The 72089-nt window shown below is 40.5% G+C and overlaps 4 protein-coding genes across 7 annotated transcripts in view; 3 read left to right on the top strand and 1 right to left on the bottom strand.

Annotated features, from left to right (window-relative positions):
• LOC138905942 (uncharacterized) overlaps window positions 1–204 on the top strand; it is a 672-nt gene extending 468 nt beyond the window's left edge. Inside the window, exon 1 of the mRNA XM_070194456.1 lies at window positions 1–204. This exon is cut by the window's left edge and continues 468 nt beyond it. Coding sequence (XP_070050557.1) covers window positions 1–204 — 204 coding nt within the window.
• A 4612-nt stretch (window positions 205–4816) lies between these two features.
• On the top strand, window positions 4817–6914 carry LOC104105852 (protein KTI12 homolog). Its single transcript, XM_009614260.4, has 2 exons — window positions 4817–5048; window positions 5757–6914. Exon 2 carries the CDS (start codon window positions 5757–5759, stop codon window positions 6663–6665), a length of 909 nt encoding a protein of 302 aa, XP_009612555.1. The 5' UTR covers window positions 4817–5048; the 3' UTR covers window positions 6666–6914.
• A 19026-nt stretch (window positions 6915–25940) lies between these two features.
• LOC104105851 (cationic amino acid transporter 1-like) lies at window positions 25941–36899 on the bottom strand. Of its 4 annotated transcripts, none has more exons than XM_009614257.4 (3): window positions 36756–36899; window positions 35835–36237; window positions 25941–27490 (listed from the first exon to the last, which is right to left on the bottom strand). In XM_009614257.4, the coding sequence occupies exons 2-3, from the start codon at window positions 36229–36231 to the stop codon at window positions 26103–26105; spliced, it is 1785 nt and encodes a 594-aa protein (XP_009612552.1). In that variant the 5' UTR covers window positions 36232–36237; window positions 36756–36899; the 3' UTR covers window positions 25941–26102. The 4 variants fall into 4 exon arrangements, with proteins under 4 accessions (XP_009612552.1, XP_009612554.1, XP_009612553.1 ...); XM_009614259.2 differs by lacking the exon at window positions 36756–36899 and adding an exon at window positions 36646–36730; XM_009614258.4 differs by lacking the exon at window positions 36756–36899 and adding an exon at window positions 36571–36722.
• Window positions 36900–72073: 35174 nt separating this feature from the next.
• Window positions 72074–72089, top strand: part of LOC138905941 (uncharacterized) — a 1585-nt gene continuing 1569 nt past the window's right edge. Inside the window, exon 1 of the mRNA XM_070194455.1 lies at window positions 72074–72089. This exon is cut by the window's right edge and continues 248 nt beyond it. Coding sequence (XP_070050556.1) covers window positions 72074–72089 — 16 coding nt within the window.

Raw genomic sequence — 72089 nt, 5'->3', positions numbered from 1 at the left:
GATGTTAGTGTCGATACTCCTACCGTTGAGTCAGTTCCGGTAGTGAGAGATTTTTCAAATGTGTTTCCAACTGACTTACCGGGCATGCCACCCGATAGGGACATCGATTTCGGTATTGACCTGGTGTCGGGCACTCAACCTATTTCTATTCCACCATATCGTATGACACTATCAAAGTTGAAGGAATTAAAGGAACAACTTTAGGAGTTGCTTGATAAGGTTTTCATCTGATCGAGTGTCTCGTCTAGGGGTGCTCCATTTTTGTTTGTGAAGAAAAAAAATGGTACCATGAGGATGTGTATTGATTATAGGAAGCTGAACAAATTTACAGTCAAGAACAGGTATTCACTACCGCGCATTGATAACTTGTTTGATCAGCTTCAGGGGGCTAGAGTGTTTTTAACGATTGATTTGAGGTCAGGGTATCATCAGCTGAAGATTCGGGATTCAAGCATTCTGAAGATGACCTTCAGGACTCGGTATGGCCGCTATGAGTTTCTAGTGATGTCATTTGGGCTGACCAATGCCCCAGCAACATTAATGCATCTGATGAACAGTATATTCCAGCCATATCTTGATTCTTTCACCATCGTATTCATTGATGACATCTTTGTGTATTCTCACAGCCGGGTGGATCATGAGAAACATTTGAGGATCGTGCTCCAGACCTTGAGGGAGAAGAATTTATATGCAAAATTCTCCAAGTGTGAGTTTTTGCTTGATTCAGTGGTGTTTGTAGTTCACGTGGTATCTAGTGAGGGAATCAACGTAGACCAAAAGAAGATTGAGGTAGTTCAGAGTTGGCCCAAACCGTCTTCAGCTACTGAGATTTGGAGTTCTCTTGGTTTGGCCGGATATTATCACCGCTTTGTAGAGGGTTTCTCGTCCATTGCTGCACCATTGACTAGATTAACCAAGAAGGGTGCTCCTTTCAGATGGTCTGAGGAGTGTGAGGAGAGATTTCAAAAGCTCAAGACTGCATTAACTACTTTCCCAGTATTGGTATTGCCTATAGGTTCAAGGTCATACACTATGTATTGTGATGCGTCGCGTATTGGGCTTGGCGCAGTGTTGATGCAAGACGGTAGGGTAATTACATGTGCCCCGATAGTTGAAGGTTCATGAGAAGAATTATCATGTGCATGACTAAGAATTGGCAAACATTGATCACGCATTGAAGATTTGGAGGCATTATCAGTACGGTGTTACATGTGAGGTCTATATTGACCATCAGAGTCTCCAGCATCTATTCAAGCAAAAAGACCTTAATTTTCGGCAACGAAGATGGTTAGAGTTGTTGAAAGACTATGATATCACCATATTATTTCATCCTGAGAAGGTCAATGTGGTGGTCGATGCATTGAGTAGGAAGGCAGAGAGTGTGGGTAATTTGGCATATTTACCCATAAAAGAGAGTCCACTAGCCATGAATGTTCAGGCTTTGACCAATCAGTTTGTGAGATTGGATATTTCTCGGTTTTCTTTGTATGAGCTCATTAGAGCACATCAGTATGATGACCCCCATTTGCTTATGTCGGTGATGGTATAGTACGCCCAGGGAAATATAAAAGATGATTTTGTTATGTTTAGGCCTAAAGAGCTGAAAGTGATTTTAATGACTTAATGAGATTGAAATGGTTTTGTATGATTTTTATTAGAATCATAGGTGGATTTAAATATTTTAGAAGTTTGTATCATGATCTACATTTTACTAATCTTTTTATTTAAAATGATAAAAAGTATGAACTGGTGTTATCGTTTATCGCTTTCTATAAAATGTTGGGTGCATATGTTTTGTAAAGCTTTGTCCCAGGAACTCGAGTTAGAGAGAGTCTATGATACTTATTGAGTACCGCCGTGGTGTACTTAACCCTCAGGGGCCCCTCTCCAGGGGCCCGCAAACTTTACATATTTTCATGATGAGGTGTGGTACATGATGGGCGGATGAGGCTAGGATGACTCTCTTTCCGAGGTATATGGTGAGGCATCACTTCTATTATGTGGCAGTTGTCGTGTTTATCTTATTTTCTTTTGGTTGGGGTATATCCTAAGTATTTATTTTATTCTCGTGTCGTAGAGTTTCCATAGAAGGTTGTTATTCTTTTGGAGTTGTAACTGAGAGTTATTCATATGGCATACATGAAAAAAAAAATATTATTGTCCTTATGTATGTTTCGATTACTGAAAATGGTGAATTTAGAGATTATGTTTCATGTATGGTTTTAATAATTTAAAATAATTATATTTTCAAAAAGGTTTCTGCATTCATCTATTAGGAATATAAATGAGTATTCTTGTACGGGTTGGTCCACACGATTTGGTTAGGATGTAGGGTACCGGTCACGAGGTTTTGGGACGTGACATGAGAGTATTTTGGGGATTTGAGTATCGATTTGGATTAAATTTTGAAAACTAATTATATATTTGGACTTGGCAGGTTATGGGTTATCGGATTCTGGTATTGGTTTTGAATTTTGGGCACGCAGGCTCGGGTTGACTTTTAGAAATTTCTTCAAAGATTGAAGATTTATGGATTGGAATCGCTTCCTGTAGCATTGTTGACTTACTTCTTCAAAGATTGGATGATTTTTGGCTTGGATTTGCACAATTGGAAGACTATAGCGAGGTTTTTGACGCGATTTGAGGTTGAAGACTAGCCATATGAGGTAAGTATGATATTTGTTATATGTTGGGGGTAATCTATTTGACAGGTGTACTGGGTTATTCATAATTCGGGTAGACTATTATATGGCTTATTTTGCTATCATGCTTATTTGATACCATATTTTATTCATTTGTCTGACTTCGTGAGCTATTATTCATGCTAGAAATCATGTCTATGCTATTTATTTATCTGTTGAGACATAATAGGACTATATTTGCTATGTTGAGCTATTTTGCCTTAGCTGTAGTCATATTTTTCAGTCATGATATTAAATTCGCATATATCTTTGTCTTTATGCACTTTTTTTATATGTTATCTCACATGTTGTTGGTGTCCTTGTGTGTACACGGGTTTGAGATAAGTTGTGCCACGTTGGTATATTCCGTGGGGTATATTGATTATGATTTGTGAAATATTGGCATATGGAGATTTGAGTAGATTGATGACTGATTTTGGGCCATATAGCTGTGTTGATATTGATTGTGAGGTGACATTTGCGTCCAAACCCCATATCGAGCTGAGTGGCATTGGCTTGTTGAGTGTTGATATAGATTGTGAGTGGACGCTGCATCAGGACCTATATTGGGTTGAGTGAGATTGATCGTTGACTTTAATCCGATCAGCACTTGGGCTAGGATCTGCCCCTCCGGAGTTAGGTAATAACCTATGAGTGTAGGCACTTGATATGTTCCTAGTGAAAGGCTTATGCGAGGCACCCGTATAGTATTGAGAGCGTGTGTGCGTGTGATGATTCAAGGGTATTTTGTGTGGCATAGTGAGAGTGCTAAGAGTATGATTAATGGGTACTTGTACCAGACACTATGCATGTGCTAATATTGTGTGTATTTGATGATTAAATTGTGATATTTGTTGATTTGGCATGTATATCTGACATGCGGGCATAAAGTTGTATTTTTCTCATGCTAATTGGTATTTGATGTCTCTACTTTGATGTTTAGAACTTGAAATCACAGTTTTATCTTGTTAAATTCTTGTCCAAATAAATTCTGTAAAAAAGTTGATGCCTTGACTGATATACCTGAAAAGCATGCTTATTTCTCCTCTTATTGTGTTAGAGTTGAGCCTATTATGCTTTCAGTTGCTTTTCCCTATATGTCATTATTCTACTATTATTATTGTTGTTGTTGGCTATTGAAAATGGGCATCAAATTTTGCCAACCTCGCCACTGCTTTCTCCGAGGTTTGGCTTGCTACTTATAGAGTACATGAGATCGCTTGTACTCATACTACACTCTACACTTCCTGTGCAGATCCAGGTGTTGCTAATAGTGGTGGTGGCTAGTGAGCTGTTTATCCGAATTGCTAGGTGATTTCGAGATTTCGCTGTTGTTTCGTTCACAAGCCTTGAAGTTCCCTCTTTTATCTATTGTACTACTATTTTGGTCATTCGGACAATATTGTATTTTGTTCAGACTTTGTATTTAGTATTCTATAGAGCTTATGCCCTCAATAACACCATATTTTGGGGTGAATTAAGTTGTATTGTCATCTTGACTTCATTTATTTATGTTATTCCGCTATTTTTAGGACTATTTCTTATCATGTTGAGGTTTATTTTCACATATTTATTGTTGACTTGCCCCGAAAATGGTGTTAGACGCCATCATGGCTTCAATGGAATTTTGGATCGTGACACTTTTAAATTCTAATCTCTCACTAATTATTTTTTAAAATTAATTGTTATTTCTGCTTATTATAGTTATTTTTTTTTGTTTTGTAGATTGCAAAGAATAGACCATTTTAAACATATTTTACCAGTTACCAAAAATATATATACTCTATTTTGATTTAAAGGGTACGAGGTGAATGAATTTTTCAAGTAATAGAGCTATTACTGGTATGACTTTAAATGTATTATAGTATTTCTGATCATAGAAGAGGTAATATGGCACTTTTCTTGGGCTAATATTATCTATTTTATTTGAGACCAAAGTCTCTAATTATGAATTATAATTACTTCCAAATATATTCACTGATAAAAAATATTATTTTTAATAGTTACTTTGTTCATGAACTCAATTAAATTTAAAGAGATAATAGTTACTTTATTTATGAACTCAATCAAATTTACAAAGAGATATGTTTGACTTTGTGACACGGGGCTACCTAACTTGTTTATAAATAAATACAAAAAAGTAAAAGAACCTTGCCTGAGCTCCCATCGACACTGAAACTGTGGAGTTCGGGTCGGGTTTTCCTAAATCTATACCCGTTAGAAGGGCGAAGGCCTACCAAAGACATTGTTGGAACATCGGCAAGCAACACCATAAACCCTAGTTCTATCTCTCTCCCATTCTCTACTTTCTCTTCATAACCAACTTTTCTTCTCCACTGTCACAAGCTTTTGGACAACACCCATAAGGTAAATATTCTGATTTTCCTTTTCCTTTTTTTTTAATGATTTATAGTGGTTCGATGGATCAGTTATTCGCGATTAAAGCTTAGTCCAATGATGTTAGAGTTCTAGAGAGCCTAATTTATTTGCTATTTGGAATGAATTGTGTCCGAGTTGTGCGGTATAGATATTGAGAATTCATACAGCCAACTCCAACTTATTTGAGATTAAGGCAAACTTGATAATTATTGTAGAGGTTTGATGGGCGAGAAGACTTCCATCTTTATTGTTATGAGTTTTAGATTATCTGTAGCAGGATCGGAAACTCGGTCCATAATTCCACTCTTCTCCACTTAAATACCAAAGCTTTTGTCTGCAGCAGTGTTCGACCCTGTGAAGCTTACCCATACATTAGAAGCTGCGCTCTTATCACTAGACTATATAGCATTGTGTTCCTGACTATTAATTTTAATACTAAGCTCATTAAATCATTTGCTGATCCATTCATACATGTCTTTCCTATGCTTATAATCTTTATGGCATACTTTCTGTATAAATATTCACATTCTCATTATTTTGAGTTGATGTCAATTATCCCAAGACACGTTCTTTCCCGAAATTTTGTTATCATTTCTCTGCCTTAATGTTGCAATTTGCAAATAAAAGTTTCCAGTGTTGTTTTATGGTGAAGCTGCTTTGGTAAGTTAAATATCTTGCTCTTTTTTGTTGGCGTAGATGGCATTGGTTGTTATTTGTGGTCAACCATGTAGCGGGAAATCAACAGCTGCAGCTTGTTTAGCTGAAGCGCTTAAAGAAACAGAATCAAAGCTGTCAGTGAGAACTATTGATGAGACTTCGTTTCATCTTAGTCGCAACCAAAGTTATGTGAACATGACCGAGGAAAAGAACTTAAGAGGCGTATTAAGGTCTGACGTTGATAGATCTTTGTCAAAGGACAGTATAGTTATAGTGGATTCTCTGAATAGCATCAAGGGATATAGATATGAATTGTGGTGTTTGGCTAGAGCAGCGGGGATTAGATATTGTGTCCTCCATTGTGATGTTGATGAGGAATCTTGTAGAATATGGAACGGAGAACGTCATGAGAGAGGAGAACCATCTTATGATGATAATATATTTGAGGATCTTGTAAGAAGATTTGAAAGACCAGATAGCAAAAATAGATGGGATTCTCCATTATTTGAGTTATGGCCAGCTAAAGATGGAATTGATAAATTGTCTACAGCTATAGTTGATGCTGTTAGCTATCTAACAAAAAAAGTGGACTCTAAGACAAGGGATGTTAAAATTCTACAGCCAACCATTGCAACACAAAGTGCACGTGGTTCTGAGGCAAATTCTTTATATGAGATGGACAGGGCGACGCAAGAAGTTACAAATGCTATTGTGGAAGCTCAGTCCCATGCTCTTGGGGGTCCTCTCAATGGTGTATCTCTTGGTCCAGGATTACCTACTGTAGATATCTCAAGATCTGTTAGCTTGCCAGAGCTGCGTAGGCTACGAAGAACTTTCATCAAGCTTGCTGGACAGACAAGCTTGAGCGGGCCACCCCCTCCTTCAGATGCTGATAGTGCAAAAAGGATGTTTGTTGATTACTTAAACAGAGAACTAGGAAGTGGTTGAAGAATTACGGTTCATATGAATGCAGATGGGTGCCTTAACATTGACAGGAGATAGTAGTGAGAGACATACTGTATTCCTGCAAATGATGGTGTGAGGACTTCACTTCATGGAGCTTTACTGCTTTACCATAGTTGTATATGTTCACCTTCTACCGAAAATAACTGTGAGGTTTGGTCATTCATTCAGAATTGCTGCATTTGTTTTCCAAGTTAGATTGTTTCATTTTGTTAAAATAGCCTTTCACCTCTACATTTTTGGTCTTGGGTGACCCTTTTTTCTTGGGTCTAAAATGCCATTCCTGTAGACTATTTGGTTGCTTATGGTTTGATTAAGGGTGTTTAACGGGTGGGCCGGGCCGGGCTGGGTTGGGAAAAAAGGTGACCGGCCGGTTTCCAATCCGGGCCGGTTATGGGTTATTCAATACCGGGCTTAACGGGTCCGGATTCATTCGGGTAAAAAATGAACCGGAAGGGTTACGGGTCCAAGGGGCCGGGCCGGGCCGGGCCGGTTAGTGTTTTTTTTATTTTTTTTTTGTATTTTGTATAACTATCGTAATTTATATTAATATAAAATAAAAATATAAAACAAAAAAACAATCTTATAAAAAGAGTGTTTGAATAAAAGGATGCAAAGGCTTTAAAATCTTTATAGTTGAAATTTTGAATATTTTATTAAGAATTTAAGATAATAGAATACAATGAAGATGTTAAAAAAATTGCACTTATAATTTGCAAGTGCTTTTTTTATTTCAAACTTACAAATTGAAGTTTATATTTAACAAGTAGTAAATTAACGAAAAAAGAGTAAATTCAAAGGTTTTGCATTGCCTTAGTAAGTTCTTCATAATCAATATGAACTTCTTGGCCATCTTCTAGAGTATTAAATTCAGATGGGTTACCATTTGTTAATATATCTCCAAGTTCCTCATCTTCTGGTCTATCAACATCTTCAAGCTCCTGATTTCTTCGTTCCGATCTAATCCAATCTCTGAAACATACTAAAACTTTCAAAGCATTGCTTTCCAATGAGTGACGGGTGTCTCCAAGTTGTTGTCTTGCTTGACTAAATGCACTCTCTGATGCAACAGTTGAAATTGGCACATTCAGCATGTCCCGAGCCATAGCGGAAAGAACAGGAAATTGCTTTTCATTCTCATGCCACCATCCCAACGGTGAAAATTTCTTTGTGCGAGGCTCTTTTTGCTTTTGCAAGTAGAATTGAAGTTCATCAATGTTTCTGCTACTGGTTTGAGTGGTAGGAAATGTAGACCAAATATTAAAACAATCAAGGCCTTCATCATCATCATCCATAGTAGTAGAAGCGGTGCGATGCATAGTGGGACTAATATTGCCTACATTAAAAGCAGCATCATCAACTATATTTGCATAATAATTATATAATTGTTGTAAATAATCATTTAGCTTGGTCATACAACAATATATATTTGGGGTTTCAGTTGGTCCAATCTCCATATAAGTATATAAAGCATTGATTAATTGGTGACAATCAGACATCTTAATAGAAGGATTTAAAACAGCACCAATTAAGTAAATCGGAGGAATTGGAAAGAAATATTTTTTGAATTTTGCTTGCATTTTTTCAACAGCATCCTTATATTTTTCTTTCTTCTTAAATTCAGAGAGTAGAAAAGAAATTTCAACTATATGTACTAAAGCCATAGTAACAGTAGGGTAATATGCTCCGGAAAACTCAACAATAGCTGTATAAAATTTATGCAAAAAATTAACATCATTAATGGCCTCCCAAGTAATAGTTGTTAACATACGGTTTGGATTAGTACAATGCGCATTAGCAACTTCAGTTATTGGCAATCTATATTTGTAGCAACATTTTAAAAATAAGTATATATAATTCCATCTAGTAACAATTTCGTGTGGCATGAATCTGGGGTTAAGGTTATGCTCGGTACGCTTATTCTTAAATTCTGTAATTCTATATTGTCTATTATTTTCTTGAATAACACCAACTGCTCTTCTAACATGAGTAATCTCAGTTGAAAATAAATCAAGGCCACTTTTAACAATTAAATTATAAACATGACATGCACACCTAACATGAAAAATTTCGACAAGTGGTGGTTGCAAATGCAGTCTTAATATTGAAATTGCGGCATTATTATTAGAAGCATTATTAAAAGACATACACAATACTTTTTTCTTAAGATTTATAAAATTTAACAACTTCGCAAATTGTAGTACTTATAAACATAGCAGTATGACTCTGATCTTCATCATATTTAAAAGCGATAATACATTTTTGCATTCAATAATTATCATCTATCCAATGACATGTAATTGTCAAATAATCATTACCATTAACAGCATGACCAATATCAGAAGTTTGAGAAACTCTACAAGGAAGGTGGTCAAACAAATAACGTATGTATGTTTGATATTGTCCATGAAGTATAACGATATCAGATCTACAAGTACTTCTAGGGATACCTTTAAATAAAGGATTATAAATCCTTTGAATATACATAATAAGATATGATGAAGAAGCAAAAGAAAAAGGTAGACAACCCAAAGCAATCATTTTTGCTAACTCCTCACGATCCTTCATTTTATCATATTTCATAAGTCCTCCAGTACTAGGGTTTAGAGTTCCTTGATTTTGATCTTACTCAGAGCCCCATTCTATAGGATGCTCAATTCTCATATGTCTACTAAGTGTCCCAGTCCCTCCTAATTGTCCCCCAGTTTTATGTTTAAAATCATCTTTACAAAGTCTGCATCTAATTCTATTAATATTTTTTATTTCGTCAAAAAAAATTCCAAACCTTACTTCGTTTTCTCCGATTAGTAGTTGGGGCCACAGGTGGTCTACTACTAGCACCACGACCACCACCCATGCTACCAACTCCAACACTACTAGGTGTAAGTGGTGTGTCATCTTCAATTTCTAATTCATTATCTTCTATACCGAAATCTTCCTTTAATTATTCATAATCTATATTATTATTAGATAATGTTTCAGAAACATGTGTAGATTCATTTAAATTACTACCAGATATTGAAGTAGTACCTCCTTTTCTATTTTCCCGATTACCCCGATTAGCAACCTTATTACAACTCTTTTTGCAACATTAAACATATTGTGAAAATTTAACTACTAGCAAAAATTAAATATGCAAATAAAATAATAAACAAGAGAAAGAGTTAGAGGGAGTACACCGAATTCGGCAATAAATTGAACACTTGATGATTTTGCAACTCCAATGTTACCACGAAGAAACGTCAATTGTTCAAACTTCAAATAATAAATAATACGATAAATTAGATTCCAAAAAAAATGAGAGCCAAATAATTGATTGAACTTTAGGTGAAGAATGGGAGAATGATAATTGAGAATATGAGTTTGAGAAATGAGAGATGAGTGAAGAAATGAAGAAGGGGGGAGGGGGGGTGGTATTTATAATTTTTCAAAGGGCTAAATTAGTAATTACTAGAAGTGTTATTTTTTTTTTTAATAAAATTGCCCAAAAAGGGCTATTTTTGCAATCCAACCGTTGGCCAACGACCAAATTGAAGCTGACCGTTGCCAACGGTCATTTCAATTTATTTTTAAAAAAAAAAATAGAATTATAGCCGTTGAACCGGTCCGCGCCGGTTAACCGGTTCAACAGTAATTTTCGTTGACCGGGTTTGACCAGTCCGGTTAACTGGATTTTATTTTATAAACGGAGCAACCCCCTAACCCCTCTAGACCCAGCCCACCCGACCCCCTAACTACCGGTCCGGGTCGGTCCGGGTTTTAACCGGTCTGGGCCGGGCCAGAAACGAGTCAACCCGGCCCGTTTGATAGGCATAGGTTTGATTACGGCTGATGGATGTTTGTACTGTGAATTTAGAATATATAGAACTTTCTAGTAAATAACATTTTCCCTTGATTTGTGGGAGAGCCGTATATGTTGAACGTTATGTAAAGCTAGATATCTTTTCTCCAGAATGCAATGATTAAGCTGATTGAAAAGAATTGTATACGGTCGAAATAGATTTCGGCCTTAGCACGTCCGATCGAGTTCGAATGATGATTTATCGAAGTAAGATCCCGAAGGTGGAACGAACTAACCTCGAACCCGGGAGGCCGATCCGTGTCGAGTTCGATATCATTATCGATCTCGAATCAAAATCGAACCATGATGCATAGTAGATCTATCGTTCTGATAATCCAGAGACCAACCAACATCGACCTCGAATCAATTCAAGGGCTCGAGCCAGGATCGGGCTCGAACCAAGGTCACGAGTTCGAGCCGAAATCAAGCTCAAACCAAAATCGAGGGTTCTAAGCAAGATCGAGCTCGCAGACAAAAGTCGTTGCAATCCCACTAGAGAGAATCTTGGCAGAAATTATGAAAAAGCTGACTTATCATGGGTCTCCCACTGAATGTTTATTTTATTATGCTTAGAGCCAAATTCCTCCACTATAAAAGGGCTTGGTTACCATTTCTGTAGAAGAAGTTTTTTCTCAGGTTTACATTGTAATAAAAGTGCTATATTCTTCTACAGTAAAGGATCGTTTCTTTCAGATTTCTTAGATTGATTCTATTTGTTGAATCCTAAGATTTATTGTTCCTGATAACCTTATCTATTTTGCATTCTCCGCAATCTATATTTACATTTTTATTTATCCTTGCATTTTGTGTTAAGTTACGCTACATATCCTCGGAACTGCATATAAATTCAACTCTATCCATTTTTCGGGTAAACAGTTTGGCGCCCACCGTGGGGCCGAGGATAACAGTGGTCATTTGATACAAATCTGAAAAACACGCCATTGTGCTTTGCACTTATTTCCAAAAACATCTTGAATTTCGGATTAGCTACGAATAACCACCAATCAAATGGCTTCACCGATCGATTACGAAGCCGGCCTTCAAGATGAAACCAACAACTTGGCACCCGGGGCCGGAAGGCCAATTAACGATAGCTTGGCACCCGAGGCTCGAATCGTAGTACCCGAAATTCGAGCCGGAATACCATTGGATGTCAATTCACAAATAGCTCTGGAGTCGAACCAGCATTCCAAACTTGAAAGAAGCATTCAGGGCGGTACTCGATCCGTAGCCCGAGACACCCAAAACGCGGGGGAAATCGGGGTCAGCTTACGTATGATCTTCGAGATGCTATAAGACCAACAAGTAGTGATAGCTCAGCTACAGAGCCAAACTCGCGCACAAAGCAGGCCGAATTCCAATCCACTCCGAGAAGTCACCCCCAGAACAGAGCCCGCCATAGTGAAATCTAACGAGCAAGAATCGGGGACTACTCCCGGAATTACGAAATTGCTCGAGGAACTCACAAAACGAGTCGAAGCCAACGACAAGAGGGTGGAAACGTACAATGCCAGGGTCGATCAAATCTCGGGGGCTCCACCAATGATAAAGGGGCTTGATTCGAAAAAATTCATACAAAAGCCTTTTCCGTCGAGTGAGGCACCGAAGCCAATCCCCAAAACATTTCGTATGCCCGAAATTTCCAAATATAACGGTACGACTGATCCTAACGAACATGTCACCTCTTACACATGTGCTATAAAAGGCAATGATTTGGAGGACGATGAGATCGAATCCGTGTTGTTGAAAAAGTTCGAGGAGACCCTCTCGAAGGGAGCGATGATCTGGTACCACAATTTACTGCCGAATTCCATCGATTCTTTTGCCATATTAGCAGATTCATTCGTAAAGGCACATGCTGGTGCCATAAAGGTTGCAACAAGGAAATCAGACCTCTTCAAAGTAAAGCAAAGGCAGAATGAAATGCTGAGGGAATTCGTATCCTGATTTCAAATGGAACGCATGGAATTACCCCCGGTCACGGACGATTGGGCCGTACAAGCTTTTACCCAGGGGTTGAACGAGCTAAGTTCGACAGCATCACATCGGCTGAAACAATATTTGATCGAGTATCCAGTGATAACTTGGGCAGATGTACACAACCGATATCAATCGAAAATTAGGGTCGAGGATGATCAGTTGGGAGCTCCGTACGGACCCGTTCATCAGAACAGGACAGTTACTAAAAACCAAAAGGAGATCGACAGAGAACAAAGGTCGAACAGAGACCGATATCGACCGTACGTCGCAAATGGTTCAGCATGCAATGCAGTTCATAACAATCGAAGGATTGATCGAGGACAAAATTCTCGGGGGCTTATGAGTAAGAACGGCTTTGATAAATATGCCGATCCTATAGAAGCACCTCAATTATCGGAATATAACTTCAGCGTTGGTGCATCCGCTCTCGTGTCAGCCATCAGACACATCAAAGACACTAAATGGCCTCGACCCATGCAGACCGATCCTGCCCGAAGAAATCCCAATCAAACGTGCGAATATCATGGTACCCATGGCCAAATAACGGAAGATTGCAAGCAACTAAGAGAGGAAATAGCTCGCTTGTTTAACAAAGGGCACCTTCGGGAATTTCTGAGTGATAGGGCGAAGAACCATTTTAAAAGCAGGGATTTCAGCAAGCAAAACGAGCAAGAAGAACTGCAGCACGTCATCCACATGATCATCGGCAGCATCGATACCCCTCAGGGACCAGTACTTAAACGCACTAAAACATCGATGGTGAGGGAAAAGCGATCTCGGACTCAAGATTACGCGCCCATGGGGACTTTGTCCTTTGATGATGAAGATGCAGAGGGGGTCATCCAACCTCATAATGACGCACTGGTAATATGCGTAATTATGAATAAAACTAAAATTAAGCGTGTGTTAATCGATCCAGGTAGCTCGGCCAACATCATCCGATTGAAGGTAGTAGAGCAGCTCGGCCTACAGGATCAAATCGTACCTGCAACTCTGGTCCTAAACGGGTTCAATATGGCATGCGAAACCACCAAGGGTGAGATAATCCTACCAATAAACGTGGCCGGGACCATCCAGGAAACAAAGTTTCACGTGATCGAAGGCGATATGAGATATAACGCCCTTTTCGGAAGGCCATGGATCCACAACATGAGAGCTGTGCCTTCGACCCTACACCAGGCCCTCAAATTCCCGACATCGGGAGATGTCAAAACGGTGTACGGAGAACAGCCAGCCGCAAAGAAAATGTTCGCCGTCGACGAAGCTAAACCAATGTCCTCACTTTCGCCGATAAAAGGATCGGGCCCGGAAGGAGAACGGGACACCAAATAGCAATCACAGACATCGGTTTCGACCCTGCCAGACAACCAGAAAATCGAAGAGGACGATGATCAAAGGGTCCCTCGATCTTTCGTGATTCCCGATGACTCCGACGCCACCAAATCAACAATCGAGGAGCTAGAGCAAGTCATATTGATCGAGCACTGGCTCGAGCGAAAGGTATACTTAGGAACGGGGTTGAGCCCCGAACTTAGGAAGAAACTTGTTCAATTTCTTATCGATAACATCAATTGTTTTTCATGGTCCCATTTAGATATAACAGGGATCCCGCCGGACATAACGACGTATCGGCTAGGTTTGGACCCCAGTTCAGACCGGTGAAGCAAAAGAGAAGACCCCAGTCCGAGAGAAAGCACACATTCATAAAGGACGAGGTAACCAAGCTTCTCAAAGTAGGGTCCATTCGGGAGGTAAAATATCCCGAATGGCTAGCCAACGTAGTTGTAGTACCTAAAAAAGGGAACAAACTTAGAATGTGTGTGGACTATAAGGATTTGAACAAAGCATGCCCCAAAGATTCCTTTCCGCTGCCTAACATCGATCGCATGATCGATGCCATGGCCGGCCATGAGATCCTCACTTTTCTCGATGCCTATTCCGGGTATAATCAAATCCAGATGAACCCGGAGGACCAGGAAAAGACTTCATTTGTCACCAAATATGGAACGTATTGTTATGATGTGATGCCTTTCGGGCTGAAAAACGCAGGGGATACTTACCAACGCCTAGTAAATAAAATGTTCGAAGAACAAATAGGAAAATCAATGGAAGTTTATATTGATGACATGTTAGTTAAGTCCCTACGCGCAGAGGACCATTTGACCCATTTGCAGGAAACGTTCGAGATTTTAAGGAAATACAACATGGAGCTCAACCCCGAGAAATGTGCTTTCGGGGTCAGTTCGGGCAAGTTCCTCGGCTTCATGGTATCACATCGGGGAATAGAGATTAACCCCGATAAAATCAAGGCCATCGAAGACATCGTCGTTGTGGACAGCGTGAAGGCCGTACAAAGGCTAACAAGTCGGATTGCAGCCTTAAGCCGGTTCATCTCAAGATCATCTGACCGAAGTCACAAATTTTTCTCTCTACTCAAAAAGAAGAACGATTTTGCTTGGACCCCGGAGTGCCAACAAGCATTAGAGGAACTAAAGCGATATCTATCAAGGCCACCACTACTTTGCACTCTAAAAACAGCCGAAAAACTTTGTTTGTACTTGGTAGTATCGGAAGTCGCCGTAAGCGGTGTCCTAGTTCGAGAAGAGCAAGGTACACAATTCCCCGTTTATTATACGAGTCGAACCTTAGGAGAAGCGGAAACTAGATATCCGCTCTTGGAAAAATTAGCACTTGCACTGATAAGCGCCTCAAGAAAGTTAAGGCCGTACTTTCAATGTCATCCCATATGTGTGTTAACCACTTACCCGCTTCGTAATATTTTGAACAAACCCGAGTTATCAGGCCGATTGGCCAATTGGGCTGTCGAACTCAGTGGGTACGATATCGAATATCAACCCCGCACGGCCATCAAGTCTCAAATTTTAGCAAATTTCGTGGCCGATTTCACGCCAACCCTCGTACCCGAAGTCGAAAAAGAACTGTTGAAATCAGGTACATCATCGGGGGTATGGATCCTTTTTACGGACGGGGCTTCGAACGTAAAAGGGTCCGGGCTGGGCATAGTTTTGAAATCACCCACGGGTAGCACTATTAGGCAATCTATTAAAACTATCAGGTTGACTAATAATGAGGCCGAGTATGAAGCCATGATTGCAGGTCTCAAGCTAGCTAAAAACTTGGGAGCAGAAGTCATTGAAGCCAATTGCGACTCATTGCTGGTGGTGAGTCAAGTAAACAAAACCTTTGAAGTTCGAGAAGGTAGAATGCAACGGTATTTAGATAAACTGCTTGTCACTTTGCACCATTTCAAATAATAGACTTTACGGCATGTACCACGGGAACAGAATAATGAGGTCGATGCGCTTGCGAATTTGGGGTCGTCGGTCAAGGTAGATGATTCGGGGAATGTTGTTCAACTTTCGAGATCGGTAATCGAAGAAGGTCATGCCGAAATAAATTCTGCAAGCTTAACCTGGGATTGGAGAAACAAGCATATTGAATACTTGAAGAGCGAAAAACTCCCATCGGACCCTAAGGATTCTAGAACCCTATGGACTAAAGCTGCTCGATTCACTTTGGCTTCGCACGGAACGCTGTACCGAAGAACGTTCGATGGACTGTTGGTAGTATGCTTGGGTCCGGGAGATACCGATTATATCCTACGGGAAGTGCACGAGGGTACTTGCGGGAATCACTCTGGATTCGATACGTTAGTTCGAAAAATAATCAGAGCAGGGTATTATTGGATTGATATGGGCAAAGATGCGAAGGAATTTGTTTGTAAATGTGATAAATGTCAAAGGTTCGCACCGATGATCCACTAACCCGGAGAACAACTCCACTCGGTCCTATCCCCATGGCCATTCATGAAATGGGGAATGGATATCGCCGGCCCTCTGCCATCGACCTCAGGTAAAGCCAAATTCATTTTATTTATGACTGACTATTTTTCTAAATGGGTTGAAGCGCAGGCGTTCAAGAAAATAAGAGAGAAAGAAGTTATAGACTTTATTTGGGATCATATCATATGCCGATTCGGGATTCCTGCCGAAATAGTATGTGACAATGGACAATAATTCGTTGGCAGCAAAGTAACAAGATTCCTCAAAGACCACAAGATAAGAAGGATATTATCGATGCCATACCACCCCAGTGGGAATGGGCAGGCCGAATCAACAAACAAAATTGTCATTCAAAGCTTAAAGAAGAGGTTGAACGACGCTAAAGGGAGATGGAGAGAAATCCTGCCCGAAGTCCTTTGGGCATATCGGACAACGTCAAAATCCAGTACGGGGGCGACCCCATTCTCCTTAGTATATGGGTCCGAAGCATTGATACCAGTCGAAGTTGGTGAACCCAGTGCCAGATTTTGATTCGTGATGGAAGAATCAACTAACGAGGCTATGAATACAAGCCTCGAACTATCGGACGAAAGACGAGAAACTGCTCTCGTCCAATTGGCCGCCCAAAAGCAGCGAATCGAAAGATATTATAATCAAAGAACCAAGCTCCGCCATTCCAAGTCTGGGGACTTAGTGTTGAGAAAGATTACCATCAATACCCGAAATCCGAACGAAGGGAAACTAGGACCGAATTGGGAAGGACCACATCAGGTGCTTGAGAACATCGGAAAGGGATCGTACAGGCTCGGCATTATAAACGGCAAACAGCTATCAAGCAACTGGAATGTATCACATCTAAAACGGTACTACTGCTAAGGTACAACCTTTCCATATTCGTTTATATCTCAAAACCAACCCCTGCAGAAGTCCGAACAAGGGCTAAGACGAATCTCTCGCTTGAAAGCACGCGTTGCACTCTTTTTCCCTTAGACCGGTTTTATCCCAAATGGGTTTTTCGGCAAGATTTTTAATGAGGCAACCATTGATCGTGCAACATTTACAACAATATCCGAGGTCTCGCAAGAAAGTTATTTCACAACAACAGGATTCCAATAGGAAAAATTGTAAGAGCCAAATGGTCGAAGCGAACCATGCTCATATAGATTGGCCCGAACCCAGGCGTGTAATAACGTGCGAAGAAAGTTCTCTTCTTTATCGGCATCTTATATCCAAGGAAAATTCCTCTATTTTGAGATTTATTATGCAATCAGAATTAAGATAAACTCGACGATTAAGCCTACGTGTTATTTTTATTTTCGAGTTCGAGCAAATACTCACTCGACCATTACGCCTACGGGCTACACTACTTCGAGTTCGAATCATTCACCCGACTAAGCCTACGGGTTATTTTTATTTCGAGTTTGAGCAAACACTCACTCGACCATTACGCCTACGGGCTACATTACTTCGAGTGTAAATCATTCACTCGACTAAGCCTACGGGCTACATTACTTCGAGTTCGAGCTAACACTCACTCGACCATTACGTCTACGGGCTACATTACTTCGAGTTCGAATCATTCACTCGACTAAGCCTACAGGCTATTTTTATTTCGAGTTCAAGCAAACACTCACTCGACCATTACACCTACGGGCTACACTACTTCGAGTTCGAATCATTCACTCGACTAAGCCTACGCGCTATTTTTATTTCGAGTTCGAGCAAACACTCACTCGACCATTATGCCTACGGGCTACATTACTTCGAGTTCGAGCTAACACTCACTCGACCATTACACCTACGGGCTACATTACTTCGAGTTCGAATCATTCACTCGACTAAGCCTACAAGCTATTTTTATTTCGAGTTCGAGCAAACACCCACTCGACCATTACGCCTACGGGCTACATTACTTTGAGTTCGAGCTAACACTCACTCGACCATTACGCCTACGGGCTATATTACTTCGAGTTCGAGCTAATACTCACTCGACCATTACGCCTACGGGCTACATTACTTCGAGTTCGAGCTAACACTCACTCGACCATTACGCCTACGGGCTACTTTTATTTTGAGTTCGAGCTAACACTCACTATTTTTATTTCGAGTTCGAGCAAACACTCACTCGACCATTACGCCTACGGGCTACATTACTTCGAGTTCGAATCATTCACTCAACTAAGCCTACGAGCTACTTTTATTTCGAGTTCGAGCTAACACTCACTATTTTTATTTCGAGTTCGAGCAAACACTCACTCGACCATTACGCCTACGGGCTATATTTCTTCAAGATCGAATCATTGACAACTAATAAGCCTAAAGGGCTACATTGCCCCAAGTTTGAGTAAGCGCTCGCTCGGTTACAGAGGCTACGAAGTCCAAATTTGATTAAGTTGTTTAAATCATTGTGAAAGTATTCATAAGGCGTGAATAAAGTCCTCGCAAGACGAGAAACAAAAACAGAAGCAAGTCGGCAAAAAGGGAGATATGTCTATATACAAATTTATCTGCATGGGTGATTACGACGTAAAAACTAAGAACTAAACTTCTCGACCAGGTGCGGTCTCTTCTTTATCAGGCTCCCCCCGTTTTCGGATCCGCTCTTGCTCCCATCGTCATCGTCATCGCCATCAGAAACCAGAGCTTCAACATCGGCTTCGAGTTCTTTGGCCCTTTTTATCTCTTCAGCAAGATCGAAGCCACGAGCATGAATCTCCTCGAGAGTTTCCCTTCTGGATCGGCACTTAGCAAGTTCGGCGACCCAATGCGCTCGAATATCGGCGGACTCGGCTGCCTCTCTTGCCTAGACTTAGGCAGCTTCAGCATCGGCCCGATAGACGGCCACGAGCGCATCCGCATCGGCCTTTGCCTTTTCGGCATCGAATTCGGCCTTGGCAAGTACAGAGGCCAACCGAGCCTCAAGCTCCTCAATTCTTCTTGCTTGAACCAGGCCTTTTTCCTTCATTTTCTGAAGTTGGGTTTCAGACGATGATAACTGGGCTCGAGCAGTCTCTTTTTCTGCAGCAAAGCGGTCCATACCTTCTTTCCACCGCAAGGACTCCGTTCTTATCACTTCGATCTCCTCACGAAGCTTCCCGATCATCTCGATTTTTTGCTGCAGCTGTGTGACCGAAATGTTAGTTATCGTTCCAGTATCAAGCCCATAGGCTTTCAAAAGCATCATTACCTGCTCAGACAAATCGGTCTGATCTCGATAAGCCTTAGCTAGCTCAGCTCGGAGGTCTTTTATTTCCTCCTCTCTGCCCTAAGGAAAGTCTAAGAGAGTTTCTCTCGTCAGTAGCCCGTTGTAGGTCGGCCGCGTATCGATGCAGCTCATTCTGGGACCGAGAACATTATTCTCGATGAACTGCCGCTGCCTACAAAGAAACAAGAAGCGAAGTTAATGAAAAACGAACATAAAGATAGTACCGACAAAATAATTTTAAAAGCTCACCTGATTTAAAGCCTGCCGCAATTCGTGAAAAAGATCTGATTCATCACCGGCACCGGCAACGTCCTCAATGCCGGTAAACAGGTCACGAAAGGGATCTTCTTCATCGTGAGGCCTGTCTAGATCGAGGGCTCCCAAAGCTTGAGGTTCCCGAATCACCCCTGCGGAAAAAGCGGGAAAGGTAGGCGAATCCTCGATCGCTGCTGCCCCAAATGATTCGCTTGGAGCGTTCCCCTCGGTTCGAAGGGGTTCGAGGGGCTCTTCGATCATATCCCCTTCCGGTTGACTCCGATGAGATGCGTCTTCGATATCCGATAGTTCGGGGACTCTACCCGAATCTTTCTCCGGTATATCTTCAGTTCGAGGCGGAGCCTCATAGAGCATCATCGATCCAGCCGGCGATGAGGCATCGGTGGTTCTCTTCTTTTGGACCGCCAGCGCAGACTCATCGTTCTCTTCTTCTTCTTCTCCATCTTCATCCCTTAGACATAGAACGGATTCCACGGTCAAAGGAATGACATTCTTGTTCGGCTTACGAGCCGTCCTCTTCTTCGGTTTTGGATATTCGGGAACCGAGGCTCTCTTCCTTTTATTTTCCTTCACCAGCTTTGGGACAGAGGCCGAAATTTCCTCCTCATTGGACAAAGGCCTCAAGACCGCGTCTTTACCTAAACCTGCATATGGGAAACCTTATAAAAAATATTTTGAAAACCGCCTCGTTCGGATCATCAGATTCCGAGAAATGAGCTTACCGTGATTTTTGGCCTCCCACCGACCCTTTGACAAATCACGCCATGAGCGCTCCGCGTATGTGGAGGTCGAAACAAGGGCTCGTACCCAGTTCTTGAGATCGAAAACTGCTCCGGGCATCAAGGGAACCGCTACATCACAAAAAAAAATAAAAAATAAAAATGAAAGAATCAGGTCCGAGGAGTGTCGATAAGAGAATAAATGAAAGAATAAAATAGAAGCAACAACAAGATCACACTTACGTTTCATATTCCACTCATCGGGAAAGGGCATCTTTTCAGTCGGAATCAGGTCCGAAGTCCTTACTCGAACGAACCTGCCCATCCAACCCCGGTCCCTGTCATCGTCAATACTCGAGAACAGAGCCTTGGTAACCCGACGCTGGAGTTTTATTAAACCTCCTGGAAAAAGTCGAGGACAGTACAATCGGATAAGATGATCGAGGGTGAACGACATCCCCTCGATTTTGCTCACAAAATATCGGATCAGGATAACGATCCGCCACAAAGAAGGATGGACCTGGCCTAGGGTTACCTGATGTTGTCGACAGAAGTCAAAAATGACGGAATCGAGGGGACCCAAAGTGAAAGGGTAAGTATACACATTCAAAAACCCTTTCACATAAGAAGTGATATCTTCGTCAGGGGTAGGAATTATTATTTCTTTTTCACCCCAATTGCAATCCTTCTTTAGCTGATCGAGGTGCTTCTCGGTTATCGAACACATGTACCTCAATACCGGCTCACACCGACCAGGGACTGATGAACCTTTATCGACCTTAAAATCTGAAGTAAGGACACACGCCCCGGGAACACACTCCTCAGGCCGTGGTTCTGCCGGTGTCTTGTCGGCGGCACACTGTGAAGATGAAGCCTTCTCTTTCTGAGGAATAGTTTGCGATGTTTTTGCCATTTTCGAATTCAAAGGTGAGGAATAGAAGAAAGTGACAAAGATTTGGCAGAATTGAAGAGGGGTTTTTTGCGGAAAGAAATCACAGATTTACTGGTAAGTTGGAGAACACGAAGAAGAACTTGAAAAATTTAGAAGATAGATGTAAAAGTGGTAAAAGATAAAAGAATGGGTTATTTATAGGTTCAAGCGATGGCGGTTCAGTATCAGCAGTGGCCGACCACCGCCTGACATGCATTAAATGCCTTGAAAGACTAAACCGACGGGACAGCTACCGGATGCGTCATGGTCGAACCCGATGGAAACGACAGGATATAATCCGATCGAGCTGTTAAAAAAAAAATCATATCGTTTCTCGCCACATTCTTTCCGAGAAACGAGGGGACTATCTGTATACGGTCGAAATAGATTTCGGTCTTAGCACGTCCGATCGAGTTCGAACGATGATTTATCTAAGTAAGATCCCGAAGGTGGAACGAACTAACCTCGAACCCGGGAGGCCGATCCGTGTCAAGTTCGATATCATTATCGAGCTCGAATCAAAATCGAACCATGATGCAGAGTAGATCTATCGTTCTGATAATCCAGAGACCAACCAACATCGACCTCGAATCAATTCAAGGGCTCGAGCCAGGATCAGGCTCGAACCAAGGTCACGAGTTCGAGCCGAAATCAAGCTCAAACCAAAATCGAGGGTTCTAAGCAAGATCAAGCTCGCAGACAAAAGTCGTTGCAATCCCACTAGAGAGAATCTTGACAGAAATTATGAAAAAGCTGACTTATCATGGGTCTCCCACTGAATGTTTATTTTATTATGCTTAGAGCCAAATCCCTCCACTATAAAAGGGCTTGGTTACCATTTCTGTAGAAGAAGTTTTTTCTCAGGCTTACATTGTAATAAAAGTGCTATATTCTTCTACAGTAAAGAATCGTTTCTTTTAGATTTCTTAGATTGATTCTATTTGTTGAATCCTAAGATTCATTGTTCCTGATAACCTTATCTATTTTGCATTCTCCGCAATCTATATTTACATTTTTATTTATGCTTGCATTTTGTGTTAAGTTACGCTATATATCCTCGGAACTGCGTATAAATTCAACTCTATCCATTTTTTGGGTAAACAAGAATATGACAATTAAAATAATAATGAGAAAAAACATAACCTTCAAACCAAGCTAGCTACTGGTACAGTTGGTTGCTGAGGACTTCTGTTTACAAAGCATTTCCACAAGCTTTGGACCCATGAAACTGAGCAAGAATAATGGTGAACCCATATGGTTAAAATACACTCACATTTCTCATTTCGTGCTTGAAACTTCAGTATTATGGATTTTCTATTTGTAAGAACTATAATAATCACAATTTCTTTTATCAAAACCCCTTCATTATCTTCATTATAGCTTTACTCTTTCAAGATTTGTCTTGGTTGGTGAACTTGCTACTACACCGCTTAGTACTTGACGCTTAGTTAGCGTTTTGGACATAGATTTGGTTGAAACTTGAAATAAGGAGTTTTTGAGATTGTATTGAAAAATAATTTTTGAAGTTGAAGTTGTGTTTGGACATGCATTTTATTTGAAAAAAAAATGAAGTTTTGTGAGTGAAAAAAAAAGTTTCACCCAAAAACTGTCATAAACTAGATTTTGGGGAAAAAAAAAATTAATATTTTTTCAAAAATTGATCATATTCCATGAACAAACAATATTTTCAAAAAAATATTTTTGAAAACAAGTTGCCAAAATATATGGCCAAACGGGAGGTTAGTCTTTGAACTCGAGGACTAGTCTTCCGCAGTATATACCAAGCTCAAATCTACGATTTGGCTCAAGAAATTGAAATGGGTCTTCTTAACTCTCTTTACAACGACCATTTTCAGTAAAAGCTCTCTTTCTGTCATCCCAGATGGTTTTTACGTTGTTGGAAATGAAACCGTTTGGAATAATTCGGATAAGTCACCTTGTGGGTGGACCTGCATTTCTTGGCATCCCAATGACCAAAGAGTTGAAGCTATCAGCTTACCCTATATGCAACTTGGAGAAATTATATCTTCCAGCATCGGTAAACTCACCAGATTGCAGAAATTGGCACTTGATGAAAACAGTCTGAATGCCCTAATGAGATTGGCAGTTGTGCTGTAATCAGAGCCATATACCTCAGGGCAAACTATCTTCAAGCAATGCTGGCCATATTAGACATCCACTTAGGGTGCTTTACCTTCTTCTCTTGGTCGTCTCAGACACCTTCCCCTTCTCTACTTGTCGACCAATTTCTTCTCGGGTGAGATTCCAGATGTTGGAGTTCTGAGTACCTATTGGAACAAGTCATTGGCAATTTAGATCTCTGTGGCCAACAAGTCCTCAAGCCTTGCAGAACATCAATTGGATTCCCCGTAGTACTGCCTCATGCTAAAAGTGATGAGGCTGCAAGCGATCCTCTCACTTATAACTTATATTAGAGAACCAGTTGTTGGTGCAATATCTAAATTGGATGATGTTGTTGGGGCAGGAGGGTTCGGTATGAGTATAGGATGGTCAATAACATTTGCTGTTAAATGAATTGACCAGACTCGTGAAAGCTCGGAAATCTTCGGTAGCATCAAACACATTAATTTTGGTCAACCTTCGAGGCTTCCTAATGTAAGGCTTCTCATATATATTAGTTAGAACCCAAAAAGCAAATACATGGAGGGGACACAATATAATGCCTAACCTTCTCAATAGTTAATTGATGATTGGACATACCCAATCTTGTAAAAAAGAAATGGAAGTGATATTGGTGTGTCACACATTAACAACAACAACAACCCAGTAAAATCTCACTAATGGGGTCTAAGGAGGGTAGTGTGTACGCAGATCTTACCCCTATCCCGAAGGAGTAGAGAGGCTGTTTCCGAAAGACACTCGGTTCAAAAAAAAAAAGACAAAAGGACAAAAAGGGAGACAATATTAGTATCACAACAACAATCATAGGATAAATAGGAACACCATGAAATCCAGAAGAAAGATGCAAAGCAAAGGAAGACAATATTAGTATCATCACAACAGTCATAAAAAAAATAGGAACACCATGAAATCTAGAAGAAAGATGCAAAGCAAAAGCAATAGCTAGTAAATAGGACATGCACTGAAAAACGAAATAGTAAGCCACAACATTCCCACTAGCTATCTTAGACAAAAACCCTACATGACTAGTCCCACCATGGTACGAAGTAAGGCACGACTCAAATACCTCCTAACCTACAACCCTAATACTCGACCTCCACATCTTCCTATCAAGTGTCATGTCCTCGGAAATCTGGAGCCTCGCCATATCCTGCCTGATCACCTCTCCCCAATACTTCTTAGGCCGCCCTCTACCTCTTCTCGTGCCCTCTGCAACCAGCTGCTCACACCTCCATACCGGAGCATCTGGGCTTCTCCTCTGAACATGTCCGAACCATCTAAACTTCGCTTCCCGCATCTTGTTATCAATGGGAGCCACATGCACCTTCTCCCGAATATCATCATTCCTAATCTTATCTATCCTAGTGTACCCGCACATCCATCGCAACATCCTTATTTCTACTACTTTCATCTTCTGGATATGTGAGTTCTTAACGGGCTAACACTCATCCCCATACATCATGGCCAGTCTAACCACCGTTTTATAAAACTTACCTTTGAGTATCGGTGGCACTCTCTTGTCACACAGGACTCCAGATGCTAACCTCCACTTCATCCATCCTACCCCAATACGGTGTGTGACATCCTCGTCGATCTCCCCTCCCTCCTAGATAACCGAACCAAGGTACTTGAAGCTGCCTCTACTCGGGATGACCTTCGAATCAAGCCTCACATCCACGCCCACTTCCCCTGGCTCAACACTGAACTTACGCTCCAGGTATTCCATCTTCGTCCTGCTCATCTTGAAACCGTTAGACTCAAGAGCCTGTCTCCAAACCTCCAGCCTCTCGTTAACACCGGCTCGCGACTCATCAATCAGAACTATGTCATCGACGAATAGCATGCACCATGGAACATCCCCTTGAATATGGTGTATTAACACGTCCATCACCAGGGCGAATAAGAACGGACTGAGCACAGAACCTTGGTGTAACCCCATTACAACCGGAAAATACTCAGAGTCGCCTCCTACTGTCCTAACCCGAGTCTTAGCCCCATCATACATGTCCTTAATCGCTATAATGTAGGGAACCGACATACCTTTTGCCTCCAGGCATCTCCAGAGAATTTCTCTAGGAACCTTAATCGCCATGGTGTGTCACACAGTGATGGTACTAATTTGTTGGGATTGCTTGTTATATCTAATTAGGACTCCTCTTGCTTGTTATATCTAATTAGGACTCCTCTTATTCAGTGATGGTACTAAATTTGTTTTTTCAGAATCATTAAAGATACTTGCACAAGTGCATATAGGTTCAGCCGACTTGAATTTCCAGAAAGTATGTAATTTTCTGTCATGAAGAAATCTTCTAAAACGTGATTAAGATCATTTGCAAGTAAATGCATTCTCCACAAATTACTGGGACACTAATATGAATAATTGCCATTTAATTCAGAATAAGTTTCTGTACAAAGGACGAGTCGCATCTGTTTGAATCAAGAGAAATGGACACCTTAGGAATAGGTGTGGGGAAGGGAGAGACACGCAACTGTAACACATGAAAAATAGCATTCAGAGGCAATTATCAATTATCAGATTTAGTAGGAGCATTTTTGCTTGTAGGCAATGTCCCATTTCCATCTTCAAGATTCTTCCACTCTTTGCTCTTTTCAAACTCCTTTGCTGTGTCATAGGAAGCATGGAGTCCAAAAAAGATGTAATACACCAAAAGAAAACCAGTCCATGCAGCAAACCTAATGAATGAATCCTTGTCAATTGACCCTAGAAGGAATATGTTAATAGCAATTGAGGCTGAAGGTAGCCATGGAACCAAAGGTACACCCCAAAGCTTTGGATCGTGTGCTTGAGGAACGAAAAGCCAAATCCCCAGAGTTGCCAAGAACCATATGGGCACAGTAATACAGTAGACAATCCATCCCGTCTCACTTAGTCCCCAATAAGCAGCTGTTGCGGTTGATGAAGCGAGGATGACCAGTAGACAAGCAATGAGCTTGTTACGGTTTGCATTTGTGGTCACTCCACTCACATAGTAACGACGAACAAGCAGAGCAAGTGCCACAAGCATGAAAATGAAGAGGGTGGAAATTGAGAGAAGATTAGATAAAATGTCAAGTTTTGTAAACAAGGCAATGATAGCAGTTGCAGCCGTCATAACTGCTGTCGCATTAACTGGTGTTCCAGTCTTGCCATCTACATATGAAAACCATGGTGGCATCATATGAGTTCTGGCAATGTGAGTTAAGTAACGAGCTTGACCAACAGCACTAACTAACAACACTGATGTCATTCCTTTCAACGCCCCTGCAGCCACTATGTATTGCGCCCAACTCCACCCCACATTTTTAAATGCCACAGAAAATGGAGCATGAGGATCAATGTTTTGATATGGCTGCATAAGGCACAGAGTAATGGCCAATAAGCAGTACAAAGTTGTGGTGATCACCATAGAACCAACTAAGCCAATGGGGATGTCTCTGCCGGGATCCTTAGTCTCCTCAGCCATGGTAGAAACTGCATCAAAACCAACATAAGCAAAGAATAGAACTGCAGAGGCTTTGAAGATACCGCGTGCACCGAATGGCGTAAAGGGTGTATAGTTCTTGGTATCTGACTTGATAAGGCCACAGATGATGATGAAAAAGATCACGATGATGTGAATGATTGAGGCGACATAATTGATACGAGAAGAACCCTTTGTGCTGAGAATTGCAATGAAACAGATGATAATGCAAACCCCAACAGCAAGAGGATCAAGTTGGTTGTAGCCCTCTGCTAAAGTGTTCACCTTGATAAGTAATTTGTCAGGCTGGTAGTTTAGTAAAGTTGCAAAGTAGGAAGTCCAAGAACGAGCAACTGCAGCACCACCTATGACATATTCTAGGAGTATATTACCAGCAGCAATGAAGGCCACAAAGTCACCAAGCTCCACCCTCAAGTAAGCAAATGAACCACCTGCGAAACTCATTTGTTGACACTTCAATTTTTGAAACCAAGAAAAAGAAAGAGATGAACTTCTATACACTATGGTGAAAGTAATTTTTACCATATCAGGTCAAACATAATTACAAGTAATCGATCATAATTAGTGAAACTAGAAAATTTATATATTAAAATAAATAAAAGAATTATGTAGTAATAACCAAATACCATCAATGTCTTATCATTATATGTGTCATGGGCGGCTTTCCAGCCATGCCCCATGATCCCTTGGACGCGCCCCGTGGCGTCCTGGCCAGCCTCCCAACGCCCGTCGCCACGGTCGGCCCCGTGGTCTCGGCAGCTCCAAGTGACAAGCGCGCATGTGCCTCTGTCGCCCCACCGATAGCCATCGCCAGCGCCCAGCCACAGGCAAAAGCCAACAGCGCCGCGCGCGCAGACAATGCCGCGCGCGCAGACCCTGATGCTAAAGACAAAGTTGCTGCCAACGGACTTGCTGCTGCTTTGTAGAAGACTAAGTCCTTTTCATTGTAAATATAGAGTAGTTTTGCTGCATTTTCTTTAAGTGTGATTTTCCAGCTTTCATAGGTCTAGTCATGTAACTTTGGTTTATTTTTTTAAGCATTATTAAGGGGGACCAAGCAATCAAAACTTTCAAGCAAGCAAACAATTCTCTGTACTGGTGTCTCTCCCCCGACACCGTCTTGTTTTCTGTAATAGCTTTCATTCAATACAATCAAGCTTTCTTTCATTCTCAATTCTCTTTTCTGCTCTCTTTCAATTGCTCATGACATTGGTTTTCCCGTACGGCACTGACAATCTAGTCTAGCGTACGGAGGGGACCTCAGTTGGCGGACAACAACCGTACTGACATCGGTTGCCTAGCCTTACGTCGCCCTTCCAAGGAACTTCAGGAAGGCGCCGCGTAACAGTTGGTATCAAAGCCAGGTTCGACATCGGACGAGGGATCACATTGCAATTACCACCATTTCTGACCATGGTGAATTATGGGGATCGCATCGCGACCCTTGAGGGAACGGTTGACGCATTACGGCCCATCGTGGAAATGGTGCCCGATCTAAAAACCAGCCTAGTGCAAAGGTTGGACGACCTGGACCGCAGACTCATCCAGGCCGAAGTTGACATAGAAAACATCAGCCGCGACTCTGAAGGAGACCGGCAAACAGCAGCCACAGAGGCAGCTGAAATTTTTGGTAAATTTGAGGTCCTCCAGCAGGAGCGTGCCGAGGATTTAGCCAACAGGGAACAAGAGGCAGACAGGGTGACTGCCATGCAACAAACCATTGACAACTTGACAGGCCAGCTCAATGTTGTCAATGCTGCTTTACAAGGCCTACTTCGAGGAGGCGGAAACCAATTTGGGGGTGGTGTGAACCTCGCCCCCATGGCACAAAAGCTGAAAATTCCTGAGCCAAAGCCATACAGTGGAGCTCGGAATGCCAAAGAAGTGGAAAATTTCATTTTCGACATCGAGCAATACTTCGATGCCGTGGGAAGCCTGGAAGAAGCTAAGAAGGTAGCAACTGCTGCCATGTATCTTCAGGGTGATGCCAAACTCTGGTGGCGGGTGAAGTACGAAGCCATCAAGGCAGGTGAAGATGCCCTCGACACATGGGCGGAACTGAAGGCAGCCATACGCCTACAGTTCTTCCCCGAAAATGTTGAGTACAATGCCAGGAGAAAGTTGCGGGAGCTCCGCCAGACCAAATCAGTGCGAGATTACGTGCGGGAATTCTCCGCGCTCATGCTGAACATCCGTGACATGGGGGACAAAGACAAACTCTTCACCTTCCTGGAAGGGTTGAAACCTTATGCCCGGATGGAGTTGCAGAGACAAAGGGTAGACACGTTGCCTAAGGCAATCCAAGCAGCAGAGTGCCTTGGGGATTACCAAGTGGAAGCCCGGAAGGATAGGCCTCAACAGCCTGTCCGAGGAGGATACAAAGGGGGCCAACCAAACACTAGTGGCCCTAGCAGAAGTGGAGGAGACCGGAGTGCACCCAAATCCAAGACTCCCTCTTCCGGCAGTACTAGTGCTGCATCTAACAACAATGATCGGGGGAGGAAGCCCCCCTCAGGATGTCGCCATTGCGGCGGACCACATTGGAATAATGAATGTCCACATGCACAGATGAATGCCCATCAAGCTTTTGAGGATGGGACGGATGACGACGCCGATGATGCGGACCAGACCGAGCCAGTAGGTGCATTCAATGCAATTGTTGGCTCCATTTCTGAGCCCTTAGCGGGTACCAGTGCCGGTATCCGCAAGAAGAAGGACCCCTGTCCAATTGCCAGGAAAGGAAATAAGAAGGCGAATTTGAGGACTCCTCCTCATCAAGAGAGGACCCTAATGTTCGTTGACATGAAGGTAAATGGCAAGCCCATTCGGGCAATGATAGACACAGGTGCCACCCACAACTACTTAGCCTCGACTCAGGTGGAGCGTCTTGGACTAGTCGTAGGAAAGGGCAAAGGTCGTGTGAAGGCTATCAACTCACCACCTCAACCAGTGGGTGGAATAGCCAAAGAAGTACCAGTGAAGCTTGGCCCTTATGAAGGAAAGTTCAACCTGCGCGTAGTGATCATAGATGACTTTGAGTTAATCGTGGGGTTGGAATTCCTGAGACAGACCAATACCATGCCCGCACCGTATGCAGACATGCTGCTGATGATGGGGGCAAATGGGGCCAAGCCCTGCATTATTCCGTGCATTCCCATGAAGATGGCAGCCGAGAACATCTCGGCCTTGCAGTTGAAGAAGGGGGTAAAAAGACATGAACCCACGTTCCTGGCTACCCTCTGCATGGAAGATATAGAACGCTCCTCGGGTCCCATTCCTGCACCCGTGAAGGAGTTACTTCTGGAATTTGAAGACATCATGCCACAAGACATGCCAAAGCGTCTTCCGCCTAGGCGAACTGTGGACCATGAGATTGAGTTGGTGCCGGGTGCGAAGCCACCTGCCCGGGCGCCATACAGAATGTCACAACCCGAACTCGCCGAGCTTCGGAGACAATTGACGGAAATGCTAGACACAGGGATCATTGTGCCCTCTAAGTCCCCATACGGGTCCCCTGTGCTATTCCAAAAGAAACATGATGGTAGTTTGCGACTCTGCGTGGATTACCGGGCTCTAAACAAAATCACCGTGAAAAACAAGTACCCTATTCCGCTAATGGCAGACTTGTTTGATAGACTGGGTGGTGCGACGGTATTCACCAAAATAGACCTGAGGACAGGTTATTGGCAAGTTCGGATTGCCGATGGTGATGAGCACAAGACGACCTGTGTGACAAGATATGGGTCGTATGACTTCCTGGTTATGCCCTTTGGCTTGACTAACGCGCCAGCCACATTTTGCACCTTGATGAACCAAGTCTTCCGAGAATACATTGATGAATTCGTCGTGGTTTATTTGGATGACATTGTGGTATATAGCCAGACACTAGAAGAACACCTGGAGCATTTGCGGAAGGTCCTAGCCCGATTGCGGGAGCACGAACTATATGCGAAGCTATCCAAGTGCTCCTTTGCTCAGAAACAAATTGACTTCCTCGGACATGTCATCGAGGAAGGGAGGATCAAGATGGACCAGCAGAAGATTCAGGCCATTACAGAATGGCCGCCTCCTAAGGATATACATGCCTTGAGGTCGTTCCTTGGCCTATGCAACTTCTATCGGCGGTTTGTGAAAAGTTACTCCCTCATTGCAGTGCCGCTGACAGAACTTCTCAAGAAGGCCACCCCGTGGGATTGGGGCCCCAAGCGGGCAAAGGCCTTCGACGCATTGAAGATGGCTATGTCCAGTAGCCCAGTCTTGGCCCTCCCTGACTTGGCCAAGCCATTCGAAGTGCAAACGGATGCCTCCGACTATGCACTTGGTGGAGTATTGCTACAAGAAGGGCATCCCGTAGCGTACGAGAGCCGGAAACTGAAGGATGCAGAGCGACGCTATGCCGCCCATGAGAAAGAATTATTGGCTGTCGTTCATTGCTTACGCCTTTGGAGGCATTATCTACTGGGAGCCCCATTCGTGGTCAAGACAGACAATACAGCCGTTAGCCATTTCATGACCCAGCCAAAGCTGAATGGACGACAGGCTAGGTGGCAGGAACTCCTAGCGGAATTTCACTTCAACCTGGAGTACCGAAGTGGAAAGACCAATCATGTTGCTGATGCACTCAGTCGGAGAGCTGATCTAGCATCGATGTGTGTTCTCGCCGCCCTAAAGGGAAGCGAAGTAACCACCACCATAAAAGACCAGATACAGGATCTACTCATCAAGGATCCTGCTGCACAGTATTTGGTTGATTTGGTAGGACAGGGCAAGACTCGCCAGTTCTACACCGAAGATGGGTTCCTGAAGGTGAAAGGGAACCGACTTTATGTTCCTAAAGGAGGAGATCTGCGACGGACTCTTCTTGCAGAATGCCACGATACTTTGTGGGCCGGTCATCCCGGCGAGGAACGCACCATGGCATTGCTTCGCCGTGCATATTATTGGCCTCAAATGGTCGATGACGTCGCTCAGTATGTGAAGACTTGTCTAGTATGCCAGAAAGATAAGTCAGACCGCTTGACGCAGGCAGGGCTCTTGGAACCACTAGCTGTACCAAAAAGACCTTGGGAAAGCGTTTCCCTGGACTTCATCACCGGATTGCCCAAGGTCGGAGATCTCACAACTATCTTGGTTGTGGTGGATCGGTTTTCCAAGTATGCTACCTTTATAGCAGCCCCACAATATATATCAGCAGAAGATACAGCTCGACTATTCTTCTCTCATGTCGTCAAGTATTGGGGCTTACCTAAAGACATTGTTAGTGATCGCGACTCACGCTTCACTAGCAATTTTTGGACCCAACTCTTTAAGTGCCTCGGGTCAAAATTGAGTCATAGCTCAAGTTTTCATCCGCAATCTGATGGCCAGACGGAGCGATTCAATGGCATGCTAGAGGAATATCTCCGGCACTTTGTGACCGGATCGCAGAAGAATTGGGTGAAGCTTCTGGATGCTGCTCAACTGTGTTTCAATTCACAAAAGAGCTCAAGTACCAACAAAAGCGCTTTTGAAATTGTTACCGGACAGCAACCGCTACTCCCACACACAGTGAACGCACCAAACATGTCAAAATCTCCTCGGGCTGCCAGCTTCTCAAAAGAATGGAAGCAAAATTTGGAGATAGTGCGGAGCTATCTTGTCAAAGCCCAAAAGCGGATGAAGAGGCATGCTGATCAGAATCGCCGCTTTGTGGAATACCAGGTGGGAGACAAAGTGATGGTCAAAATCCCAAAGCGGTACTTGTTTGCAGGGGTCCATGACCCTCGCCTATTGCAAAAATATATTGGACCCTTGTCCATTGAAAGGCGCATTGGGAAAGTTGCATACCGGGTGGATACCCCAGCTTGGTGGAAAATCCATCCTGTTTTCCATGTCAGTCTCCTGAAACCTTTTCGGGAAGATGTGGAGGATCCTTCACGAAGCCAACTCACAATACCAAGTATTCGAGGCCCCAATTCAACCGGAAAAAGGCGTGCTGAAGCTATTCTTGATGATCGAGTGATTCACGCCTCAAGAAAAGATCACCAGGAGTTCTTGGTGAAATGGCAGGGATGTGATGCAGAGGAGAATACTTGGGAGAGGGGAACAAACCTCAAAGCCTACAAGAGCCTGATTGATGATTACCTTGCAAGGAAGGCGCCGAGGACGTCGCCAACTCAGGTGGGGGAGAATGTCATGGGCGGCTTTCCAGCCATGCCCCATGATCCCTTGGACGCGCCCCGTGGCGTCCTGGCCAGCCTCCCAACGCCCGTCGCCACGGTCGGCCCCGTGGTCTCGGCAGCTCCAAGTGACAAGCGCGCATGTGCCTCTGTCGCCCCACCGATAGCCATCGCCAGCGCCCAGCCACAGGCAAAAGCCAACAGCGCCGCGCGCGCAGACAATGCCGCGCGCGCAGACCCTGATGCTAAAGACAAAGTTGCTGCCAACGGACTTGCTGCTGCTTTGTAGAAGACTAAGTCCTTTTCATTGTAAATATAGAGTAGTTTTGCTGCATTTTCTTTAAGTGTGATTTTCCAGCTTTCATAGGTCTAGTCATGTAACTTTGGTTTATTTTTTTTAAGCATTATTAAGGGGGACCAAGCAATCAAAACTTTCAAGCAAGCAAACAATTCTCTGTACTGGTGTCTCTCCCCCCGACACCGTCTTGTTTTCTGTAATAGCTTTCATTCAATGCAATCAAGCTTTCTTTCATTCTCAATTCTCTTTTTCTGCTCTCTTTCAATTGCTCATGACATTGGTTTTCCCGTACGGCACTGACAATCTAGTCTAGCGTACGGAGGGGACCTCAGTTGGCGGACAGCAACCGTACTGACATCGGTTGCCTAGCCTTACGTCGCCCTTCCAAGGAACTTCAGGAAGGCGCCGCGTAACATATGGTATGCACAATAAAGTCAATATAGAGCAAAAGAACTATGAAATGGTCATGTACGCATCGCATTGGCATAATTAGGACACTAAATTTTCTGTGAATGATATGACACATTCATTGAATAATAACTTCATAGTTATTACTATACTTTAAAACCTAATCCCATAAACAATTCAGATACAAGTTCCAGTCTTTGTGTCTGGTCTTTCTATAGCAAATGTATTTAGCAATCAACATCAATGAAAAACCGAAAAGGGACAAAATTATCAATAAAAAAGCTCGGTCGTTTTCAACAAAAAATAAATGTGGCATAGTGGCATACTAAAATGAGAATTGATTTACTATTCTCTTATATTTATTCTTTTGGTTAATGGCTATAACTAAACATAGAATCAGTAACTGTCCCAGATAAAAGCTTTTGTAAGTTAGGAAACATTGGAATTCTTAAACTCCATACCCTTACAAGATGCGACTCTTTCTTTCATGGAAACTTTTTGAATTGCAATTATTAACGTTTTTGAATATTTGGCCTAAGACATTACTTATTTACGCACAAATCAATAAATTGTATTTGCACATCTGGCTTCAAGACATCAAAACCCTATAAGTTGGTGCCTTAAATATGTAATAAATGGAATTTTAGTAGAATCATAATCAATAGAGTAAAATCTAATTTACCCCCTTAACCTTTAAGGCTTGGGAAACTATACCCTCTTCACATTTTAAACAACCCCCTTGTACTCAAAAATCAGTTGGAAAAAAAGCTATTATCATCAATAAAAATAAAAATTCAGAATAAACCCTCTTTTTGGAGGGAATATTTTTGGCGCTAGAATAAGTTTGGCGCTATTTTCTGGCAATCAGCATAAATCACAGTTTTTGCTTATAACATTTAAGTAAAAGCTCATAAATTTGAGAAAAACCTAGTCATCTGACACGCCATATCAATGGTTTTGTGCTTGTGCACAAGTTCCAAAGTCTGTATGTATTTATAATATATTCTTATTATAACGTTATTTGTAGATTTATGTTTCAAAAGGACAATTTACAAATACTAAAATACTACAATATGAATGGAGTCCATCGGCCTTATCAATTGAGAAACCATGGGTACCGCTCGGCAGTAGTGGGGGTATTCTAATCTTTTTCAAAATCAACTTCTTGCTCAATATCTAGTGAGCGGATATTACCCTTCTATTTCACTTAAGAATATTTTCATTATGTGTATTGATTTACAAGTGGGGTAAAGTTTTATGTCCATTCCAGTATCTTTCTCTTCGTCAATTTTCATCGATGAATCCATATCCCTTCAATCCAACAGCAAGGAATTCCATCTGAGAGCTTCACTTCTAGGCTTTTTCTTTTGTCTATATCTTTCAGTATGTTCATTATTTATTATGTGCTGCTTTATAGAATGGTCTAAAGCCATGTAGGGGCAGACGCATTCTACCAACGACGATATATGATTAAAGTATTGTGAAATTTCCTGTGAGGTGCCATTTTGTTCTTTCTGGGACTTATGGGAACAAAGGCGAGTACTCTTGCTACAGGGACAATAGCTCTAAGGAAGAGCTGAGATGTCCTTGAAATTTACTTTAATCTTTTGAGTACAAGGGGGTATCGTTCCCGTTCAAAAGGTAAAGGGGTATAGTTTCTCAAACCTTTAAAGGTTAAGGGGCACATTGGATTGCATAAGGGGGTTGTTAGGGATATAGTTTCCCAAGCCTTAAAGGTCAAGGGGGTAAACCGAATTTTACTCTAATCAATAGTAATAGCAATCATTCCTTATTAAATTACTTTCTATGACAGAATTATATATGTAAAATTCCAGAAATAGAAAAGAAATTAACTCGTATAGGTGCATACAAGTTAAAATAAAAAATAAAAATAAATTGGTGATGATTTACCTGCAACAGGAATCTCAACAGCAAACTCAGTATAGCAGAAAACAGAGAGCAAAGCAGAGACACCAGAAACCACATATGAGAGAACAACAGCAGGGCCTGCATCTTGACTTGCTTCAAGACCAGTTAGCACAAAAATCCCAGCACCAACCACTGCACCCATTCCAAACCATATCAAGTCCCACCACGAAAGTGTCTTCTTCATCTCATGTTGGCTCCTCGACTTTGCCTCCACCTCCGCTTCGTCTTTGGACCGTGTCAGCACCCTGTCCATCAATCTATTCGGGGTTTGCTTCAGCGCCTTCACGTAGTTCCCCCAGCTCTTGAATGACTCCTCTGGAAGGAAGTCTTCTTTTGTGCATGAACATATTCTTCTTCTTAATTCTGACTCTCTTCCCATTTTCTTCTGCATATTTCAATCATTTATTAGTATGAATGATTTTCTAATGCTATTTACAATAAGAAACTGATATTATCATCAGTGTCAGATCTCAATGTGTCTTGCATGAACCTTATATATGACTATGAGAAAAAAATAAAAATAGGTAAACATAAGAAACCACAGATTCTAAATTCCACTTATGAGAAACAATGGCTAGTATTTTGTTTGCTCAGAAAAATAGGTAAAACAAGTATGTATTATTTTACATGATAATTTGTATGTGACGTTTTCACACGAGATGGCTATTTTAGTGACACGATTTATATGAAAAAGGCGTCAAAGCGAAGTTGATGATACTTTAAAAATCCAATAAAATAACTCAGATCAGTAGAAGATGAAATAACAAGACGATCATGTTAATTTCTTCCCCACCAAACGTCACTCCCTCAAACTTCTTCAGTTAATAGTAGAGACCAAAAGTCGAAACAAAAGCCTGAACAATTAAATTATATGAAACAGCAAAAGAATGAAGAAAAAGATACCTGGTGAGAAAAGCTTGATAGAAGATAAATAGTATAAAGTGTAGTAGTATATTTATAGAAGATGAGTGATTCTTGTGAATTCTTTGATTGGCTGAAAAAGATGCTAACAGCTAGGCGCTAGCAATAACATCGGACTGAATCTTGTTCATGAAAAGTTCTATATTAAGAGATTCAGATTCTAGTAATATAAAATTGTGTGAGAAAGGGCCCGCTGGAGAGAAATTTTGCAATTTTAATCCCTATTTTTTTGACTAATTATGATTTTGGTCATGTGCTGTTACATTGTGCAAATTTCCTATTTTTTCAATAAGAATTTAGTCTGGTCCGATGTCGTGTAATTCTACTAAGGAGTCCTGATATATTAGGGAAAATAATATATGTATTATTTTTGGTAATACTAACCCTTTGTTTGGTAGTACTTTTCAACTTATGTATAACTAATACTTTTATTAGTTATACACCATATTAAGTAGTATAATTTTTATATATAGCAAATTATGACATTATTAATACTATGGTTTTTAATACATGGATAAGCATGTATAAAAACAGAACTACCTTTTTAAAATATTTAATACACCAAACCAAACTATCGATAAGAAATAATTCCAGCATAACTAATTCCAACATAACTAAACCATCATAACTAATTCCAGCATAACTAATTCCAACGTAACTAATTCCAACATAACTAAACCATCATTAGTAATACACCTATTCAATACTATTTTTATACACCCTACCAAACGACCCCTAAAAGGATAAAATGCTACTTATCAAGAAGTTTTCATCACTTTACATATATCAACTTCAATTGTTTTGACCTCCTGCTTAATTAAGTTATCTCAAGTCTCAACTTCCAAATTAGTTGCACCTTCAAGAGGTTTATTGGGAATTTGAATGTTGAGTGTTAAAATGTAAGGTATGCTTTCAGAGGTTAAAAAAGGACAATATTAAAAGAAATGGACAGTCTATAAATTCTGTTATTTTACTTTCATATTGTTGGCTTGCCGAATGAATTAAATTTGCTCATGCCGTATAAAATGAAGGGTAAATAAGCTAAACTTACAGCAAATGGAGTAGCCTCTGAATTAAGTTAGTGAGAAAGAAAATGGAATTTCCCTTTATAAAGTATTGCAAGTAATTAATCGATGATTAAGTCAATTGACTTAAATAAACGGCTAATAAAGACAGCAATTTGACAGTGAAGGCTCATAAAAAGACCATGAAAATAAGGAATAATCTCCAAGAGAAGTACAAATAGAAATATATCGATGTATAGCCCCACATTACTAGCAAAAATACAATTATAGGCCTTCTGGATATTTGCCAGCTTGCATGCGATAGATGAATTTAAAATTTACTTCTATAGATTGAATTTAGGACTACTTGCATTTTGTGGTATTAAATAACGTTGTAAAAATTAATTACCAGTTATTCTGTACTTTCTAATTTCTATGGACTAACATTTTCCTTTACTTTTAAATTTAAAATAATAAGATCTTTACAATTGTTTGGGTGTATGAACAAGTTGTTCAACAAAGGAAATAATGTCATTTTGAACTTAATTAAGTAAACATCATAAAACGATTGTTCTTGACAATATGGAATACTCTCAAACAGGAGCAGATATAGAAATATATCAATGTAAAGTCCTATATATACGGATTAAGATTTTTATGCTATTGGTGTAACTTACCTGTTATTGCAGGCTAGTTATTATAATTATTAGTTTACCAATTGATGTTTGTTATAAAGATTTACTTGTAATTACTTAAGAAGTGATATAATTGTGTTAGATATCTGTAATTTATATCTATCTATATCTATACCATATAAAAATTACGAAATCTTTAATTAGCGAAATATTATTCGTCGTTTCTACCCTTTATAAATTGACTTCGCATGAGGCAAATAGTCAATTAATTATTTTTTTAAAATTTAAATTTTAAAATTTTATTAAAAAATTACATATTAAATCTTTCCTTATATAAACTTCTATATAGGACTTACGCATGCACATGAAGAATCAAGAGAAGAATTGCTAAAAAGACCTTTTGAAAACTTGATTGAAGGAAATGACCTCCATTTTTCTCTCACTTATTTTTGGGGCGAAAAATTGCTAAGACGTGGTTTAATGGCTTAAGGGGAGGTAGGGGCGAATTTAACATTATCAAAATTTTGCGGTTAACTATTTTAGTTAGAAAAACTAAATTTTCTCCCTCTCCCTCTCTCTCTCTCTCTCTCTCTCTCTCTCTCTCTCTGCTCTAGTCGTCATAGACCTACTCCACCAAGTCGGTTTTCGGCGATAACTAACCCAAAAGAGGCGACGATAGATCTCTCGTCTATAACAACCCCTTTAGCTGTGTATTTCTTCAGAAATTGTCGACTTTGGGTAAGTCCTAAATTCTTTTTTTTTCTTTTAATAAATTAGATATTTTGGGGTAGATGAATATTTCTTTTTAAAGTAAAGTTCATGTGTATTTGATGTTTGTATTTGATTTGTATTAAATCATATGTTTATGTTGTTCATTGTTCGACTAGCTTTGGGTTTTATCATTTCGATTGTCGTCAGTATCGCGACCTAATATATACTAATAAACTTATGGTCGATTATTATCAGATTTCAGTTGTTCGTCAGAATTAGATTTTTTTATAATTTATAAAATTTCAAGTATATGTTTCAAGTTATTAACTGTGACGTTGCTTATTTGCATCTAGTATAAACATGGGGAATAAAAGTTCTCTTACTAAGTTAGCTTATGAACCGAAAAAGATTGCAACAAAGATAGCAAATACAGAGCCTTCAAAGCCTGTCACTAGAAAAGCAATAGTTGCATCGCCTTCAAAGCCTGCCACCAAGAAATGAAAAAATGCTCCAAAGATTGGTAATAAGTAACGATATACAGGTAGTTCTGAAGCTTCCACCAGTAAAGTAAATGTTGGGCCTTCTAAGCGTGACAAGAAGAAAGGAAAAACAGAGGCATCAAAACCTGTCAACGGGAAAAGAACAAGATCAAGTTCAAGAGTAGTTGACGAGACTTTCCCTGCCACTGAAAAACCTGTAGCAAGGTGTTTGACGTTAGAGAGTGATGATTTGCAGGAGGAAGAGGATGTGGACATGACCACAGCACAAATCCAAAGGAAACCTGTTGCCCAAAAATCAGTTGATAAAGAAAAAAGTGACGATGTAGATGAATGTTATGGTAATGAGGATCATAAAAATTATGAAGTTGTGAGAGGAGGATGATGAAATGGAGGAGTTGATAAGGATGATGGAGCTGTTGAAGAAGATGGAGATGATATAGATGCTGAACACGATGAAAATGGTCAAGAGGAGTTCGAAAGTGAAACCCGTGAAGGAGGCGAAGATGATCAGGATCGTCCATCAGTTCCGGAACGTGATGACCCGATAGGTCATCTTATGTTTTAAAACTTAATTATGTGATCCGAAGCCTTAAAAATTATGTTTTAGCTTTTTTCGATTTGCGTGCGCAGTCCGGGTGTCTTCCCGGAAAGCTTTTACGTTAAAAACTGAGAAAAATAAGAATTTTTACCTTAGAAATTTATTTAAGTTGACTTCGGTCAATATTTTAAGCAAATAGACCCGGATCAGTATTTTGATAGTCCCGGTAGGTCCGTATCATAATTTGGGACCTGGGCATATGCCCTGAATCGAATTCGGAGATCCCTAGCCCGAGTTATTGATTTTTGTTAAAAATTTAAAGTTTGAAAGATTTTTGATATTTAAGAATCGACTGATGTTTGGATTTATTGATACCAGATCCGTATTTTAGTTTCAGAGCCCGGTACAAGTCCATTATAATATTTATGACGTGTCTGTCAAATTTGGTGAGAAACAGAGGTTATTTGACATGATTCGGACGTTCGGTTGTGAAAATAGAAGTTTTAAAGTCTTCTTGAAAATCCTTTGATTTGGTGTTCAATTTATAGTTTTAGGTATTATTTTGGTGATTGGATCATGCGAGCAAGTTCGTATGATGTTTTAGGACTTGTGTGCATGTTTGGTTTGGAGCCCCGAGGGCTCGAGTGAGTTTCGGATAGACTACAAAGTGTTTTGAACTTAGAAAACATAGCAGATGCTGCAACTGATCTGCAGACTTCGCATTTGCGAGGTCTAGCTCACAAATGCGAGCCTCACATTTGCGAAGAGACCATCGCATTTACGAGCAGTGGGCTGGGGGGAAGACCTTCGTATTTGCGAAGTTTTGATTGCATTTGCAATCCTGGCAGTCCGCATTTACGAACACTGGTTCGCATTTGCGAAGGTAGCAGACATAGCCATTCTTCGCATTTGCGATAACTGGGTCGCATTTGCGATCAAGCCTGAGTTCGCATTTGTGAACTATTCTTCGCATTAGCAAAGAATGCAGAGGTGTGATGTTTCTCGCATTTGCGATGAAATCTTTGCATTTGCGGGCCCAGGTCGTAAATGCAACATCTGCAGCTGAACAAATATGACTTAGACTGGATTTTTGGTTTATTTCTCAAATATTCAAAACCTAAAATATTAGAGGCGATTTTTCCAAGACTTCTTCTTCCTCAAATCATTGGTAAGTGATTCTAACCTATTTCCTTTAAATATTTCACTACTTTTCCTAAGATTTCAACTAAAAATCTAAGGTTTTCATGGTGGAATTGGGGGTTTTGGGGTAGAAACTAGGAATTTGGTAAATTGGGGATTTAGACCTCAAATTGAGGTCGGATTCCAAAATAAATTACACAACTGGACTCGAGGGTGAATGGGTAATCGGGTTTTGGTCCGAATTTCAGGTTTGGACCAAGCGGACCTGGGAGTTAACTTTTGTTGACTTTTTCAATAATGGTCTAAATTGAATTCTTTACAATCGTGGGTAATTCCTAAGGCTTAATTTGTATCGTTTGGTTGGTAAATTACTAGATTCTATTGGTTCAGAGGCTTGTTTGAAAAGAAAAGTCGTGGTTGAGCTTTGAGTTTGGTCTTCAGAGCGAGGTAAGTGTCGTGGTTAACCTTGACTTGAGGGAATATGACTTGTTATCGATTTGCTACATGTTTAGATGTTGGGTACAATGTATACATGAGGTGACGAGTACTTATGCATTGTTGTTGGGTTAAAGCATGCAGGTGGGACTTGGTTTCTTGTAATTATTGCATTCTTTGATCATGTTATCCCTGTTAGACTAGTATTATTAAATTGATCGTCCTTACCATGTTTACAGATCTTTGGTGATAATTGAGTATTGATTTTAAAGTTGAGGTTGGTATTGTGGAACCAAATGTTGAAGTATGGCTTGTTCTTGTTATTCTATCTCTCTGTTCTTATTTGATAATTACTTTATGGTGAGGGAGAGTGTTAATGCACGAAGGGTGATACCGTGCCGTTTCTATTGATTTATATAGTGAGAATGAGAGTAAAAGCACGAAGGGTGATGCCGTGCCATATGGTGAGAGTAAAAGCACGAAGGGTGATGCCGTGCCATGTTATGAGAGCTAATGCACGAAGGGTGATGCCGTGCTATGTTGTAGTAATCTAAGGAAATCTCAAGCGAGGTATGTTGGCTAAACTCCCTTTCTAGAATTGGAATCCATGAGTTCCTCGGAAGTTCTAAATATGGTTTGTTCAATCTCTCATCCCAATCGTTCCAAATTGATTCCGAAAATAGATTTTTCTAAAAGCTTATGTACTCAAGTCATGTTCAAACTTCCATTATCATATTATGTTCCCCTTAGTGGGAAAATGTTCAAATATGGTTATTTTAACTAATGCCTATGATTTGAACCCATGTTTCAATCGTAAATCACCATGCTATGCTTTGTAAGTATTTCCAATGTATTTCGAGTTCTTACATACTCATGAGTTAAAATTATGTATTGACTTTTTGGGCAAAAGTATTTTAAGAATAAATGGTGTGTTGCTCGTTTATAATTTTACTTTGTGCTTCGATTGCCAATCATTTTGCTCCATTTCTTTGGAAAGAAATCCATTGTGTTTAAAGCCTTTATTACTAATGAGCTTAAAGTTATGATTTCTGAAACATTCTATATGTTGATGTTTGTCATAATGATCCTTGAAAGTAAAGAAATGAAAGTGTGTACTATAAAATACGACCAACGTGCCATTAATGAAGAACTCTATGTACGACCAAGAGAGCCAATGAAATAATGATGTTGTGAGTGATTGAAAGTAATAATGAAGCTATATATGGCGTGTAAGGTTATGAGATTAATGCATTTGTATTTCTATTTCCTTTGTGTGCAAAATAAAATATTTTTGGGAGTATCATTAGCGAGCCGAGGAAAGGTGGGTTGTAACGGCCCACACTTGAAACTACACATGCCGGTGTAAGAGTTGATTGAGATGTTCCCCTTAATTGGGATAAGATTGATGTTTTGGGATTATTCCCTTTGATTGGGATGAGATTAAATTTGGAATTGGATTGGATGTTGACTCACACGGCATATGTGGAGAGATGACCTAGCTGATCGGGTGGTGATCGGATGCCATGTCGCGCACATGGTGGTTCCTCCTTATTGGTATCACCTTTTATTCGCATCACCATGTCAATCCACACTGATTCATGGAGATATGGCTCAGCCGATCGAGTTTGTGATCGGACTCCATGCCTCGTGTATGGTGTGATGATCGGAGGCTAATGATCTTCCAACCAACCAAAAATGTTATCTTCTTATTTTGAAAATTGTTATGTTTTAACTTGGCATTTGGATATCATATGTTGTTACTTGCTGCTTTCATGATTATCCCCTTTTTATATTGGCATTTTATTTCATGAGAGGATATTTTGTTCTACATAATAGTACTATTCCATATGTATTAACGTCCCTTTTGCTGGGGGGCGATGCATCTTTAATTGATGCAGGTGGTTCATCAGCGGACAACATTGATCCTCGTTAGTAGTTACCTTTTTCTCAGCAGACTTGGTGAGACCTATTCTACTTAACAACCTTATGACATTTGATTTTGCATATTGTGTTTTGAGGTATAGCCGGGGCCTTGTCGCCGGCACTTCCATACTACTCTTTTTTATACTTAGGTGCTCCGTAGACATATTGTGGGTGGTGTTCGATATTGGGTAATGAACTAGAAGTGTTGGTATGTATCAAACATGTTTTCCCTCCTAACTATAAACTTGTAATATTTTGGAAATCATAAATGAAGCTCCTTTGAGTAATGGAAAAAGAATGTGGAACACTTTACCCTTCTCATGTCTATGTCTTGATTAATGATTCTTACATTGTTCATGGGTAAGGTTGGGGTAGAAGGCATCAAGTAGGCTTGCTTGACTAGGATGTCTCGGTCGACTGCCGGTCACGCTCTCTAAAGTTGGGGCGTGACACACGGATCATGTGGTATTTTGTTGTCTTATCAATAAAAAGGAATCTAAATCTCGTTTGATGAGATGGGCACTTTTGTTTCAAGAGTTTGACATTGATATCCAAGATAAGAATGGAAGTGAAAATCAAGTGGCGGACCACTTGTCTCGTTTGGAGGAGGCGGGGAGGCCACATGATGGCCTTGAAATTAATGACTTTTTACCCCATGAGCAACTTTTGGCACTTTCAATGAAAGAGGTACCATGGTTCGTGGATTTCACCAATTTTTTGTGAGTGGTATCATTCCGGATTAGTTCTCTTCAAACCAAAGGAAGAATCTCAAGAGGGATTGCCAAGAATACTATTGGGATGAAGCATACCTTTTCCAGATTTGCACGGATGGGGTGATTCGGAGGTGTGTGCCGGAGGAAGAGCAAGGGGAGATTCTTGGGTCTTGTCATTCTTCGCCATATAGTGGTCATGTTGGTGGAGAGAGAACGAAAGCTAAAGTCCTAAGTTGTGGTTTCTATTGGCCTACTCTTTACAAAGATGCAAATGAGTTGGTAAAAAGATGTGATGAATGTCAATGTGCCGGTGAAATTTCAAAGAAACATGAGATGCCCCTTACAACTATTTTGGAGATTGATATTTTTGATGTTTGTATTGACTTTATGGGCCCTTTTGTGAGTTCTTGTGGAACCACCTACATTTTGGTCGCGGTGGATTTTGTGTCTAAATGGGTTGAGGCCATTGTTTTACCTAATAATGAGGCTAGAAATGTAGTGGCTTTCTTGAAGAAGAATATTTTTACAAGATTTGGTACTCCGCGAGCAATCATAAGTGATGGAGGGTCATATTTTTGAAACAAGGCTTTCGACACTTTACTTGGAAAGTATGGTGTTACTCATAAGGTGACAGCTCCCTATCGCCCTCAAGCTAGTGGTCAAGTGGAAGTCTCCAACCAGAAGATAAAAAGTATTTTGTCCAAGACGGTGAATGCAAATCGCACAGATTGGTCTAATAGGCTTGATGATTCTCTATAGGAATATAGAGCGGATTAAAAAACGCCTATCGGAATGTGCCCATACCGGTTGGTGTTAGGGAAAGCTTGTCATCTTCCGGTGGAACTAGAGCACACGGCAATGTAGGCCTTGAAGAAATTGAATCTTGATAAGGATGTAGCCGCTAACTTACGGGTTACACACTTGAATGAATTGGATGAGTTCAGGTACTATGCATATTAGAGTTCATTCTTATACAAAGAAAAGATGAAATATCTTCATGACAAGTATATTTGGAACAAGGAAATTAAGGCCAGTGATCTAGTGTTGTTCAACTCAAGGTTGAGGATGTTTCCCGGGAAGCTCAAGTCAAAGTGGAGTGGTCCTTTTGAAATTGATGGTGTGACACCTTTCGGTGCCTTGGACCTGAAGAATAAGAACAATGAAATATTTTGAGTCAATGGTCACCAGCTGAAGCACTACTTGGGAAAAGTTGGATAGCCCCATGTGTGGAGGTTATTTACTTTGCTTGAGGATGCTATGACATTGCATTGTGCCGTGATGTTAAATAAGGCGCTTCTTGGGAGGCAACCCAAGTTCTTTTCCTTTTTTCTCTTTTACTTAAATGTTATTTGTTGTTTCTAAATTGATTTAAAGTGTGCTGCAGGGATTAGTGTTAGATGTGAAATGGTAGCTGAGGTTTTATCATCCAGGCTAGAAATACGGACCATACTTTTTCTTTGTGTGGTCGCAGAAAAGAAATACTGACTACAGAAGCTCTTATGTGGCCGCGGATTTCCTCTGCGGACCACACTTGCAAGAGTCAATCTTAGGTGCTAAATGGAAGGTCCTCTAAACCTTTCTCCCAATAGTAAGTTTGCGGACCTTCACAAATTATGTGGTCGCAAAAACACACTATCAGAGAGGTGGTTCTACTACATTGTCAGGAGTGTGGCCACACTTTAGAAAGTGCAGACCACATAACTAAGTTCTTCACTGATGTCTAGGTATCAGAGTACGGGCCACACTTGGAATTGTGCGGCCGCACTCGCCTCTGTAACCCTCAATCTTCTCGGAGTATAAATAGAACAGTAGCCCTCCTTTTACACTTTTTCATTCTCTTCACTCTCATACTGTTTACTCTGAGAAGTTGCCCGTTTACTTGCAATTTGGATCACAAACAACCCTTCACTCCCTTGAATCTTTGTACATTAGCACTATCTGGTATGCATCACTTCAATCTTGTTGATGTTATTTTTGAATTTATTTTGACTTTTTAACATCTTTTAGGACATCTGTTATTGCGTTCCTTCAATGTGTCCATGTGGGGGTAGTTTAATACTGGGAAATTGATAAAGCTTGCTTAGATTGGGTTGGGTTGATTGCTTATCATGTCTATACCATGTTGTCGAGTAGGACTGAACACACTTTTTGCATAATATAGGTTAATAAACTTGTCACCACTATTGTTCTTGATTGTGCAGACCGCACTTGAAATTGTGTAGTCCGCAAACTGTTGTTTTGTGTAACTTAGTTTGCTTGATGTTTTTGCAGCCGCACTTTAATAGTGTGGACTGAGGATTTTGTTATGCGGGTGCAGAATAGGTCCGCACTGATAATCAGAGACCTACTCTCTGAGAATCTCAAGTAGAAACCGCAAACCTTTTTGTGTGGACCGCAGATAATTTCTGCGGCCGCAAAAGGCAGTGGCACTGTCTATTAGAAAGATGAACCTGATAACCAAGAAAAACTGCGCTGAAGTGCGGCCCGCATGTGGAATTATGTGGCTCACGTGCGGAATTGTGCGGTCTGTACTTCCACTTTGCAGACCGCACTTCAAAATATGCGGACCACACTTGACCCTTCTCTACTGCATGCGGTAATCCTGAAACCTCACTGCTTCTATGATGTCCTCACATGCTTATATGATTCTTAACTGTTTTTAACATTAATATCAACTAACAAGTCTCTTTGTGCATATACAAACAATTGTGCGATCAAGCCGAGGTGAATCTTCAAAATGAAGAGTTGAATCTTTAAGGGGCAGGGGTAGAGGTGCCATGCACCCAAGTGTCCAACGATCAATTACAAAGAAGACAACTGCAGTCTGGGGGAGAGGTAAAAGCCTCTCAGAGTCGAGTTCTTATGCCCCGTCTAGGGAGGCCTCAGAGGGGAATTCTGTGTCTTTTCTGGAAGAGCACAACAAAGAACAATCTAGGCCACAACGGCAGTCTAAGCCTCTAGATGTGCCTTCTACATCTCACAGTACCTCCCAGGTTTAAGAGATTGACAGTCATGAGTCCAGCGCAACTACTCCAGCCTCTGATTTTGATGATTCCACAGATGATTGGAGAGGGGGAGCAAGTGCACAAGCAAGCACAACTAAGACAAAGAAGAAGGTTATCTAGGAAGACAGATTCTTGAGTTTGCGAACATATTCAAACTTTCGAATGTGGTGGAATGAGAGATCTCTGACTCACGAGTGGCAATTCCTCCTCAAAGAGTTAGACAAATACAACCCCACAGTCTTAGAGCAGTTTACCAAGAGAAAGGGATGGATGCAGTTTTCTGAGAAGCTGGTGGATGTGAAGGAGAATCTTGTCCGAAAATTCTATTCCAACACAGCGCATATTCTCAAAGGGACAAAGATCACCAAGGTGCACAACCTGAAAGTAAAATTTGATCAGCACACTCTGAATGCGTACTTGAGGTTTTATGATGTGGAGCCAAAGGAGTATTTGGAAAAGGTGGCTCTGAAGGAGAAGGCTAGACCGTGGCTTGCTGAGATTCTTGCACCTGCACCTACTCCCCCTTGGATAGGTGCTGGGGTACGAGTCCTCCGGAATACTTTGAGCTTCGAGACAAAAGGGTGGAAGACCTTTGTGTGCATCAGACTTGACCTGTGTTTGAGTGAGAACAACTTGCCCCTTCCACGTGCTATATTGGTAGCCTCTATCATGGCCAGGTACCCGATCAATGTGGGTGCCTTGATGTCGGCCAACATCTCACTTGTGGCACAGTAGGGCAACAAATCTTACCCCTACCCCAACAATATCACTGAGTATCTGACTGATGCTAAGGTGGAGTCCAGGCCATTTGACACCAAGGTCAAGACGACAGGACCATTTGAGTGGTACAAGCTGCAAGATCTGAGGAGCCCAAAAAAAAACCTTCACAATTCTACTACTGCTGGCCAGCCTGATGAGCCAGTAGTGGTAGCTCCTAGTGCATCTGATATTCCATCTACTTTGGCTGAGCTTTCTACTAGTGCAGCAGCTGCCATTCCTGAGCCACCATCCTTAGCCCCTACTACAGGGCCTACTCCATCTCCGAGGCCAGTGCCTATGCTATAGGCCTGTTGTCTGCCTTGCGGGTCTCTCAGACACTTGCGAGCCTCAACAACTAGATGCAGGCAGCTACTTCAAAGCTGTCTGAGATCTCCAGTACAGCTGCAGGGCAATCATCTTCACAAGCACCATTGGATCCCTCTTACATATATAAGAAGCTCACCATAATCTTGGACAACCGGAAGGTGATTATAGATACACTAGTACATTATGGTGCAGTAATGGAATGGTTGACCAAGCAGGTAAGGAAGATGAGAAATACACAAGCCAGCAAGAAGTCAGTTGATGCACTTCGAGCTGAGGTGACCCGGATAGCTGAGGCTGCTGATTTACCCTTTGACATGCTACTAGACTCCGCCAGCCTCACCCAGCTCCGTCTTCTTATGAGGATCCCGCGGCTCAGCTTGAGAAGCCGTGCCTTGCATCTGACACTACCTAGGCGGCGCGTGATATGTTCAGCTCTCAGGCCTCTTCCACACTTGATGATGACTTCAATTAGCTGAGCCAACGGGAATTGATTTTGTTGGTGACACTTTGATGATTGAGGACACTTAGGAAGTTTCTTCACCCTCCCTGCTCTTTGATCTTACTTTGCTAAGAATTAGGGACAATTGCTTCTTTTTATTTGGGGGGGGGGGGGAGGGGGAGGGGGAAGGGGAGGGGTGGAGCATATTTGAAGATGATTTGATACATTTTGACAACATTGGGATGTAATAATTGGATGATTCTACTTTTTGTTTATATTTAGTAGTTGTTACATTTATTAGCATTTTTTGTTTGTTATCTTTAATTGTGTTTGTTTTAGTAGCTTTTATGTTTTTCTTATTTGTGTTGATAATAAACCTTTGATTTTCTTAATGCCACGGTTCTTTCCAAAGATGGTCTTTTGTGTGAACTGGGTGACTCTTCCCGATGATGGATAGTGTGACAAATTTCTGAAGGGAATGACCCAATTTCATGTTTAGGTAATAGTAGTAGTAAGTAGTAATGAATAAAAGCCCTAACTGAGTCATTCTCGAAAAAGAGTTATTTACGCTTCGTGTGGCACCAACATATGTAACTGCATGCTTATGGTTTGAAACAAGGTTTTTGGAAGAAAATATCATGACCCAAAACCCAATATAGGTCGTGATGGCGCCCAACGTCGTCGTAAGGCAAGCCAACGCTGAACTGCCAACTAAATTATTCATTTTATTAATTTTGAAATCATAAATTATATTAGGTAAAGAAATTAATGCATTAAAAATCGCAGAGACATACAATTTAAATAAAATATAAAGTAAAAGTGTGCTAATGTTAAGAAAAACCATAAACAAATTCTTGAACATCCCCAAATCCCGGTGTCATAAGTGCATAAGCATCTGCTAAAGAGTGTAATAATAATACAACATCTATATGGAATATAAAATAGATAAGATAAAGTAAATAAATAAAATGGAGACTCTAAGGGATGCGGTGTGTAGCATAGAAAACAGCTCACCATAAAGTCCCCTCAGCAGTTGCGCCTACGCGCCAGGATGACCACCAAATGAACCTGTCAGATTCTGCACGTGTAGTGCAGAAGTATAGCATGAGTACGTAAATCAATGCGTACCCAGTAAGTATCTAGCCTAAGCCCTGAGAAGTAGTGACAAGGAGTCGACATCAACACTTACTATTGGTCCAATAAATAAAATGTAGGAATCATAAGCAGGCATGAAATACAACAAGATCAATAGGGCAAGGAACAGTAGATAACAAAATCCTTTAGCAAAATATCATCAGTTTAAAATCCCAGGTGCCACATGCTATCTCAACAAATAAGAACCATCAATTAAATATCCGATCTCAGGTCATAGAAGAATATAATGAAATTTCCAAGTTCAATCAAGAGGGTAATCTCGTGGTTATTCGGACTCCGAACGATTTTACGCGCAAATTATGCCGAGGTCGTTTGGCCCGATCCATATAGTCATGTACATACACTGCCGAGGTCGTACGACTCGATCCATGGATGCATCTCATACATAAATATATTGCTAAGACATTCAGCCAGATCCCCAGGAAGAGAATAAACTTATTGAATTACTGGCTACGCATTTTCAATATAACTCGAGGTAAGGAGATTCGATCTAACATGATCTCTAATCACATTTCATTTATAAGTCTTAGGTAATTAAACTAAAAAGTTGAATTCAGATAATACAAATATTGCATGATAAAATCGTAAGTCCACCCGGACATAAACATGATATTAGCTACGTACGGACTCTCATCACCTTGTGCGTATGTGATCCCCACAACAAGTAGCACATAACAAATACACACTTACGGGGTAGTTTTCCCCTCACAATGTTTAGACATGAGACTTACCTCGCTCCGTAGCTCCATAACCGGCTCCAACACCCCTCTAACACCTCATCCAATGCCCATCGATCGGAAACTAGTCAAACAACGTGATCAATCAAAATATACTCCAATGCTTATAATTTAATAATTTATAAAAATCTCCATCTCCACTCAAAAAGTCAACCCTCGGGCCCACGTGCCCAGATTCCAAAACATTTCGAAGATAAGCATTACATATAACGTCACGAACTTAAATATATAATTTATTCCCAATTCCATATCCAATTTCGTGGTCAAACTCCAAAAATACCAATTCTAGGTCTTCAACCCAAAAATCCCACATTTTCCACTTATCTTCTTGAATTTACAAGCCTAACCTTGTATATCACAATGCGTAGAAAAAACTTACCCCATGATTGGTGATGAAAATGGCACCCAGAAATCGCTCCAAAGTCGGCTCCCATGGAAGAAATGAAGTGAAAATGAGCCAAACCCCCGATTTAAAACAACACTACCCAGCCCGACCTTCTTCATGAACGCGGCAAGTCCCTCGCGTTTGTGAAGAGCTACGAGCTTCTGCTCCCCTAATTCCTCTATGCGAACGTGAGACAGGGCCCGCGAACGTGAAGCTTTACCAACCTGCCCATCGTGAATGCGGCTGCACATTCGCAAACGTAAAGACCAGATCCCTAACCAGGCCAGCTTCTTCATCGTGAACACGATCGTGTAGATGCGAACGCAAAGCCTTGCCGTCCAGACCTTCAGGAACGCGAGACAATTGTGCGAATGCGAAGCACAAAATTTCATCAGCCAAAATCCTTCTTCGCAAACGCATGAGGCCCTTCGCGTTCGCGAAGAACAAAACCAAACAGCAGCACCGACAGTTACGAAACAAGGAAAAATTATCCGAAACCACTCCGCATCACACCCGAGGCCCCCCGTCCAATCTTACCAACAGGTCCTAATATTATGAACCGACGACCAAAATTATTCTTTCAACTTTCAAACATTCAAACTTCGACGAACGCATCCGAATAATATCTAATCATTCCGGAATGTCGCCAAACTTCATGTACAAGTCATGAATCACGATACGAACCTATTCCAAGATCGGAATTCAAAATGGACATCAATAAAGCCAAAGTCCATTTCATATCAAACTTAGGAATTTCTAAAACCGTCAAATGCCAACTTTCCACAATAAGCATCGAAATGCTCCCGGGCCACCCGATACTTAACCGAATATACGCCCAAGTCCGAAATTATCATACAAACCTATTGGAACCTTCAAATCCTGATTCCGAGGCCCTTTACTCAAAAGTCAAACCCTGGTCAATTCTTCCAACTTAAAGCTTCCGAATTGAGAATTTTTCTTCCGAATCAACTCCGAACTTTCCGAAATTATATTTGACCACACGTACAAGTCATAAAACATGAAGTGAAGCTACTCGAAGACTTACACTGCCGAACGACATGCTATAGCTCAAAATGACCGGTCAGGTCGTTACATTCTCCCCCACTTAAACATATGTTCGTCCTCAAACGTGCCAAGAATCGTTTCAGAATTGTCCAAAACCACTATTCAATACCTCGTGCACCTACCTGTGCCACCACAACCCATATGATCTCATTAGCTCGAGCCAGACTAAAAATCCTCCTTTTACCTCAGCCCGCAAACCTTAGAACCAAATTCCAATATCCGTAATTCTCCACGAGACCTGATTTAATCATACGAACACTATAAACACCATATTAAACTGAACTCGTTGTACCAAATATGATCATGCATGCTGAAACCACACAATGCACCATATAATTCGTAAGCCCATAACAACATCCTTCAACCGTAAAAGCTGCAAATTAACTAACCTGATGCCCATAGTATACCTCATAACGCGCATAAGCCCTGATCCAACCCTCGCGATACCGCAACGATGAAAACGACATGTAGAAGCTCATAACCACCCGCCTAATCAATAAATCATGGAATCTCTCTACTTGACAAGAACCATTACCTCATTTTGATATGAATAGTGATTTTTTCTCTTTAATATACCTTAGATAAATCTGATCGCATTGATTCCAGGTCCAATAACCCCGTCTCACCCAATTCAAGTACTCGGGAAATAAGCTACCTCAAACACCGTCTAAAATTTCATATGATGCCATCAATGCACCGAGGATATACAACTCCAATATGACCCATAAGGAAGAACGAACTCTGCCAAATAACTACCCAGCCCTTATAAAGAATAAAACGGCCAAACATATGCTATGAACCTATCTCAGAGATGAGAAACAAGGCGCACAAAATAAGTATAAGGATCCGTACTCAACATCTCACTGTGGCGGCATGCAACTCGATCCACATATGATACCATTGCAGCGTACAACCCGATCCAAACATGATACTCGTGGCGGCGTGCCACCTGATCCACACATAACAACATATAAGAAAATACCTACCGAGCCAGAATGCTCATACCCACGAAATGCCTGAATATCAATCACAAGCACGCCAAGTGCATAAAATAAACCCTGGGGAGACATATAGAGCCATGCGCTACAAAATGCCAAGCACGACTAAGGTACCATAACGACCAGCATCTCGAGAGCCATCTTGCTCATATAACACCACAAGCTACACGGGATCAAAACACATATGCAAATAATTTAAGCTGTCTCACAACCCATATGGCATATTAGAGTATTACATAGAATAGCTGATGACAGAATAACATCCAATGTCCGAAGACCCTCCATAAGCAATGCTATGCTGAATGAACACATTCGACCTAATGTAGAGCACCCATTCACATTAGACCTTCCAACGGACCTCAAGTCGATTCCGATCATCCCGTACTAGGCCAATAACCTTTCAAGGATCCAAAATGACCATATTCATGACACATACGAGCAGTCGTCCAATCTGGAACAAACTCCCACAGTCCAAAACCAAATGAGTAAAGCACCTCTCAGGCATAAACTCTCCCATTAGCGATAATACCGGAATCTCCATACCTAATTTCAATCTCTAATAATAAAATGACTAACGCGTCACACTTATCTCTTCCCGTGGGATATACTCCCACAACCTTCCGCACCAGGTAGCAAATCTAAACATCAATGGACATCGATCATGTTATTTCTATAGTACTAGTCAAGCATCCATATTTCAATACCCAACACTTCTACCACAAAACAGACCATCCTCAGGCTACTCGCAAATAGTTCCAGCATACTCTGAACATTTGAAATCCTCCCCCGCTCCTCTGAACTCATGACATTCTTATCAACACGGAGCAACAACCTTGATCCCCATCTTCCAATATTTACATACCGTTCACTGTACCTTATCGTGATGCTACACGAGAGTATAAGAATTTCATCATGACCCCTGAACCACCAATAAAATAAACACTTCATCGGCTAGAACCCTTTCACCCAACTTATTTCAGAAGAACAATTGCAACACGTAACTGAATTCCCATAATCACAGAAAATGCCAACCTCAAGTCGAAGTCTAAACTGCCATAACTCTTCCGGGATCTATTTACACATAACAAGGCCATCAAAATCAAATACCTCCAAATCAACCAAATTACGGTGGATGTCAAGTCCGCACGTACAACCACGAATCACCTGTATAGCTTAATACTAGCTTAATACACTAAAGGAACTGATCATTTCCATAACTATGCTGATTTAAGCCATTACTAGCTGACTCGACTTCTTCCAATTTACTTTTGACTTACCTTGAAATAATAGTTCTATTCGAAAACATAACGGACTCAAACAACACTCATCCCGAGTGACCCCAAATCACGAGACCACATTGCCTCAATACCCATCAGCCATCTCACACCCTCAACTGATGCACCCGTTCTGAAAGATCTTCTATGAATTCAAAGACTTTTCCTTTCATCTCTCTAACATCTCATCGCAGACCCTCGGTGCTAACAAAAAAACATTCCACGTCCCTTTCATAATCTACTACAAAAATTCAATCCTTAACCACACAACGGGACAAAACTCCTTACACATAATACTTAATTCTTGAACACACTAGAATTATTTTTGAGAGTCACCCACTTTGACCTGGTCCCGAATATAACCAAACTCTAGTGCTCTGCTAGCACATGAACACTCCCAAATAAGCAATTGGATGAATTATTTTCCTTATACATCAAATCCACAAGAAGTATAAACTCTGAGTGATCCCAACATCTGCACACGAACTGATAAGGTGAAATGTAGCACATGTACATCAAATTCTTGCCCAAAATACCTTTGATGTTCTCGTTTCTTGGTCATAACTAATCTATCAATGTACCAATAACCCGATACTGCCAAGGCCATAACCACATGACCCAATCATAGACGATGAACTCCCTCACTTAGCTTTAAGCTGCAATCACATAAATACAGAGCCCGCAATAAGTCCTCCTCCTCAGTTACAATGATCTCGCACCGTTACCAAACAAATTTCTCTCGATCTCTCGTTAAACGTTTCATAAAATATTCTGAATTATCAGCCACAATCACACATTTAACCTTCTGACTGTCGTACCATCTTCTTCAAGCGATCTAAGCTCACATTACAGTACATGCCTCCCGCTAGGTAGAAAGTAGAACTCTTCGTAGGAACTTCATCAACAATCACGCAACCGCTAGCCTACCCACAGGAGATAGCCCACCTGTGTAATTCCATATCCACATCATCCAATGACATTGCCCTGGTTAAAACTACCACAAAATCAGTAACCCTCCTGAGCCCATGCTCATCCACCAGTTGTAAGAGTCCATTCATTCCCCATTATCATCAACTGAAGGTCTAACTATACGTTCCAAACCTCGAAGTCATGTTCCATGCAATCAAGCTTTCACACCCCTTTCCGTTCCAAGAAAACTCCTTTCCGCCATATTCAAACTCCCTCAATACTGTAGCTACTACCCCAAATGGAATTCATAGACTTAGTCATTGTCTACCATGATCCCCAAATCGCTCTAAACTTTCTCAAAGCATGTGGCTATCCTACCATGGAATCCATATGCTACCCTGCCATTCCCACCATGTCCTTCCTTCTCCTTCGCTGCCAAAATACTGCGTCAAATTATAATCTATCTTTGTAACACTCGAACGGATAAATTGCCACCAACTCCGAGTCTCCATAAAGTTCATCTCGAGCCATCAACATTAGAAACACGAATTCGACTCTGAAGCCACCATACACTGCCATCTCTGATAACCGCTGCTTAGGCAACATTCCATAACACCCTGCCCGAAGGCAATCAAAGGAAACCATAACACTGATGAGACTTAATGTGTTCCAACAAGGATGACGACACCACATCATAAATGAGAATTCCACCATGTTCAAAAATATCAAGTGTCGCTACTCTGTCAACTAAGGACGAACCTCTAAACCATGAACCGAGTAATCCTCTTTTCGAGCCATCCACTGCCACGATACATAAATAAGCACCCTACCATTCACACCAACATTTATGTGATAACAATGCATGAACCTCATAATACATTGTGCATAGCCTCAAAATTGTAGGCAACACTAACACTGGGATGAAATGACACAACGCCCTTCCACAAGATGATGATAATAGCCCGCTCAAATATGCAAGGAGAAATATCCTGCACCACATCTGCAGTACTACTACAACTCCTCGATGCCCAATTGATAACAAGAGCTTGACATTGTATAAGAATAAGTAGGAAGGAAATGAAGGCATAATCTTCAATGGAATCAAATCACACGACAAGGAATCAAAAAAAGGGAAGTGCTCCAAACAACCATGTAGCCTCTTGAAGATAAGTACAGACGTCACTGTACTGATCCGCAAGATGCTACTAGACTTACTCATGACTCGTGAGACCCAAGTGAACCAAGATCTTTGATACGAAGATCTCACGACCCAAAACTCACTATAGGTCATGATGGTGCCCAACGTTGCCGTTAGGCAAGCTAACGGTGAACTACCAACTAAATTATTCATTTTATTAATTTTGAAATCATGAATTCTATTAGATAAAGAAATTAATGCATTAAAAATTAGACATACAATTTAAATAAAATATAAAGTAAAAGCGTGACAATGGTAAGAAAAACCATAAACAAATTCTAGAGCATCCCCAAATTCCGGTGTCACAAGTGCATGAGCGTCTGCTAAAGAGTACAATAATAATACAACATCTGCCTGGAATATACAATAGACAGGATAAAGTAAATAAATTAGATGGAGACTTTGAGGATTGTGGTGCGTATCATAGAAAGCAGCTCACCATAAAGTCCCCTCAGCAGTTGCGCCTAAGTGCTAGGATGACCACCAAATGAACCCGTCAGATCCTGCACATGTAATGCAGAAGTGTAGCATGAGTACATAAATCAATGCGTACCAAGTAAGTATCTAGCCTAACCCGGGAGAAGTAGTGATGAGGGGTCGACATCGACACTAACTACTGGTCCAATAAAGAAAATGCAGGAATTAAGCAGCAATGAAATACAACAAGATCAATAGGGTAAGGAACAATAGATAACTAAATCCGTTAACAAAATATCATCAGTTTAAAATTCACAAATGCCACATGCTATCTCAACAAATAAGAACAATCAATTAAATATTTGATCTCAGGTCATAGAAGAATATCATGATATTTCCAAGTTCAATCAAGAGGGTAATCCCGTGGGTATTTGGACTCCGAACGATTTTACGCGCGAATTATGCCGAGGTTGTTCAACCCGATCCATATAATCATCTACATACACTACCGAGGACATATGGACCAATCCATGGATGCATCTCATATATACATATAGTGCCGAGGCGTTCGGCCCGATCCCTAGAAAGAGAAGAAACTTATCAAATTACGGGCTGTATGTTTGCAATATAAAAACGGAAACGTAACCGTAGCGGATAGTTTGCACCGAGGGATAAGCGGCCCTGGTAGTTTGGTTGATTCAGTTGCGCCCCACTTAGGGGCGGAGGTCAGTTCATGAGGGGCCAGTCTAGCAGGCTCATGCATTCAGCGCCACCGCCCGCTTAGAGTGCTCCAACATGACCCTACTTTAGTGCTATTCCATAGAGTACTTACCTTCCTCTAGCTATTCAGGGTTCCTCTAGTGGGTATTCAGGCCATTTGGGTTAGACTTTGGGTCCGTAGTTCACCACTCTGAGGGGCTGTTTTGAGTGCGGGGAGTTGGGCCACATAAAGAGGTTTTGTTCTAGACTTCGGGGCAAGACATTGCAGCAGGACCATCGGCCCATGATTACTGCACCATCTACCACACTGCCCTCCCGCCTGGCCAGAGGCGGAGAGAAGGTGGGTAGGGGTCACCCTAGAAGTGGAGACCAGTCAGGTGGCACTCCGGCTAGATCCTATGCTTTCCCAGCCAGGCCAGAGGCAGTCGCCTCTGATGCAGTGATCAAAAGTACTATTTTGTTTACCGTAGGGATGCTTCGATATTATTTGATCCAGGGTCTTCTTATTCCTATATTTCTTCTCTATTTGCTCCTTACCTGGATGTATCTCGCAAGTCCTTGGGTGTTCTTGTATATGGAGTCTGAAACTAAAGTGTTGCAATATTGAATCCAAAACACCAAAATAGGTTTTAAAAAAAAAAGAAGACCTGAGAACATTTTTATATACATCGCATGAAATTCATGCACTATACGTTAACGGCAAGTTTTTCCGTTAAGGTATAGCGCATGTAATTCATGCGCTATGCCTGTTATTTATCTGACCCGCAATAATTGGTAGGTATAGCACATGTAATACATGCACTATATGTATAGCATATAAGACATGCACTATACCCACCAATTATTGTCCCCTCGCACTGAATATTTGCTTACTTAAGGACCAGCATTGCTTCTTCAAAAATTCATTCTCTGGCATCCTTTGTATTTTGCTTACTCATTCTGAAATATTTGCTTACTCAATTTTTTTTGCATTTTGCTAGAATGTCTTAAGAGCGAAAAATTAGGGTTGTATTATATTAGGGGTGAGGTTGTCATGGAGAATAACTCAGTACACTATAGTTATTCTCCACAGAGTATTGTTAAGTTTCCACTCACATTGGAGTATGATAGATTGGTATCTTGTATTTGTAAAATATTGAGTGTGAGAAAATGTTCGGTTAATATAAAGGTAACCAGAAGATATACTTATTCGCTTACCCTGTAAGGGGTTACTTGTTATGCTGAGTTTAGCATCAAAGAAGACGAAACTCTGCAAAAAATTTTGAGGACCCCGGATGAACACCGGGATCTTCTTGTGATAAAAATGCTTGAAATGTACGTCAAGTCTGAAGACGTCAACAATATTGAGGTTATGCAAAATATGGATAACCCTCAATCATCTTGTGGTATTTTTGGAGCAGTTTTATCCGAAACAGGTTCCGTATAAAAGAGTATGACCAGATCTAAATTTATCTCCATAGGCGAATGAGGATCGAGGATATAATTTCTCCCCAAGTTTATATAATTCACACGCCGAGTGGTAAATTTCAATTTTCCTTGTTGCAGTATGATTATTTTTTTTATGTATCATACTAACACTTATATATTCCAAAGGGGGTACCGGCCAGATAGGAAGTTTACAACTTATGAACCAACCAACAATTGGAATATACCTAATTTTGGAGGTTTGGATCATGCTGGTCCATCCGCGAGTCATCAACAACTCGATAATGTGCATCATGGACTATCTACAAATTATAACTTGTAAGATAAGAGATAAAGTTAATATATTATGTTGGAATGACTTTGAGAAACTCACTATTTTATTAGTTGTGCAGTGAAAACAAGAAATGTGATGGTCCTATCATTACTCAGTTGCGCGAAGATGATATATTTAATTAGGATCTGGCAGATGCAAATAGTGAGGAAAATGAAAGTTATTTTGACAACAACACTGATGAGTCTGGAGATGATACACCCTTCCCTGATGAGAGCGATGATGATGAAGAACCACACTTTGCTTATGAGAATGAGAATGAGCAACTCGATTTGATGCGGGAGTATGATGGCACAAATGAGCATGCTCCATATATGCAAACTCCACCTACCGTAAGACCCACAATGTACGAGTCCCATGTGCCCTTTCATTCAAGGGAGATTCCCTACCTTCATCACTTACCCAGTATGCCGGATGTGGATGCCCTCATAAGGGAACTTGATGACATTCGTACAACAATGTGGGATGAATCTAGACCAATGAGGCTCTGTAAGAATATGCTTTTTGCTGATAAAACGGGCCTGGCAGGGTGGTGCGAATTTACAACATAAACAATTGTCGTGAGATTGAGGTTAATGAGTCATCTAAGAAAATAAAGGTTATTTGTCATAGATGAGATCAAGGTTGTAAGTGGATGTTGCATGCGAGAAAGTTGAAAACTAATATGTGGATGGTGGGGAAATACATTGGCAAGCATACTTGTGATATGGACACATTCAATTGGAATCATTTTAACTTGAATGTTGACTTGATTTCCCTTGTCTTGATTCCACGCATTGAATCGTCCATAAGGTACAAGGTGAAAGAGTGTATAACATCAGTTGTGCAGGTATATGGATGTACCATTACCAAAAGAAAGGCATTTCTCGGATGTAAACATGTGTTTGAGATTGTTTATGGTATTTGGGATAAGTCATTTTTCACTCTACCTAGGTACATGGATGCTTTGCAACACTTTAACCCCGGGACTATTGTTGAATGGAAGCTTGAGCAGAGTCTGGGAATACCAGAATACATATTCATATATGTGTTCTAGGTATGTAAACCAGTCATTGATGGTTTTATGCATTGTCATCTGGTAATCTCCATACACAGCACGCATGTATATGGAAAGTATGATATAAAGAGGTTGATTTCCATTGCAATAGATGCTAATGGAAGCATATTTCCCCTGGCATTTTCTATTTGTGCCAATGAAAGTCAAGAGACTTGGACATGGTTTTTAAACAACTTGAAGGAGCACGTTATGAGACCACGTTCAGGTATTTGTCCAATATTTGATCGGCATAGTGGGATTTTATGTTCTGTACAGACTTTGGATGCATGGAAGGAGTTGTATGCCTACCACCATTACTATGTTAGGAACTTGAAGGTCAACTTCCAGCGGGCTCATCCGAACAAGAGCTTACATTATTTAATATTTTAGGCACTTGAAGGCCAACTTCCAGCGGGCTCATCCGAACAAGAGCTTACATGATTTAATGTGGATAGCTGCAACAGACCATCAAGAGTATAAATTTAGGATGCAAATGGACTTGATCATGCAGGAAGACAAAGGAGCTTATCGTTGGTTGATGCAACATGAGCTTGATAAGTGGACTTTTCATAAGGATCGTGGCAGAAGATGGGAAATTTTGACTACAAATGTGTCAGAGTCTTTCAATGGGTTGTTGAAGTCTGCCTGTGGATTTCCTATCACTGCCATGGTGCGGATGTCATTCAAGCATATCGCGGAGAGGTTTGTTGAAAGATCCCGCAGTGTATCGTCCTTGTTGGAAAGAGGTGTTTAATTTATACCACAACTGATGAAACGATTTGAGAAATATAGGAAGCGGGAACAGTGACATACATATTTGCAATATGGCAATGATCGATATATTTTTGAAGTTCACAACGGTTTGCATCAAAATTGCGGTAATAATATCCACACCATCAATGAATCCATGCGATTATATTCATGTAGGAAATGGTCGATTTATCACTTGACATGCTCACATGCCATATTTGCAGCGACGAGGTATGCTGATAAAGAATATAGTGTAGCTGCATACGTAAACACCTATAGCGGCCACTTCCATCCAGTGGGTTCTAAGCACTATTGGCCATTGGAACCATTTAAAATAGTGTGTAACAAGGATTTTGTGCATCGCCGGCAAGTGTATAAAAGATTGCGGATACGGAACCAAATGGTTATTAGTGATACCGTTTATGCACTTAAATGTGGTATATAATCCCAAACAGGACACGATCGCCATAAATGTCCTACAATCGGTTTGGGAAGCGGTGGCAATTCAGCTCCCGGTGGCAGTTCATCCAATGTTGGCAATTTTCAAGCATAAAATTAGTTATTTGTAGCATTATATTTTGTTGTATTATGTATCTCTAATGGTGCTGCTTGCAATATTTATGAAATAAAATTATGTTTCCAATAGTCTTAAGTCTAATTGACAATTAGCGTTGACAATTCAATACAATACTTAAAAATAACTTGAAAAAATAAATAACGATTTTCATTTGCCATTATCGTCACTGTTGAGCACTATTTCATCGTCATTGTCTTCATCTTCTTTGTCAACATCTTGTATGCATATGTCCAGACCGAGGACATCATAATCTAGGCCCCAGTTAACATAAACTTCTCGTATTTTATGTCTATCATCACTAAGACCACTTGCTTGATTTCTACAATAATAAGGGACTCTTACGTCCAACGTCTGCTGTAGAAATTTTGGTAACATAGGATAACAAGGTCTCTATGCAATTTTTCATTCTCTAATAAATCCCAATGCTAATCCTCCGTTCCTTGCAGGTAGTTAAGATCATTTAGTGCATGATGAACGGCTAGTGCCTTTTCCATCTCTAAAATCTCCTTCATCAAATGTCGAATAACTTCTGGTTCATCTTTGTGTGTGTTTGTTTGGAACATTGCAGACAATGCTTGTGGTAAACCTAGACCATGCCAATGGCATAGTACTTCATAATCATACCTTTTTTAGTATAGGGGAACCCATTGTAGTTTTTCACACCAAATTCGCGTACCTTCAGGCTTTGTAGAATGCGTTTCCCCCTCAATAATCTGCCCTGCAACTTTGAGATCAATATGTATATTGATAGGCCTATTTTCTAAGGGAGCAAAATAACATACCACCTATCATCCACCAAATCAGCATAGCAACCTAGCATGTGTTTTCTAAGGTAGGGATCGATTTTTTATGACGTGTTCCATGTGGATCTTTTGAACTCCCTTTACCCTTTTGCCTCTTCTTAAACAACTTATTAAATGTAAGTGGCATTTTTGAAATGGTTGTTAAAATGAATAACTGAAAAATTGGTTCAACTTAAAAACAACTAAATAGGAGGTAGTTCAACATGACACATGTGCAATATGCGATATGTCGACCTGAAACATAACGCATAAACAATATGTGTTATGTATCTTGTCTTGTAGACCTAAAAAGCCTGCATGAACTTGTACTATAAAGAATCCTTTGTACGTGAAACATAGCACATAAACAATATGCATTGTATCTTTTCTTGTCGACCTGAAAAAGTCCGCACGAACTTGTACCGTAAAGAATTCTTTGTACGTGAAACATAGAGCATCAACAATATGCATTATGTGTCTTGTCTTGTCAACCTGAAAAAGCCTGCACACACTTGTGCCGTAAAGAATCCTTTGTACGTGAAACATAGTGCATCAACAATATGCGTTATGTGTCTTGTCTTTTTGACCTGAAAAAGCCTGCACGCACTTGTACCATAAAGAATCATTTGTACATTAAACATAGCGCATAAACAATATGTGTTATGCAACCTAAATCACTCATTCTAACCTACAAAACCCCCGCATATTTTACAATTTTAGTTGCGGCTCATCACTACTTAACCAAACAAAGAATATAGTTTTCCATAAATTTTCAAGTTCAACCAATACGATATGTCTGGAAGCAATGACTTACCTAGGTGTTACTGTGGCAAACATGCGATTTTGAATCCATGTTGGTCAACTTGCAATCTAGGGCACAAATGTTGGATGTGTAAACAAGTTGTGAGTTATTAATATTGAAATTTATGTTGGTTAATAGACTATTTATAACATGTTCATTAATATTCGTTTGTTAACATCACCATTTGTAGGACAAAAATCAATGTGGTTTTGAAGAATGGTATGATGAACCCATTAACCAGGAATACTACAAATCATGTTTGCTTAACCTTTAAAATCATACCGACGAGTACGAAATATAGATCTGGAAACTCGAAGAATAACTTGCAGCAGCGAAGAAGCAACTGAAAGAGGCAGAAGAAGAAAATAATCGGTTGCAAGAAAAATTTTAGCGGTTGAAGCAGAGAATAATGGGCGATAGTGACTAAATAAACACATGACTATTTTAAGTATAGTTATTATTTTTATGTTGTAGGTTTCATGTATTATGTGTTTTTTAACGTATTTTAATTTATGTTCTAGTTTTAACCTAATCAATAAAACTAAAACTAAAAACACATGCGCTTATAATGTAAAACATCAATAATATTAACAAAAATATTTAATGTCATATATACAAATCAAAATACATATCAATGTGTCCTACAGCCTGTATGCTTTAGTGCATTGGCTGGCGTGAGGCACATACCATCCCGACCGGCTATGCTATCCGGATCATCCTCATCTCGATGCCTCTTTATCTGAGGATGCGTTGCAGCATGATCGTCTAAAAGGCTAGCAGGATCAGCAGAGGCGTCCGTTGGGCCATCAGCGAGCTACAAATATTAACAGAATTTAGTATATGATATATAGAACAGTAACATAATAGTTTTAAAAAAAATTAATTGACAAACCTGTGTCTCAGTTGGCTCCTAAATAAGAACCTGCGTCTCCGGCGGTCGAGCATCACACATTATGGCCTCGTGATAGGTGATGGCGAAATCATTAAAAAAATATAAACAATTTAGATATTACTGACTAATAATTAAGGAAAAAAAGTTTAAGTAATGGTAATACAAACACACTTGTGTTTGAGTAGGCACACAATGCTCTAGGGGAATTCCAAGGTGCACTTGAGTAGATGAAGGTTGTGATGTCTCCACCGGATGTGATGTCTCCCTCTCTGTGGCTGGAGTATCCTCAGCACCCCTCGATGAAGAGCCATAACTCAGTCATCTACCACTATGCACCTCTCGCATCGGCCGATCCTTTGCAACCCTCAATGACTCTAGAGCAGCAGGAAAATACTGATCCCAATCATACGCCATAATGGCGGTGCCCAGGATCAACATTAGAGCTGTCGCGGTAAATTGTAAAGTCCCTGGTGACAAATGAAGATTGAATGACAGCATATCATCGTGAGCATCCTATGGCTCAGCAAAGTCACCCGGCAGATCATCGCCAATATCATCCACGGGGGCCTTAATGCCCCTTTGCTGGGGACCCCGTCCTTGCCTACCACCACAACCACGTGGGCCACCCATTTCTCTCTGGACATGCCTGCTACGTCTACCATGTGCTGGGGGCACGCCTGGCCCCTGATAGTAATCCTCAGGCGGCACATACGCAACATCAAAATCTAATCGCGCATCCTCTCGGGTAGCTCTAAATGTGTAAGCAGCAAGATCAGCAACCCGATGACCACACTCATGGACAACTAGAGCTCCGTCGCCTGCATGGTGTAGCATCTGCAATCCCATCTCATAGAAATGGTGTAAGACAATAGCCTGCATAGCATATAACATATTAATTAAAAAAGGATGTTAAGGAAATCTAACAGGATAAGTAAGTATATCAAATAACATACCGGTGTCTCATGCCTGCTGACATATGGAACATACCAACCACCCTCCCGATGAAGGGGATTACTGATCAGAGTGCGAGTAACACGGCAATACCAAACCATGTGCACATTCTCCCCGTCAGCACGGTCATGTGGAGGTTATGGCAGAATCAGGCCCAGTCTCCAATCTCAGTCCTCTATTTGGAATGACCTTGTTGCTATCATCCCGCTCGTAATGTTTGGAATGCCAACTAGGAGGAATAGGTATAAGTTGTCGGCAACCAAACTGTCACAGGACTCCATATGAACTATATATTAAACGCAAGAATAGTGAGTAAACGCAAGATAGATCGAGCATTATCAAAAAAACTTAGTGAAATATTTACTTGAGCATCTTCAAGTAGATCCAACAGATCCCTGTAATAAGGGAGATGATGTCGAGCCTCAACCTCGCGGGCACGGCCTCGCCTCTCTACCCATCTCCTAGCATGTGGTAGAAACAAAGGTGGTGCATCAGGAGCTATCGGTCGGGGAGGAGGTTGGATCTGCAAGAACCGCTCCCAAGACCAAACCTAATATTGAATGTGGACGTAAATTTGAGTACATTTTACTATCTCTGTTATAATCATGAAAGAATTGATAATGTTATCACCTGCAGTAGCAGAATAAATCCGACAACGTCTCTTACGGTGCCCGTGGACTGTAAGGCCCCGTAAAATTTTGCAAAAGAAAATAATGTTTCGTGGTGCCGAATTGGTTTTGCAAAAGAAATTATAGATTGGTTTTACGATTTGGTAAGAAAGGGAAATTGAGTCTGAGGTATGTTAGACCGTACAAAATCATTCAGAGGATCGATGAGGTGGCGTACAAGGTTGAGCTACCACCTAAGATGTCATTAGTATACCCGGTGTTTCATGTGTCTATGTTGAAGAAAGTAGTTGGAGATCCGACACTCATTGTTCCGGTTGAGACTATTGAGGTAAATGAAAAATTGACTTACGAAGAGATTCCGGTTTCTATTATTGATCGGCAAGTCCAAAAATTGAGAAATAAAGAAATTGCCTCCGTGAAAGTGTTGTGGCGAAACCAACAGGTTGAAGAGACTACTTGGGAGGTCGAGAAAGAAATGAAGAAAAAGTATCCTTATTTGTTTGAATCACTATGTATTTATAAAGTTGTGATCTAGGAAAATTATAAGACTTAATTTCTATGAATTTTGTATCAACTGTACAATTAGCTTTAAGGGTGTACAATTAGCATTAAGGGTGTATTTCTGCGGTCCATTATGCGATCACAGAATCACTCTGCGGGCCGCATAATGGCCGCAGAGTGAGGCAGTTAATTGGGTCAGTTGGAAGCAATTATGCGGTCGACTATGCGACCGCATAACTGTTATGCGGTGCACTATGCGACCGCAGAATAGTTATGCGGACTGCATAGTGACCACAGACTCAGGAAGATTCTTGGTCATTTTGGACACCAATTATGCGACCGATATGCGGTCCGCATAACCATTATGCAGTCGCATATGCGACCGCAGAACCTGTTCCGGAGCTTCATTTTTAGGTTTTTAAAACCCGACCCTACTTTGTTAAATACACATTTTGGGACATTTTTGAGAGATAATCTAACATTTTAGAGTGAGAGAGAGTGCCCTAGAGTGAGAAGGTGTTCTTCAATAATTGTTTTTCGATTCTTGCTCAAGTTTTTGAAGATTATGAAGGGAAGCTTACTAGGTCTTCATCCTAGAGGTAAGGTTCTACACTATAAACCCTAATTTCGAAATCATCTGAAAATGGGTAATTAGCAAGATACTTTTTGGGCATGAGAGTTGATTATTTTACATGCATGTGATATCAAGGGGTGTAGGAAGATTGTTGAACTAAGCATGGTAAAGATTGGGTTGTGGGATGATTGAATCCTCCATAAAAGGACCTTGAAACCTTGTGCACACCTAGTGTTTGATAAAATGCTCAAATGAGCTAGAACCATGATCATCTTCCTAATTTTGATTCAATTTATTATATTTCTACAATTGATTGAAGTTGCTAAGAATTCCGGAACATTTTAGAGTTTAAGGAAGCTCAATTGAGGTATGTTGGCTAAACTTTTCTCTTAGAATTGAATCACATGATATTCATGAAAAATATGTAAGTCCCGAGTGGTTCATATATTCGACAAGTATCTCAAATGCTTTATTCATGTTATGTTAGCAATTGAGGATGTGTTAAAATATGAGTTGTGCATTAATAATGTTTCGACTTCAAGTAAAGTTTAACGAAGGCTATTATGCCAAATTTTGTGAAATATCAATATGTGTCTTAGACTATAAATTGCTCACATGTGTACTATACACCTTGATTTGAATTGTATTTTTGTTGATGATGATGATGATATTTGAAATAAAAAAGGTGAGCATGAAATACTGATTATGGCTAACGTGCCAAGAATGATCTTATAATTAAGGCCATTAGTGCTAATGAAATGAAAAGATGTGAAAGTAATATGAAATACGATGATTGATATAAAATATTTGATGTCTCAAATAATACAGCCTAGCCGGTCGGGTCGTGATCGGGCACCATGCCGCACACATGGTGGTGATTGTGCTAGAAATTGTAATTGAAATTGTGATTTTGGTCGATGTCCCTAATGGATAGCCTAGCCGATCAGGTCGTGATCGGACTCCGTGTTAAAGACGGTGGTATTGATATTAAGAGTAATTGTGGTTGATGTCTCTAATGAGATAGCCCAGCTGATCGGGTCGTGATCGGACTCTGTGCTGGGAGTACGGTGGTACTGGTTTTGTGAATAATAGTATTGTGAATAATGGTATTATGGACAATGGTATATCGATATTAAAAATCTCCCAATGTGAGATATGGGAATTAATTTGAACACTGTCTTGATCCTAAATTGAGGTTTGATGTTGATTAAGGCATTCATTGATATTATGATAATCTTGTTTGTATTATTTGTCATTCTATTGAGAGGGTGTTTAGTTATACATACTAGTGCTATTCGACAATACTAACGTCCCTTTTGCCGGGGGCACTACATCTTTAAATGGATGCAGGTGGTTCATCGGCAGGAGATATTGATCAGTGATAGCAGTACACCTTCTTCCCAGCTGACTTGGTGAGTCCCACTTCATCCTGGGGTCATGTATCTTTTGTACTTTGTGTATTCGGTTTGAGGTATAGCCGGGGCCTTGTTGTCGGCATTATCATTTTACTCTTCTATATCTATAGAGGCTCCGTAGATATAGTATGGGTTGTGCATTGGTGCTGGGAAAGACAAAATATATTATGTTGTGGTTGTATTACTTGTCCATTTGAGACTTTAAAAATGATGAAACTATTGGAAATGAATTAGTATTATAGACGTGAACACCTTTTTGTCTAATTAATGAAAATATGTATTATCTCCATTCGTGGATGAGTTTGGGTAGAAGAAAATCTAACAGTCTTGCTCGGTCGGGTTCACTCGGTTAAGCGCCAGTCGCGTCCCTCAGTTTTGGGGCGTGACAACGCCCTGCACAGCTACCTATAAAGGTAGGCTAGAATTGCTCCACCCTAGATGTACGTAGATAACTCATCTAGCCGCTCCAGATGATGCAAAATCCGCAGGCTAACAAGATTTCCCGAAGTGTTCGGGAAATGAATACCACCAAGCATCATCAATATCAACAGCCTCGACTACCGCTCAATAGCCTTTAATGGTGAGTCATCCGTGATCTCCTCGTGCAGCGTGTCTAGATGCTACTTAATAGGCAATAGCTACAATCGACTAACGCTACTCATAGCAGTCAGCTCCGCTGGCTGGAATCCAGTCAGCCTCTGCCACATCTAAAGATAGTCGACTCTCCTATTATCCCTAAGAGCGGGTGGGTAATGGACAGCCAAACCATCAACGGGCAACCTGAATAATACCTCCACGTCCTGTGGCTTGATGGTCGCCTCACTGAAAGGTAGATGAAATGTGTGAGTCTCAGGTCTCCACCTCTCGATCATACTCGTGATCATGGGCCAGTCGAACTGTAACCGGCCAACCTCTACAATCCGGTAAAAACCAGTCCACTGAAGGCATATAAACTCTATGAGGATTAAGTGGGTGGTCCCTAATGAACTCCCAAAAATTGTCAATACGTCTGGGGTGGAAGGTCTGAGACAGCAACTGTCCATCCCAGATGTGTGATGACCTATGACCACCGTGGAGCAACAGTAGCACTCGAATAGCAGGTCCAGGATGCACAGACGGACGATCCATGACTATGTCTTTAAATTGAATAATATTAATTAATCGAAATATATTGTGATATTTTTTATATTAATATTTAATTGATAAATTTGTATATTATTACTTAGTTTGATATAAAATATTTATTTATATGTTAGTTTTTTGAATTTTACGACTAAAATTCAGCAGGGTTTTGTTTGTACTGTCATTGTTTTCATATTTATTCATCGTTATAGGAAAATTAAATATTTAATTCATTTAACTTATCGAGATATTTGTAATAATTATTTTTATAAAAATTACTATTAAGTATTTATTGTGTTCATAACGATATATGTCTTAATTTAATACTTTTAACCAAACAAAAATGACACGGTCTCTTTTACGTACTGTCAATTTTTTAACAATCATATTCCTCATTAAGATAATACTAAATACTTAATTTGTTTAACTATTTGATATTATTTTAAAAACATTACTATTAAGTATTTATTTTGTTCATAACGATTTGTATGTTAATTTCTTATATTTTGCACAAAAATCTGCAGCGTCTCTTTTGTACTAACAATTAATTATTTTATGATTCATATCTAATAATACATTTACTATACACTTAATAATTGATTAATATTTTATCCATAATTGATTACTCTAACTGGTTATTGTTCATCCATAATACATTTACTATACACGTAATATTTTATTCGTTAATGAGGACACATAGTTATTGTTCTACACTAAAGAATATGAAAGAGCACTAAAGGCACACTACTACATATGGCAATAAATAACATCAAATAACATAAATTTAAATTTATTTATAGTTCTACTATACTAAAGGGCACTACATAACACTAAAGGACACTAAATAACACCAAAAACACATATTATTGTCGTACAATTATAAAAATAGTAGACATGTAATACAAATTATTCAACAACTATACAACAAAGATATAATAAACGATTTTCATACAAATTTGCTAAACATTAAACTATTTCGGATAAAAAAATAAAAAAATTCAAAAAAAACTCACAAAATCATACAATACAGTAATAACAACTAATTACTCAAATATATATATCACTTATACTAAAAAAGTCTTTCGACATACCTCTTTTTGAATTTTTTTGAATGGAGAAATAATGAAGCTTTGACCATCGAATCGAGCAATAAACGAGTTTCACTCCATGAGGCAACCTTGGATCGGGTGTTAGATCAATAAGATAATAATGAGACAAGATTTTGGGGAAGGTGTGGGCTCCAATGGAGTTTTTCTCTTTTAAAAATAGGGGGGCATTTTTTTGTTTTCTGTCATGAAGAAGACGACCGGTTTATTTAAATGGGTATAGCGCATGAATTACATGCGCTATACCTATATAGTGCATGTATTTGATGTATTATACTAAGTCTTTGACTGCCTTTTCAACCTAAGGCATAGCGCATGAATTATACGTACTATACCTTAACAAAGAAACGTGTCGTTAAGGTATAGCACATGAATTCCATGCGCTATATATAAAAATGTTCTCAGGTATTTTTTCACATATTTTGGTGTTTTGAGTCTAATTTTACAACACATTGGTTCCGGACTCCTACATATGTGTCCAGACCAGTGGATGATTCTGTTGTTGTGGATCGGGTCTACCGGTCCTGTGTGGTGACTTTCTCTTGTTATGATACCAGAGCGAATCTTCTGTTGCTCGATATGGTTGATTTCGAGGTTATCCTAGGCATGAACTGGTTGTCTTCGTACCATGCAATTCTTGATTGCCATGCCAAGACTATTACCTTGGCGATTCCTGATTTGCCCATATTAGAGTGGGGGGTTCATCTGTTGGTACTTCCAGTCGCATTTTTTCTTTCTCGAAGGCTCGACATGTGGTCAAGAATGGTTGTTTATCCTATTTGGCCTTTTTTCGGGATACTACTATAGAGATTCCCGTGATAGATTCAATACCAGTGGTATGAGAGTTTTTCGATGTATTTCCTGTTGATCTACCAGGTATGCCGCCGGATCGAGATATCGATTTCGACATTGATTTGGTGCCAGGCACCTAGCCTATCTCTACTTTGCCTTATTGCATGGCTCCAAAAGAGCTGAGAGAGTTAAAGCAGCATCTCTAAGAGTTTCTTGAGAAGGGGTTCATCAGACCAAGTGTGTCGCCTTGGGGCGCACCGGTATTATTTGTGAAGAAGAAGGATGGGAGTATATGGATGTGCATTTATTACTGCCAGTTGAACAAAGTCCCCATCAAGAAAAATACCCATTGACAGGCATTAATTATTTATTTGATTAGCTACAGGGTGCTAGAGTGTTCTCGAAGATCGACTTGAGATCTAGATATCATCATCTAAAGATTCGTGCTTCGGATGTTCCGAATACGGCTTACCGGGCAAGATATGGGCACTATGATTTTCTAGTGATGTCCTTCGGTTTGACTAACGCCCCGTTGGCATTTATTGATTTGATGAACCACGTGTTCAGGCCATATCTTGACTCATTCGTCATTGTATTCATTGATTACATGTTGACCTACTCGCGTAGTATGGGGGAGCATGAGC

Source organism: Nicotiana tomentosiformis, chromosome 2 (genome assembly GCF_000390325.3).
Source record: "Nicotiana tomentosiformis chromosome 2, ASM39032v3, whole genome shotgun sequence".
Lineage (NCBI taxonomy): Eukaryota > Viridiplantae > Streptophyta > Magnoliopsida > Solanales > Solanaceae > Nicotiana > Nicotiana tomentosiformis.
The sequence above is the reverse complement of the archived record's forward strand: the minus strand, read 5'-3'. Positions and strand labels throughout refer to the sequence as shown.

What these genes read in the sequence shown, in the direction of transcription:
- LOC104105852 (XM_009614260.4), top strand. Translation starts at nt 5,757, where the DNA reads ATGGCATTGGTTGTTATTTGTGGTCAACCATGTAGCGGGAAATCAACA.
- LOC104105851 (XM_009614255.4), bottom strand. Translation starts at nt 36,243, where the DNA reads ATGCAGAAGAAAATGGGAAGAGAGTCAGAATTAAGAAGAAGAATATGT. An exon ending in TGTTGAGATTCCTGTTGCAG is followed by an intron (nt 27,491 to 35,834) that starts GTAAATCATCAC and finishes TGAGTTTCGCAG; the next exon opens with GTGGTTCATTTGCTTACTTG.